Raw genomic sequence first — 72,089 nt, 5'->3', positions numbered from 1 at the left:
CTAAAACTGAAGGACTTATGAATAAATGGTTGTGGAATGAATCATTTGAGTTTCCATTATTTCTTATGGGGAAATTCGCTTTGACATACAAGTTGTCAGGTAAGTACTTACCGAGGCCGAGATGCCGAGAGCAGTTCGCCCTTGCCACTACGCGCACCCCGTCCTCTGGCGATGAAACAGGGAATGGGAGGCACTAAGGAGCACGGGCCACCAGCAGGTATGGGTCCCTTGTGGGAAACTGCAGAGCCGGGTCTGGGGATGAAGGAGTCCATGAACCGGTGGAAGTTCCGTTGCTGGGTGGAGCAGACAAACTGTAAGCAAGCAGAGGGTCAAACACAGGCAATAAGCAAGACAAGTCCATAGAACAGGCCGGGGGTCAAACACTGGTATCAAGCAGAGGAAGTCCGTTAATCAGGCCGGGGGTCAAACACTGGTATCAAGCAGAGGAAGTCCGTTAATCAGGCCGGGGGTTTAAACACTGGTATCAAGCAGAGGAAGTCCGTTAATCAGACCGGGAGTCAAACACTGGTATCAAGCAGAGGAAATCCGTTAATCAGGCCGGGGGTCAAACACTGGTATCAAGCAGAGGAAGTCCGTTAATCAGGCAGGGGGTCAAACACTGGTATCAAGCAGAGGAAGTCCGTTAATCAGGCCAGGGGTTAATCCAGGAGAGAGGCAGCGTGGTAAGAGCAGTCCAGGTCACAACAGGAGATCAGGTGAGCATAAACAGGAAACAGGAAACAGGAAGCAGGAAGCAACCGGAGCTGAAGACAAACCAGCAACCAGTCTGGGTGCTGGAGCTGATTTAAATAGCCCCGCCAGAGTGTCACGGTGGGCGTGCATGAGTCGCCACGCGCACCCGTGTGCTATCGCGCACGCGTGCACGCTGCTCCATCGGGCCGCGCGCACGCATGCGCCGAAGCGCCAATCCAGCGCGCACGCGCCCAGGGACAGGATGAATGTGACTGGAGAGGACCCTTCTCTGACAGTGCCCCCCCCAAGGGGCGGACTCCGGACGCCCAGACTAGATATCAATTCAGGATGTTCCCGATGAAATGCTTGGATTAAACGTGGGGCATGGAGATTCCTAGCAGGCTCCCAGGAATTGTCTTCAGGAGGGTACCCCTTCCACTGAATTAGATATTGGAGCTGTCTGCCCCTCTTCCTGCAACTCAAAACAGACTCCACTTCGAATTCGTTCTCCCCATCCACTTCAACAGGTGGAGGAGGAAGTTCCTTCCTCCCAGGGAAAGGGCTGGCCACCACAGGCTTAAGCAGAGATGCATGGAAAACTGGGTGTATTCTATAAGACGTTGGTAGTGCCAGCTCAAATGCCACGGGGTTGACCATCCTCTTGATTTTAAAAGGCCCGATGAACTTTGGCCCCAGTTTCCGTGAGGGCAGAGGTAATCTGAGATTTGTGGTTGCCAACCAAGCTTCCTCACCCACTTTGAAGATTGGATTTTCCTTCCTTCCTCGGCCATACTGTTTCTTATAATTGACCTGAGCTTTTCGTATTGTGTCTTGGATCCTTTGGAAGTTAGATTGAATAGAGCCTATCCGGTCTTGTACGGCAGGAACAGACATTTCAGGGAGGATGTTAGGGAGGAAGGAAGGATGGAATCCAAAGTTTGCCCAGAAGGGTGTTTGGTTTGTTGCGGAGTGAACAGAGTTGTTATAGGTGAACTCTGCATATGGTAGGAGAGTTGCCCAATCATCCTGTGAACCAGAACAAAAACATCGGAGGTACTGCTCCAAGGTTTGATTTGTCCTCTCCGTCTGGCCATTGCTCTGAGTATGGTACGCAGAGGAGAGGCACATTTTAATTTCCAGGGTCTTGCAGAGATCCTTCCAAAACTTGGAGGTAAATTGAACACCCCTGTCAGAGACGATGCTCTTGGGCACACCATGGAGTCTGATTATTTCCTTGAGAAAGATATTAGCCTTATCAGAAGTAGAGGGGGTGCCCACCATGGGTAGGAAATGCGCCATCTTGGAGAGGCGATCAACTACGACCAAGATGATGGTAAACCCCGCCGAAGCAGGTAAGTCCACAATAAAATCCATTGACACTTCCGCCCATGGTCGTTCCGGGATGGGCAAGGGTTTGAGCAGACCCCAAGATTTGGTGTTTAGACCCTTATTGCGTTGGCAAGGTAAACAAGAAGAGACATAGTCTTTACAATCCCGTCTCCACCCCGGCCACCAAAAAGAACGGGAGATCAGTTCAATAGTCTTCCTTGTTCCTAAATGGCCTGCGAATCTGTGATCATGGAATGTTTTGAGGGCTAGAGGCCTTACATCCTGTGGAACAAAAATTTTCTCTTTGGCCCAGAGCAGCTCATCATGTTTTTTAAAAGCATGTGTTTCAGGAGCGTAAAGGCGGCTAGACGAGGATTTGATAGAAGTCATTAGATCAGATTGAGTGACTCCAAGGAAGTTTTGCGGAGAGAGGATGGTACTAGGCACAGTGATCTGAGGAGTTTTAGAGAACATCCCAGAGAGGGCATCCGCTTTTCCTTTCTTAGAGCCCGGTCTGTAGGATATATGAAAGTTAAATCTAGAGAAGAAGAGGGCCCAGCGGGCTTGTCTGGGCTTCAGCCATTTTGCTGTCCTGAGATACTCTAGATTCTTATGATCGGTGAAGATCATAACAGGATGAGACGCCCCTTCCAACAGATACCTCCACTCTTCTAAGGCGAACTTGATGGCCAGCAGCTCCCTGTCAACTACATCATAATTGAGTTCTGGTGGACTCAGTCTCCGGGATGCAAAAGCTACAGGGTGAAGAATGGCCTTGAGCCCATGTCTCTGGGAGAGAATGGCACCTGTAGCAGTTTCTGAAGCATCCACTTCTAACACAAATGGTAAAGCCGGATCAGAATGTCATAAGATTGGTGCAGAAACAAACAAGGTTTTGAGCTTGGCAAAGGCTTCCTGTGCTTGCTGTGACCATTGGAAACGGTCGTGTTGACAGGTAAGTTGAGTGATAGGTGCCACAATGGATGAAAAGCCACTAATAAACCTTCTATAGAAGTTAGCAAACCCGATGAACCGCTGTACCCCTTTTTTATCTGATGGAGCCGGCCATTCTTGAATTGCCTTAACCTTTTGTGGGTCCATTGCGACCCCATTGGTGGAAATGATGAATCCCAGAAACTGCACCACAGTCTTCTCGAATTTGCATTTCTCGGCCTTGAGGTATAATTTATGATTCCTGAGTATGGTAAGGACTTTTTTAACGTGGACTCGGTGAAGCTCAGTGGTGGCAGAGAAGATGAGGATATCGTCTAGGTAGACGACTAAGAAATCGTCAAGGTATTCTCGGAAGATGTCATTAACTAGATGTTGGAAAGTGGCTGGTAGGGATGAGCTTCGAGTTCGAGTCGAACTCATGTTCGACTCGAACATTGGCTGTTCGCAAGTTCGCCGAACAGCTAACAATTTGGGGTGTTCGCGGCAAATTCGAATGCCGCGGAACATCCTTTAAAAGTCTATGGGAGAAATCAAAAGTGCTAATTTTAAAGGCTAATATGCAAGTTATTGTCATAAAAAGTGTTTGGGGACCTGGGTCCTGCCCCAGGGGACATGGATCAATGCAAAAAAAAGTTTTAAAAACGGCCGTTTTTTCAGGAGCAGTGATTTTAATAATGCTTAAAGTCAATCAATAAAAGTGTAATATCCCTTTAAATTTCGTACCTGGGGGGTGTCTATAGTATGCCTGTAAAGGGGTGCATGTTTCCTGTGTTTAGAACAGTCTGACAGCAAAATGACATTTTGAAGGAAAAAACTAATTTAAAACTACCCGCGGCTATTGCATTGCCGACAATACACATAGAAGTTCATTGATAAAAACGGCATGGGAATTCCCCAAAGGGGAACCCCGAACCAAAATTTAAAAAAAAAATGACGTGGGAGTCCCCCTAAATTCCATACCAGGCCCTTCAGGTCTGATATGGATATTAAGGAGAACCCCGGCCAAAATTTAAAAAAAAAATGACGTGGGGTTCCCCCTAAATTCCATACCAGACCCTTCAGGTCTGGTATGGATTTTAAGGGGAACCCCGCACCAAAAAAAAAAAAAAAAAAACGGCGTGGGGTCCCCCCAAAAATCCATACCAGACCCTTATCCGAGCACGCAACCTGGCAGGCCGCAGGAAAAGAGGGGGGGACGAGAGTGCGGCCCCCCCTCCCTCCTGAACCATACCAGGCCACATGCCCTCAACATTGGGAGGGTGCTTTGGGGTAGCCCCCCAAAACACCTTGTCCCCATGTTGATGAGGACAAGGGCCTCATCCCCACAACCCTGGCCGGTGGTTGTGGGGGTCTGCGGGCGGGGGGCTTATCGGAATCTGGAAGCCCCCTTTAACAAGGTGACCCCCAGATCCCGGCCCCCCCCCTGTGTGAAATGGTAAGGGGGTACATAAGTACCCCTACCATTTCACGAAAAAAGTGTCAAAAATGTTAAAAATGACAAGAGACAGTTTTTGACAATTCCTTTATTTAAATGCTTCTTCTTTCTTCTATCTTCCTTCATCTTCTGGTTCTTCTGGCTCTTCTGGTTCTTCCTCCGGCGTTCTCGTCCAGCATCTCCTCCGCGGCGTCTTCTATCTTCTTCTCCTCGGGCCGCTCCGCACCCATGGCATGGGGGGGAGGCTCCCGCTCTTCTCTTCTTCTTTTCTTCTCTTCTTCTCTTCTTCATTTTCTTCCATGCTGGCATGGAGGGAGGCTCCCGCTGTGTGACGGCGCTCCTCGTCTGACAGTTCTTAAATAACGGAGGGGGCGGGGCCACCCGGTGACCCCGCCCCCTCTGACGCACGGGACATGACGGGACTTCCCTGTGGCATTCCCCGTGACGTCACAGGGAAGTCCCGTCAAGTCACCGTGCGTCAGAGTGGGGCGGGGTCACCGGGTGGCCCCGCCCCCTCCCTGTTATTTAAGAACTGTCAGACGAGGAGCGCCGTCACACAGCGGGAGCCTCCCTCCATGCCAGCATGGATTGTGGAGCGGCCCGGAGAAGAAAATGAAGAAGAGAAGAAGAGAAGAAAAGAAGAAGAGAAGAGCGGGAGCCTCCCCCCCATGCCATGGGTGCGGAGCGGCCCGAGGAGAAGAAGATAGAAGACGCCGCGGAGGAGATGCTGGACGAGAACGCCGGAGGAAGAACCAGAAGAGCCAGAAGAACCAGAAGAACCAGAAGATGAAGGAAGATAGAAGAAAGAAGAAGCATTTAAATAAAGGAATTGTCAAAAACTGTCTCTTGTCATTTTTAACATTTTTGACACTTTTTTCGTGAAATGGTAGGGGTGTACCCCCTTACCATTTCACACAGGGGGGGGGGCCGGGATCTGGGGGTCACCTTGTTAAAGGGGGCTTCCAGATTCCGATAAGCCCCCCCCGCCCGCAGACCCCCACAACCACTGGCCAGGGTTGTGGGGATGAGGCCCTTGTCCTCATCAACATGGGGACAAGGTGTTTTGGGGGGCTACCCCAAAGCACCCTCCCAATGTTGAGGGCATGTGGCCTGGTACGGTTCAGGAGGGAGGGGGGGCCGCACTCTCGTCCCCCCCTCTTTTCCTGCGGCCTGCCAGGTTGCGTGCTGGGATAAGGGTCTGGTATGGATTTTTGGGTGGACCCCACGCCGTTTTTTTTTTTTTTTTTTGGCGCGGGGTTCCCCTTAAAATCCATACCAGACCTGAAAGGTCTGGTATGGAATTTAGGGGGAACCCCACGTCATTTTTTTTTTTTAATTTTGGCCGGGGTTCCCCTTAATATCCATACCAGACCTGAAGGGCCTGGTATGGAATTTAGGAGGACTCCCACGTCATTTTTTTTTTTTAATTTTGGTTCGGGGTTCCCCTTTGGGGAATTCCCATGCCGTTTTTATCAATGAACTTCTATGTGTATTGTCGGCAATGCAATAGCCGCGGGTAGTTTTAAATAAGTTTTTTCCTTCAAAATGTCATTTTGCTGTCAGACTGTTCTAAACACAGGAAACATGCGCCCCTTTACAGGCATACTATAGACACCCCCCAGGTACGAAATTTAAAGGGATATTACATTTTTATTGTTTGACTTTAAGCATTATTAAAATCACTGCTCCTGAAAAAACGGCCGTTTTTAAAACTTTTTTTTGCATTGATCCATGTCCCCTGGGGCAGGACCCAGGTGCCCAAACACTTTTTATGACAATAACTTGCATATAAGCCTTTAAAATTAGCACTTTTGTTTATTCATGTTCGTGTCCCATAGACTTTAACGGTGTTCGCGTGTTCGAACAAACTTTTTTCCTGTTCGCATGTTCTGGTGCGAACCGAACAGGGGGGTGTTCGGCTCATCCCTAGTGGCTGGGGCGTTGCATAACCCAAAAGGCATCACCAGGTACTCATAATGGCCAAACCTGGACCTAAAGGCGGTCTTCCACTCATCCCCGGGCTGAATTCTGATGAGATTGTAAGCACCCCGAAGATCCAGTTTAGAGAAGATCTGGGCCGACCGAAATAGTTGAAACAATTCAGGAATGAGTGGTAGTGGGTAACGGTTCTTTACCGTTATGTTATTTAGTTGCCTGTAATCCACACATGGCCTTAAGGACCCATCTTTCTTCTCTACGAAAAAGATACCAGCTCCGGCTGGCGAAGAGGAAGGACGGATGAAGCGTTTTTCTAAGTTTTCATCAATATAATCTTTCAGGACCTTCAGTTCGGTTTCTGACAGTGGAAAAAATGCAGCAAAACGGGACTTCTGAGCCAGGAAGGAGGTCAATGGGGCAATTGTAGGGCCGGTGAGGCGGTAGGCAGTCCGCCTTCTGTTTGTCAAATACATCCCGGAACTCAAGATATTCTGAAGGGATGTGTTGGAGATTGTCAGGCACGGGTGAAATGGCTGAGCAAATACCAGGAGCTGGGGTGAAGCAGTGCTGGGAGCAGTATTGAGAGGAGAAGGATACTTCCTTGGTCTTCCAGTTAATTTGAGGTTCATGCGCGTGGAGCTAGGGCAGGCCTAAGATTACAGGAAAGATAGGTGAATGGATAAGGTCAAATCGTAGAAACTCTTGATGGCCTGAGTCGGTGGAGGTAAGGATGGGCTTGGTGATGGGTCCAGAACGGGGAAGAGACCCATCAGCCAAATGTACCAGGAGACTTTGAGCCTTAGCCTGAAGAGGGACATGTAGATTTTGGGCCAGCGAGATGTCTAGGAAGCAACTACAAGCTCCGGAATCAATTATTGCTGGCAGACGGGTTTCCTCTTCCGTTAGCTGTAGAGAAATAAGGAGAGAAACATAAGTCTTGGGTATACCCATGGATCGGTAATTCACAGTGTCTTGCGGGTATGACTTACTAGGCCTCACTGGACAGCTGCGGAGGAAATGACCGGAACCTCCACAGTACAGACACAGATTGGATTGGTGTCTGTGTTGCCTTTCTTCAGGAGTCAGGGGGGCACGGACCAGTCCGAGTTGCATGGGCTCGGCTTCAGGAGCCGAGGAGGTAGCAGCAGTAGGAGGTGGAGTAAGGATAGGCATTGGCCTGAAGGGGGTCCAACTAGGTCGTGGCCTGCGCGTCGCTCACGTAAACGCCTATCCAGCTTGGTGGCTGATTGGATTAGTTCCTCTAGAGAGGCTGGGGTTTCTATCCTAGCCAGTTCATCCTTAAGGACCTCAGACAGACCTTGACGGTATTGGTACCTCAAAGCAGGCGCATTCCAACCCATGTCGGCTGCCCACTTGCGGAATTCCACTGTGTAATCCTCTATGGGCCTCTTTCCCTGGGAGAGGTTATGCAGGATTGCTTCAGCGGTAGCAGTGCGTTGTGGATCGTCATAAAATTGAGCCATGCTCTCAAAGAAGGTATCACTAGAATTCAAGACAGGGCTCCTTTGTTCCATCAGACTGTGAGCCCAAGTTTGTGGCTCCTCAGCTAGAAGGGAGATAACAAACCCCACTTTTACTGCATCAGAAGAAAAAGTCCTGGGCTGGAGGGCCAGATAGAGTGAGCCGGCATTCTTGAAGGCTCTGTATTTTTTACAATCCCCTGAGAAGCGCTCAGATGTAGGGACCCTGGGCTCAGGGAGCGCCATAACTACCGTTGAGCTTGCAGTGGGCTGAGGGGCGGAGGCCCCACTAGTAGGTGCGGGAGCTGCGGCTGCAGGTATAGGTGGACTGGATAGTTGCTGAAAGCGGCTGTCAATTTGGGTATAGCCCTCTTGTAGTTTCTGGACTGCGTCAGTGAGGGATGAGACATGCTGGCACAGGATCTCTAAAGGGGAACACGCTCTGTCGGCCTCAGACATCTGGCTGGTTTGTACTGTCAGGTAAGTACTTACCGAGGCCGAGATGCCGAGAGCAGTTCGCCCTTGCCACTACGCGCACCCTGTCCCCTGGAGATGAAACAGGGAATGGGTGGCACTAAGGAGCATGGGCCACCAGCAGGTATGGGTCCCTTGTGGGAAACTGCAGAGCCGGGTCTGGGGATGCAGGAGTCCAGGAACCGGTGGAAGTCCCATTGCTGGGTGGAGCAGACAAACTGTAAGCAAGAGGTTCAAACACAGGCAATAAGCAAGACAAGTCCGTGGAACAGGCCGGGGGTCAAACACTGGTATCAAGCAGAGGAAGTCCATTAATCAGGCCGGGGGTCAAACACTGGTATCAAGCAGAAGAAGTCCGTTAATCAGGCCGGGGGTCAAACACTGGTATCAAGCAGAGGAAGTCCGTTAATCAGGCCGGGGGTTTAAACACTGGTATCAAGCAGAGGAAGTCCGTTAATCAGGCCGGGGGTCAAACACTGGTATCAAGCAGAGGAAGTCCGTTAATCAGGCTGGGGGTCAAACACTGGTATCAAGCAGAGGAAGTCCGTTAATCAGGCCGGAGGTTAATCCAGGAGAGAGGCAGCGTGGTAAGAGCAGTCCGGGTCACAACAGGAGATCAGGTGAGCATAAACAGGAAACAGGAAACAGGAAGCAACCGGAGCTGAAGACAAACCAGCAACCAGTCTGGGTGCTGGAGCTGATTTAAATAGCCCCGCCAGAGTGTCACGGTGGGCGTGCATGAGTCGCCGCGCGCACCCGTGTGCTATCGAGCACGCGCGCTCGCCGCTCCATCAGGCCGCGCGCACGCATGCGCCGGAGCACCAATCCAGCGCGCATGCGCCCAGGGACAGGATGAATGTGACTGGAGAGGACCCTTCTCTGACACAAGTGCTTTGGATTACAAGCATGTTTCCGGAACGAATTATGCTCGCAATCCAAAGTTTTACTGTAATTCTAAACTGATGATCTGTAGGGTACAAAAAAAACCCTAACCAAAGAATAGAGGACATTAACCACTTCAGACTTGGAAGGATTTGCCCCCTTAATGACCAGGCCATTTTTTGCGATATGGCATTGCGTCGCGTTAACTGACAATTGCGCGGTCGTGCGACGTTGCAAACAAAAATTGATGTCCTTTTTTTCCCACAAATAGTGCTTTCTTTTGGTAGTATTTGATCACCTCTGCGTTTTTCATTTTTGCGCTATAGACAAAAAAAAGTGACAATTTTGAAAAAAAAGCAATATTTTTTACTTTTTGCTATAATAAATATCCCCCAAAAAATTGTAAAAAACAAATTTATTCATCAGTTTAGGCTGATATTACATATTACTACATATTTTTGGTAAAAAAATCGCAAAAAGTGTATATTGTTCTGAATCCCAAAACTATACCTCTCACATGTGTGAAATGATTGTTGTGTAAATGAATCCCATTTGAAGAAGTCTTTTCGACGAATCATGTCTGGAGCGTGGTTACACGGCATTCCATCGCACTGACACTGCTGTCTGGAGAGGACTAAGCCGATCGGACTGCTGGGCCTTAGAAGGTTGGGTGAGAGACACACCAGTTTACACTTCAGGTCCGCTGTGACCGTGGTGCACCCTTGGGTCATCGATCCTGTTGTTTGCTGTGGATTTGTTCAAAGGCTTATTTGTTTCAGTTTAAAAGTGAGTGCAACCATTGAAGTGTGCTTGAAGTGATTTTAATAAATTTGTTAAAACGGTATCACGCTATGTGGAGCACTTTATTCATTTGTCTTTTACATCTGGAGCCAGCTTGATTGCAGTCACGGTTCATTACATGCAACCCAGGTGTGGTTCAATTGCTGTTTTGCCAAACACGAGAGTAGGAGGCTATACATTCTGGTGAGTGTGCTCTTCAGAGGGAGTGGTGTCACTATCACAGTGGTGTGGTGGAAGAGCAGAAGATCTATCACATAGGAAGATTGAAAAACTGCTGTTGTCCTGGATTTTTTTCATGTGAACTTTTTCCATGGACTTTTCACATTTTATGATTTTTGTAATGTTTTTATTTTTATACTGACACTTTTCTCGGGGTGTTATATTTCTGTCTTTATTACTGTTATTTGTATAGAATCAGAGTGTCACCGGTATCATGCTGTTTTGACTCATATCTTTACAAATATATATTAGCGCCACTATCTCTACACATGTGAGAGGTATAGTTGTGGGATTCAGAACAATTTACACATTTATTTAAGTGGCAGCTTTTCACTGTACACTGTGTATGTACACATCTTGTATTCATTTACACAACAATCACTTAGTTTTGTCACTGGTTTTTGGCGCAGTGGAGTGAGAGAGAACCAAGGGCGGCTTATTGTTACCTCTCTTGCTACAAACCACAATAAGCATATATTGACTGGTTTGCGCAAAAGTTATACAGTCTACAAAATAGGGGATAGATTTATGGCATTTTTATTATTATTATTTTTTTTTTTACTAGTAATGGCGGGGATCAGCGATTTTTATCAGGACTGCCACATTGTGGCGAACAGATCGGACACTTTTGACACTTTTTTGGGACCATTGACATTTATACAGCGATCAGTGCTATAAAAATACACTGATTATTGTATAAATTACACTGGCAGGGAAGGGGTTAACACTAGGGGGCGATCAAGGGTTTAAATGTGTTCCCTGCTAAGTGTTTCTAACTGTGGGGGGGGGGGACTCACTGGAGGAGGAGACAGATCGCTGTTCCTAATTTTTAGGAACAGACGATCTGTCTCTCCTCCCCTGACAGAACGGGGATTTGTGTGTTTACACACACAGATCCCTGTTCTGGTTCTCATGCCCACGATCACGGTTGGTCGCCGGCCACACACATGGGGTTCCCCGGCATGCAGCGGGCCTGCTAATGCTCTTAAAGGAGCCAACGTACCTGTATGTCGGTTTGTGCAGGGCTGCCAACCTGTCGCAGTATATGTAGGTGAGCCGGTCAGGAAGTGGTTAAAGGTACCACATATATACAGTCAGGTCCATAAATATTGGGACATCTACACAATTCTAATCTTTTTGGCTCTATACACCACCACAATTGATTTGAAATGAAACAAACACGATGGGCTTTAACTGCAGACTTTCAGCTTTAATTTGAGGGTATTTACATCCAAATCAGGTGAACGGTGTAGGAGTTACAACAGTTTGTATATGTGCCTACCTTTTTTAAGGGACCAAAAGTAATGAGACAGATAAACAATCATCCATCAAACTTTCAATTTTTAATACTTGGTTGCAAATCCTTTGCAGTCAATTACAGCCTGAAGTCTGGAACACAAATACACCACCAGATGCTGGGTTTCATGTACAAGGGTTAGAGGTTCATCTATAATAAATATATCTGTGTTACATTGGTGCTACACATTGTATATACAGAAGCTCTACACGTTTCGTAGAGTATTCATATCCACTCTTCAGGAGTGACAATGTGTATTAACTGAAAATAAATCATATAATAAATTTTAAGGTCAAATGCTTATAAAAAATAGGAAAAAATTATAAAAATGTATATAACTTGGGAATAACCCCTAGCCATAAAAATACTCACAACTACCATGCAGTAAGAGCGCAATGGTGAGAGCTGGTGGCTCCCCATAGGGGCATCTTTTCCGGGAGCTGTGCCGGCGACCGGCGCAAGTGGGACCCCCCCACATGACAACACCGGGGGGGACAAAATTCCAAAGGGTGGTGGTCCCTGATATGGATTGTGTGGGTGATTTAGAGACATCTTGAGGGGTATCTAGAAAAAATGTGAGAGTATATGGGATGACGTGTGAAAAAAAAAATATATATATATATATATATATATATATATATATATATATATATATATATATATATATATAATTGGAATATATGTAAATGTGAAAATGTATGTCTGATGTGAAGGCAGCATTTAGGGCCTGTGTCAAAAGTGGTAACCGTGAAAAGCAAAACCAATAAAATCCATTGTAATGTGTAATATGCAAATCCAAAATGAAAATGAAGTCCAAATAATGTTAATGAGTGCATAGTCTTAATTGCCTTACCTAGTGCTGCGAGATAAAAAATATGGTGAAGTGCTGGGTGCCAACAGTGTGTGAAGGGATGACCAACCCCTGCAAAGAGCCAACCCCGAATGGGACACATGAGGGCATGCACACCAATCACCAGCAAACGCCACGCAGGCGTGCAAAGACGGGGGGGAGGCGCCTGTGGCCGAGAGATTAAATTTTGCGGTGTTTGGCACCAAAATCACCCCCATATGCTGCTGATGGAAACCACCAGGCGCGACGACGCTCAATAAAACGCCGCACACGTGGCGTGTAAGGCGTGATGTCGATGCACAGTGCGGCGGCATCCCAACCCTCCCATGGATACATGGGGAGGGGTGGTAACCCCACAGTGTGCATCGCAGCTCCCGGAAGTGAAGTGAGCTGACGCTCAAGCATCCAGACCACAAAGCACCCGCCTCCCCCCGCCATCAAACACCTAATAATAGGACCCTGATGACCGGGCGGGAAGTCCGGGTTACACAAGATTGGCACCATAGGGGAAGGTATCGGAGATACCGAGGAATGCCGGAAGGTATCTCTGGCCACCTGTATTGTGCTCCCTACCGTGGGATGGTCGGTGATGTCCCTCGGCAGATAGGTGGCGATCCACGGCCAGCTCTTGGCCATGCCGTCGGAGTCCTCCAACTCCATTGCCACCCACTGTTTTGCCCCTGAATGGCAATGCCAATCGACCACTCTAGTGAGATGTGCCGCCCTTTAGTTGGCTTTCATGTCAGGGAGGCCAACTCCACCCCTGTGCTTTGCCATGTGGAGGAGTTGCAGTCTGATACGCGGTTTTCGATGCGACCAGACAAATTCGCAAAACATCGAGTCAATTCGCTTAAAGAATGGAGGAGGGAGGCAGATGGGAAGGGCTTGTAGCAGGTAAAGCACCCTAGGCATGGCGGTCATCTTGATGGCATTACATCGTCCAAACCATGTTAAAGTAAGGGAATGATCCGTTTTGAGACATAGAAGTAATGGGGCAAAGTTCGCCTGATACAAATTGGCAGGGTCAGAGGTAATGTCGACTCCCAGATAAGGAATAGTGTTGGTTGCCCAGCGTAGTTGGTATTCTGAACCCAGGTGGCGCACTATGTCTTTGCCCACTGTGATGTTAGGTAGGGAGGATTTGGTTAGGTTAATTTGAAACAAAGAGAGAACCCCATACTCCTGTATGGAATGAAGTAAGTTAGGGCGCAAAGAGAGTGGGTCTGTTAGGAAAAAGATGAGGTTATCCGCAAAGGCGGCTACTTTGTGGGACCCAGAAGATTTGTGATATCCAATAATGCCTGAATTCGCCCTTATCCTACATAAGAGGTGTTCCAGTGAGAGTATGAAGATCAGCGGAGACAGGGGGCAGCCCTGTCGTGTACCGTTGCGAATGTTAAAGTAGCTTGGCCTTGTCTCGTTGACCTTGACCGCAGCCGTATGGTGGGAGTAAAGGGATAGGATCCAACCGAGCATTGACGAGCGAAGTCCTATATGCTTTAAGGTGGCCTGTATAGAAGACCAATCAACACGGTCGAAAGTCTTCTCCGCGTCTGTTGACAGCAGGAGAAGGGGTCGCCGTGATGTCTTGGCCGCATGGATTAGGTTTACCACCCTGATGGTGTTATCACGGGGTTCCCGCTGTTGTACGAAACCCGCTTGGTCTTTATGAATTAGGCTTGGTATATGTAAGAGTATCCTACTGGCCAGTATCTTGGCGAACAATTTTAGGTCGGCGTTCAAGAGAGCTATCGGCCGATAGCTCCCACACCGCAGTGGGTCCTTCCCCTCCTTCGGGATAAGGGATATGTAGGCTCTTATGGTATCTGTAGGAAAGGAATTGCCTTCTGTGATCGAGTTAAGGGTAGATATCAAAGGTTGAGAAATTGTCTCAAAAAAGGCCTTGTAGTATGTTGGTGTGAAGCTGTCAGGGCCTGGGGCTTTCCTTGGTTTCGAGTTTGCCAGTGCTACACCTAGCTCCGCTGTAGTAATAGGTTCCTCCAGTTTTTCCTGAACAGTGGTCGGGAATGAGGGCATACCAGATGTGGCTAGGTATGACCGTGGGGTGAATCCCCCAGCGGAGTTAGGGTCCTCAGAAGGTGGCCTGTCTAAGTTATAGAGGCATTCATAGAATAACCGGAACTCCGCTGCCATATCCGATGATGCAGTCATTTTTTGGCCGGATGACATCAAGATGTGAGAGGTTTTGGTACGGGGACCTCGCAGTGCTCTGGCTAGCAACGTGCTGTGTTTATTTGAGAATTCGTACATCGTACGGCGTGCCCATGCCAGTTATTGTTTCGTTTTGTGAAATAGAAGTGAGCAAAGTTCTTCACGTGTTTTGAGGAGTTCCTGGTGTGTGGAACATGCGAGACTAGCTTTATGGGAGCACTCAGGACACCGCTGGTTTCGAGGACAAATCAGCACTGGAAGAGGCCATGGAAGATGAAGAAGAGGAGGGGGTGGAGGAGAGAGGTCTGGCAGAATCACCACTAGTAGAATTTTGGAGGCATGGTGGCGGAACAACCTCCAACACTACTGAGTCAGCGGTAATATGCACCTTACCACTGACCACCCTGTCCAGCGAGGCCAAGACATTGCCTTCCACATGCCATTAGAGAGCTGGAATCGCCTGTCGTGAGAAAAAGTGGCGCTTGGGAACCTGCCACTGAGGAACCGCACATTCCAGAAACTCATGGAAGGGGGCAGAGTCTACCAACTGAAATTTAGCCAAGCTAGCATTCAACCGCTGGACATGTAGATGGCTGGGAGCAAACTTCTTTCGGCGGTGCAGCAGCTGGGGCAGGGAAATTTGCCTGGTACAATCTGACGTTGGTGTACCGATAGCAGATTGCCCTAAGTACTTGGCTGTGACACACCTAATACTACACCTTCATTCCTCTCAGTGCAGGTTTCAGAGAGGACTGAAGGTATAGTGGGGTTGGAGATCCCAGCTGATGAGGAGCAAGGAGGGGTCCGCTTTGTTCTTTGGTGTAGGTCTTTTAGGTACGCTTGCCAACTAACTGCATGTCTGGTCAAGCATGTGGTGCCCAAGCGGGTGAAGTTTTGGCCACGCAAGATACACTTGAGACATATGTTGCAAATAGAAGCGGTGGGCTCTGATGCACTCGTCTCAAAAAAGGCCCACACCAAAGATCTTTTGGAATAATGTGCAGAGACAGCAGTGCCCTGCACATGTGGAGCTCTGTGGAGTGATGCAGTCGGTGTGCTGCCCTTAAGCTGGCCCCTGGAGGGCATCCTGGGAGATGTGCCTCCTCCTCCCCTCTCTCCTATCAGGCACCCACGTGGAGTCAGTGACCTCATCATCCCCTCCCTCCTCATCACTGGAGCAAAGCTGTCAGTATGCTGCAGCTGGGGGAACATGACTGCCAGATTACTGTCCTGTTTGGGCACCCCCTCTCTCTGGGCTGACATTACTGCCTTCCTCTAGCTGGGTACCATCATCGGAGCCTTCAAAACGCTGGGCATCCTCCTGGAGCATGTACCCAACACTGTGGTCAAACAGTTCGGGGGACTCCTCAGGAGGATATGGTGGGGCTAGGGAAGGAGTGACTGATGCCACTGAGCTGAGGGAAGAGGCCGTGTTGGCAGCTGCTTTGCCAGACAAAGTACCCTGAGCCTGGGTGAGAGAGGATGAGGAGGATGAGGACGGCTTGATCATCCACGCTACCAAGTCTTCGGCATGTTGCGGCTTTCGGCCAGCTGCCGAAAAAAAGGACAAGCGTGTCCCATGACCACGTGCTAATGAGGATGCACCATGTCCACGACTAGCACTGTTGCCTCTAGACACAGAGCCTGCTTGCCCTCTTTTATTGGCTTGTGACTGTCTGCCTCTCCTTGTTGGCCTTCTAGACATACTAAAGGCCTGCAGTGAGATGTAGCTGCACAAAGCTGGGATGTATATATATACTGATACTGCAGCTAGCAGAATCAACTGCCTGCCTGTATTATTATTAGTATGAGAACACCAGCAATTGTCTTCAGGTAGCTTTAGGTGCACACTGTGCAGAGGAAACAGTACACTAACAGTAAATTCTGCAGCTGCCTGCCTGTGGTATTAATAAGAACAGAACAACAGCAATTGTCTTCAGGTAGCTTTAGGTGCACACTGTGCAGAGGACACAGTACACTAACTGTAAATACTGCAGCTGCCTGCCTGTGGTATTAATAGGATCAGAACAACAGCAATTGTCTTCAGGTAGCTTTAGGTGCACACTGTGCAGAGGACACAGTACACTAACTGTAAATACTGCAGCTGCCTGCCTGTGGTATTAATCAGATCAGAACAACAGCAATTGTCTTCAGGTAGCTTTAGGTGCACACTGTGCAGAGGACACAGTACACTAACTGTAAATACTGCAGCTGCCTGCCTATGGTCCTAATAGGATCAGAAGAACACCACCAATTTTCTTCAGGTAGCTTTAGGTGCACACTGTGCAGGGGACGCACAGTACACTAACTGTAAATACTGTAGCTGCCTGCCTGTGGTACTAATAGGATCAGAAGAACACCAGAAATTTTCTTCAGGTAACTTTAGGTGCAAACTGTGCAGAGGACACAGTACACTAACTGTAAATACTGCAGCTGCCTGCCTGTGGTACTAATAGGATCAGAAGAACACCACCAATTTTCTTCAGGTAGCTTTAGGTGCACACTGTGCAGAGAACACAGTACACTAACTGTAAATACTGTAGCTGCCTGCCCGTGGTACTAATAGGATCAGAAGAACACCAGCAATTTTCTTCAGGTAGCTTTAGGTGCACAATGTGCAGAGGACACAGTACACTAATTGTAAATACTGTAGCTGCCTGCCTGTGGTACTAATAGGATCAGAGGAACACCAGCAATTTTCTTTAGGTAGCTTTGGGTGCACACTGTGCAGAGGACACAGTACACTAACTGTAAACACTGCAGCTGCCTGCCTGTGGTAGTAATAGAATCAGAAGAACGCCACCAATTTTCTTCAGGTATCTTTAGGTGCACACTGTGCAGAGGACACAGTACACTAACTGTAAATACTTCAGCTGCCTGCCTGTGGTATTAAAAGGATCAGAACACCAGCAATTGTCTTCAGGTAGCTTTAGGTGCACATTGTGCAGAGGACACAGTACACTAACTATAAATACTGTAGCTGCCTGCCTGTAGTACTAATAGGATCAGAAGAACACCACCAATTTTATTCAGTAGCTTTAGGTGCACACTGTGCAGAGGACACAGTACACTAACTGTAAATACTGCAGCTGCCTGCCTGTGGTACTAATAGGATCAGAAGAACACCACCAATTTTCTTCAGGTAGCTTTAGGTGCACACTGTGCAAAGGACACAGTACACTAACTGTAAATACTGTAGCTGCCTGCCTGTGGTACTAATAGGATCAGAAGAACACCAGCAATTTTCTTCAGGTAGCTTTAGGTGCACACTGTGCAAAGGACACAGTACACTAACTGTAAATACTGTAAAAACACCTGCCTGCCTGTCAGTAGGAAGAGAATAACAGGAATGGATCTAGATTTACTGAATACAGTGTGTATATATATATATATATATATATATATATATATATATATATATATATAGGATGCATATAGATACACAATACACTGTAAGTGCAGCTAACTGACTCGCCTGCCTACTCTATCTAACTTAAATCAAATGACACTGTCTCTCTGTCTATCTCTCTCTGCCGCAACACACTACACAAGGCCGCCACGCAGGTGGCCTTATATAGTGTGGGGCGTGTACTAAACCCCCTGAGCCATAATTGGCCAAAGCCACCCTGGCTTTGGCCAATTACGGCTCTCTGCACAGACATCACTGTGATTGACCAAGCATGCGGGTCATAGTGCATGCTTGGCCAATCATCAGCCAGCAATGCACTGCGATTTCGCAGTGAATTATGGGCCGTGACACGTCACTCGAATTTGACGCGAACGGCCAATAACGTTCGCAATTCGACGAACGGTCGAACAGGCGATGTTCGAGTCGAACATGGATTCGACTCGAACTCGAAGCTCATTCCTAATTATGACTCATCATCCCTACCAAACCTGGGCGAAGCATTGCTTGCTGTAACTTTGACGCGTTTCATGGGTCCATGCCTGATTCATCAGGAAGATAACTACAGTCAAGCTCTCTCCTTTACATGTAAAAGATGAATAAACATAGTAATGTCCACCACCACCAATTGCAATCCTCTGGAAGGAACCAATCATTTGTCCACTAAGAGACCTAAAGGGACCTGGCTTGGACCTGTCATGACTGAAACTGTATCCTATTTGTGAATACTTCACTGTCATCTTCCCATTTTAAAATCCTTCTGGGTATCCAAATTCAGACATGAATGGGGGTGGAGTAAGCGAGGTGTCCACCACAGTAGCCGCTGCGATGTCCTGTAGGGCTTTTAAAGTGTTGCCTATGATAAATTTACAGTACTGATGTTTTTTATCGTTTTGCAGGTACACACAATTTTAAAGCTGGACATATTGGCAATCTATTTACTCTGTGCTTCCTCGTCTTTTATATTTTACCCAAAAAATTGGGCAATAAAGTGCATACATTTAACTTAAATGTATTTTTTACTAAAGTTTTGAGCTTGATAAACCGTTGCACAAATATCATCAACTGGAATTACCACTATTTTATACTCTGGGGTACTTTCAGAAAATTTATAATGAAAACTTAAAAGAGAAGTAAAGGATTATTTTTTTTTTGTGAATCATACTTACCTAGGTGGCTGCACCATCGGTCCGATGCTGCATCTGTCCCCCGGCGCCTCTACATGGAAAACTGAGCAATTGAACATCGCCAATCGCTCAGTTTTCAGAGATCCCCGAGCAGAGAGCTATAGACTGTCAGTCACAGCTCTCTGCTCTGTCTCCTCCTCGCTCAGTGGAGCGCTGGGCTGTGGAGGCGCGGGGACGGCCGGCTCAGGCTCTCAGAGGGGCTGAGACGGATGTCAGTCCAGGCACCTGGCGGATCCAGACTTTATTGTCGAGATGATGCGGTGCCTGGACTGAAATCCATGACGTTAGCAGAGAGCGGACTTCAGCCCACTCTCTGCTGAAAACAGGTCACAGGAGTGCCAAATGAACTGCACTCCTGTGATCCATAGGAGAAGCCCAGCCAAACGAGCTTTGGCTGGACTTCTCCTTTAAAACAATAAGGTGAAAACCGCGCTTCTGTAACACATAAAACCTAAAAGTTGCTTACCATGAGATATTAATCACGGTAAATACAAGGTTTAAAACAAAGTGCTTTTGATGTTGTTGATGTTGATGTGCTTTTGATGTTGTTTTAAACCTTAGAAAATGTAAAATAGTTAGGGGTTTTAACTAATCTTCAGGCCTAAAATTAAATTTTTTTAACCACTTCAGCCCCAGAAGGTTTCACCCCCTTCATGACCAGGCCATTTTTTGTGATACGGCACTGAGTTGCTTTTACTGACAACTGCGCGTTCATGTGACGCTGTACCCAAACAAAATTTATGTCTTTTTTTCCCACAAATAGAGTTTTCTTTTGGTGGTATTTGATCACCTCTGTAGTTTTTACTTTTTGAGAGCTTATCCAGGAACGTGTGCGATGGGAATATTGCCCAGTAGACACGATCGGACATTGATCGGACATTCCGACAACATAATCCATAGATTTTTTCCGACAAATGTTGGCTCAAACTTGTCTTGCATACACACAGTCACACAAAGTTGTCAGAAATTCCGAACGTCAAGAACGCGGTGATGTACAACACGTACAACGAGCCGAGAAAAATTAAGTTCAATAGCGAGTGCGGGTCTTCTGCTTTATTCTGAGCATGCGTGGCACTTTGTGCATCAGAATTGTGTACACACACTCGGAATTTACGACAATGGATTTTGTTGTTGGAAAATTTGAGAACCAGATTTTGTGCGACGGAAATTCCGATGGAAACTGTCCGATTGAGCCTACACACGGTCGGAATTTGTGACAACAAGCTCTGATCGCACATTTTACGTCGGAAAGTCTGACCTTGTGTACGGGGCATATGAAGTAAGACCTGGAAGAAGACACAACATACGGGTACACTGTTCCGTGCAGCACGGCCGCACGGAACAGTAAATGTGCGGTGGGCAGTCCGGAAGCCGTTAAACATGTGTGCACATAAAGAAAACCATAGCTGTCAGCCAAAGGGTTAAGTATGATTTAAAGCAGAACTATACTCACCTCGGCTCCAGTGATGCAGCGTCCCTTAGCTCCCCGCTTGGCCGCTGACATCTTCTGGTGGCCGGCTTCCGGGTCCTGATCACCGGCCTCATTTTCTGGGCTGGGATGATCTCAGATTCGGCATTACCAAATTTGTACAGTGAGCTGCGCGTGTACAAGGGCGGACAGGCAGGTAAGTAACTTTAATGCAGAAGAGACAAAGCATGTCTCTAAGACCCCTTTCACACTGGGGCGCTTTCCAGTCGCCACAGCGCTAAAAATAGTGCCTGCAAAGCACCCTGAAAGAGCCGCTCCTGTCTCTCCAATGTGAAAGCCCCTAGGGCTTTCACACTGGAGCAGTGCACTGGCAGGATGCTAAAAAAAGTCCTGCTAGCAGCATCTTTGGAGCGGTGAAGGAGCGGTGTGTATACTGCTCCTCCACTGCTCCTGCCCATTGAAATCAATGGGCAGCAGGGCTATACCACTGGCAAAGTGCTGCTGCAGCAGCGCTTTGCAGGTGATTTTAACCCTTTCTCGGCTGGTTTTAACCCTTTCTCGGCCGCTAGCAGGGGGTAAAAGCGCCCCGATATCGGCCAAATAACGCAGCGAAATTGGCGGTAAAAATGGCGGTGCTTTACCACCAATGCACCCACTGCTCCAGTGTGAAAGGGGCCTTATACAAAGGAATGTGGAGGAGAAAAAGCCAGTAGGGAGATTGAAGATTACACAAAATCTGTCATTTTTAGATCTTTTGCCGAGTGGTGTACCAATATCAGATATTGACGGCACCTCAGTGAGGATGGAGGATGTCCCTGTCGTTCCTTCTGCCCCCCCTGTTGAAAGAAAGCTAAACCCTTATGGTTCCGGCAGCAGAAGAGGTGATGAAACACAAAAAGAAATTTGGAAGCAGGGGATGGGAAGTACACACTCCTCTGAAGTGACAGGAGGGTGGATCCTGTGTGCCACTGGTTCAAGTTAACTTGCTGAAACCAGGGGATCGCCGCCCATATGTATCAGTGGCAATATATTGGCAAGGACAACACAGACCACAAATAGTTACTGTACTGCTAGACACTGGAGCTGAGGTGACTTTGTTTCACAGCATAAAAAGTCAAAAACATCAGAGCACAGGGGTAGTGGCAGTTGAAGGGCAGGGAGGACAATACACATGGGCTCACAAGGTGTACTGCAGATTGCAAATTGGAAAAGGCCCCATATTTAAGGCACAGGTTTTAATATCCGAGCTACCCGATAGCATACTGGGAATGGATATCTTGAGGGGTCAGACAATCCAAAAGGTGTCAGGTGTGTTTTCATTTGGTAACTCGTTCTCTCTTTGTGTCTGCAGTAAAGCCTATTATCCGTGGACATGCAAAATGGACTCCAGTGTGCATCCCTCCGCCCAAACACCTTGTCAATCTCAAGCAGTACCACATACCTGGAGGACACCAAGAAGTGACTGACACAATACAAGCCTTGCTGGATGTAGGAGTATTCAAGCCTGCAGTGAGCCCCCTTAACTCGCCTATCCCAGATATGGTGTCACTTGTAGAGACTATTTCTCAAACTGCTGGAGAATAGCATGCAGTAATGGATTTAGCAAACACTTTTTCTCCATTCCTATGGAGGAGCCACAAGATCAGTTTGCCTTTACCTGGGAAGGAAAACAATATACAGCCACTGTTGTCCCTCAGAGCAGTCCAACAATTTGCCATGCCACCCCAGACGATGTCCTTGGGGACAAAACGCGTCGGGAAGGTCTCCACTGCTTCCTTTTGATTTTATATAAGCGCTGTTTTTATACTCCATCATGTGAGTGTTTTTACTTCAATAATTTTATTTTTGTTTTATGGAATTACGCTATGTGGTCCCCTTCTGCTTCCTCCCTTGGTATCTTTTATGTATCTGTGGAATTCTGAGCATCAGTCCGCACAAGAGGCTATGGGCCTTATGCTTCCATCCTGCTGAGAACTGTGAATCCCCGTCCTAGGATACTGATCCAGAGTCCATTCACCTCACTACAAGCCTGTTCGGCACACAGAGCGTATGCTCTGACGTGTTTAAACGATTCGGTAAGCCTCCTTTTCACGCGGTGGTGGTGTTTTTCTACAATCACATATCCCAGCTTTTGGAACAATTCCTTACACCAGAGGTTTCCACTGATGAACTATATATCATCAATTATTTATATATTGGGACTATTCATCATATAGAATATTTTTTCCTTGCACGATTTTCACAATGGGCTTCAACTGATCTATTTATATATATATATATATATATATATATATATATATATATATATATATGTATATATATATAAATGTTTAATTTATTCATTTCATGTGTTTAATTTTTGGTGTCATTGTTACCTAAGGTCTATATTGTCTTTGACATATCATATTTAGCGCTACACTTTGTTGTTTTGTATTATTTTTGTATTATCAAATTTGGTGTGTTAGCTGCTAACTTTGCGAGCAGCGCTGAATTATTTATCTCAACAATTTGCCATGGGCTGGTAGCCAGGGATCTGGCTATGTTACCAAAACTGGACTGTAAATGATATCATTACATTGATGATATCATGCTCTCTGGTAATACAGAAGGACAAGTAGGACAAGACTTGACTACAGTGCAGGTTCATATGCAGAAGAGAGGATGGGCCATTAAACCTACAAAGATTCAAGGACCGGCTACAAGTGTCAAACTTCTAGGAATGATTTGGAATGGGCCCATCAAGACTATTCCACAACCTGTATTATACTCTATTGCCGCATTGAAGCCTCCCAAAAATGTGAAAGAGGCTCAGATCAGCCTTTCATCCTAAATGTGTCTGCATCTGAACATGGAATGTCATGGGGTCTGTGGCAGAAAGGCCTAAATCCAAGGGATTGGAAGATACCATTGGGATTCTGGTCCAAACAGTTCACTGCTGCACAGAGAAAATACAGCCTTTTGGAGAAGCAGTTGCTGGCTGCCTACACTGCCTTACAACATGTGGAAGCAACAACAAAGAAGCAGTCTCATCTCAGGATTCCAGTCAGATATAGCAACAACTGGATGGACACGTGGACATTGAATCGCAGGTTTCTGAGTTGCCTTCAAAGCAAATGGGAGAATCATCTTTCAAGGAGGCCCCTTCTTTCATTGAGATGTCTGATGAAGACAAACAAAATGCTTGGTTTACAGATGGATCGGCCAGAATCACCCCTCAAGGTAGAGTATGGACTGCAGCAGCTTTCCAGACAGGTACTGAAACGGTGATCCACCAAAGTGGTCAGGGTGGATCAAGTCAATATGCTGAGCTCCAGGCTGTGTATATGGTAGTGCAAGATATCCCGGGAGATTTGATCATCTATACTGATAGTTGGGCAGTATTTAAAGGACTAACTACTTTGCTCAGAGCATGGAAACAAGACAATTGGCAAGTGACTGGAAAAGAACTCTGGGGTGGGCCTCAAATCTGGGAGTTTCCATGGCAAGAAGATCACAATCAAATTATTCAAATCGGACATGTCAATGCCCATAGTGGGGATCCTAACAATGACGTGAATGATGACCTAACACAAGTGTCTATTGCTAACCAGGAGAATGACACTATTCTGGAAATCTTAGGAAAATGGGCACACAGTCAACCCAGACACAAAGGTGCACAAAGCATGTGGCAATGGGCCCAGTACAAAGGCATACCTCTAACTCAGACCCAGGCAAAAGGCATTGCTGCCCAGTGCTCCCTCTGCCAAGAAGCAAATAAAGGGCCATGAATTACACCTATGTCAGGAAACATTTACAGAAACATTTACAGAGGTCCACAGCCAGGGCAAGTCTGGCACATAGACTTTATAGATCCCCTGCCAGGAGGAAGAGGTGGTATGAAATATTGTGCCATGGCTGTGAACACATATAGTGGACTTTTGCAAGTTTACGCTACTAAGCATGCAGATCAGAAGACAACCTTGAAACGTATGCAATTGCTGACACAGTATTACAGGGTGCCTCAAGAAATCCAATCAGACAATGGCACACATTTTACAGGACAAGCTGGTAAACACTGGGTGGAAGATCATGGTGTAAACCGGGTGTTTCACATCCCCTATCATCCACAAGCAGTCGGTTTGATTGAGAGAATGAATGGTTTTCTTAAAGAGCAAATGCAAAAACCAACACCTACATGCACACTCAGGGGATGGGATAAGGCGATACATGAAGCAGTGTACATTTTGAATAACAGATTGGTAGGACAGAGCACTCCTATACAGTGGATTTTGGAAGGTGGTGCTGGGGAATGAGTAGTGACTGTAACTACTAAAACTCCAACAATCCCTGAAACTCAATTCATACCAGTTACAATCCTCCAGGATGTGGAAGTAGGAGGGGGTGAGGGGGAAGTGAATCCAAGCCCTGACTCTCACATATCAGTACCCACTGGCATTTTACAGTTACTCAGTTGACTGAATGGTGTGAGTGGGATACAGAAGTGAAAAAAGATGCAATGGGAGCATTATGTGTTACCGTAGTACCTTTAGAAATTGGATGTCATCCTGGAAATGCTCAGACTATCTGAAAGAATCCACCATACCTTATACAACAGCATGCACATTTTCAATACAAAATGGATTTGCCGTAAGCACTTATTATCACATATTGCATTTCCATTATAGAATCCTATGCAGTTATACCGGTTTGTATATTACATAATTTCTTTCAACACTACGACGTCTTACTTTCATACTATTATATCTAATATTTTATTGAAAACAATAAAACCAATACCATATACAGTATAACCAATGTACAACACTGTATCTCTAAATGATATCGTACTCACTGTACTGAAATCTTTTGTTTTGTTTATCTTCCAAATAAAAACTTTTGTAAACGAGAAAAAAAAAAAAAAAAGAAATGGGATGTCTGGGAAAAAGGACAACAGATAGGACAGATAAGTATAATACCAAAACGTCTGAGGATACATGGAAAAATGTATTCTGTCCAATTAGGGACCAAGGTGTGGGTAGCACCAAGTGTAGCAGAGAGGGGAAGAGTTAAAGGAAGGAAGGGAGAAATTGTGGCCTGGGACCCCAGGTCCACAGCATTAGTTTTAATTGAACTGGAAGACCAACCTATTTATGTTCCTATCTACAGATTATTGCCGCTGCCATGAGGACATTACTATGGTTTCAGATGATGACCAGCCTCATCTCTGAAAGAGGCAGCTCATGTTTTTAATGTTAAAAACTATTGGATGTGTAGACAAACACCCCGTGCTCCACCTGAGGGCATACTGTTATATGGACTACCAGTTAACATTCGCTGGTTGCCTTTGGACGACCCTTGGAGAATAGCAATAGTGAATAGGGCTATGGACAGCTTGACTAATCCATCATGTAAGAACATACCAACTAATTTTGGCCCAGAGGAATATTCTATAAAGTTATCCCGTAAAGCCACTGGTGTATTGTGTGTACAAAGACTTAGTACCAATGACTCATATGCCATAGAGATGTGAAATAGTACATAGTTATGTAGTAAGACAGAGGAGAGCTGTGGGACTTTAAATGGAGTCAATGACGTATAAGTCAAATATACCTCCATCCCTAATTTAGAGAAAAAAAACAAGAAAAGGTTTGGGACTTTAAATGAAACATGTAATTAGGGAATGAGTAACAGACTGTAAATAAGTACCAATAACTCATATGCCATAGAGGTGGGAAATAGTACATAGTTTTGTAGTAACAGATCACTGGAATAATATCTCTATGGTGCAGGTGGTGGGGAGAGGAGAAGTATTTGATTTCGAAGTAGATGGATACCGCATAGTATCATAGCGTATCTGCATTTAAAAATGATACACACGTGTGTGGCCAAAGATTCTTAGCTGTGTAAATTTGTCTAAAAATCAAACGTGAGCAGATATGTTTTGGCAGTACTGGATTCACCAAACCACTTGTACTTCGTTGCCCTATCAATTCTATTTTATATGTGGTCTGAATGCTTATAAATGGCTACCACCAAACTGGTCAGGAAGCTGCTATATTGGACATATAGTACCAAAAGTCTGTATAATTTTTAATAATCCACCTGGGAGGGTAAGGAATTGGAGAAGGAGCATACAGTAGGTTCCTCAGAAATACAAGATATACCTGAGGGGGTGGGATGTCACTGAAGGAGATAGATTGGCTATGATTATTCTTCCTTAGTATGGAGTGGCTTGGGTAGTGCAAATGCTGAGGAAAATTTCTAAAATCATTGACTATGCGTTCAACAAAACATTTAGAGCCCTTGCACACTGGGGCGGTTTGCAGGCGCTATTGCGCTAATAATAGCGCCTGCAAACCGCCCCGAAAGTGCCGCTGCTTGTATTCCAGTGTGAAAGCCCCGAGGGCTTGCACACTGGAGCGATGCGCTGGCAGGACGGTAAAAAAAGTCCTGCCAGCAGCATCTTCGGAGCGGTGAAGGAGCGGTGTGTATACCGCTCCTTTACCGCTCCTGCCCATTGAAATCAATGGGACGGCGCGGCTATACCGCCGGCAAAGCGCCTCTGCAGAGGTGCTTTGCGGTGGTATTTAACCCTTTCTCGGCCGCTAGCGGGGGGTAAAACCGCCCCGCTAGCGGCCGCATACCGACGGTAAAACGCCGCTAATAATAGCGGCGTTTTACCGCCGACGCCGCCCCCGCCCCAGTGTGCAAGGGCTCTTAATAGTATTGATGCTCTTACAGAAGAGGTTAGGCAAATGAGATTGGTGGTACTACAAAACAGAGCTGCTCTAGATTTTATTCTTGTTGTCAAAGGAGGGGTATGTGCCTTAATTGGGGATGAGTGTTGCTCCTATATTTCAGATAGCAGTGGAAACATTGAGCCAGAGTTAACAGAGGCCGGAAAAGCTGTTAGTAAACTTCATCCTATCTCTATGATGGAATATTTGCTTGGCTTGGTCAATTGGGGCAACAAGTGGTTATGCATGGTTTATTTTATTAGCATTAGGAATTTGTATTATAGTTTAAAGAGAAGTATGGGTTTTATCTTTTTTACCTATTTATACTTACCTCAGTCCAATGCTGCATCTGTCCCCGGGGCACCTTTGCACTGAAAACCGAGCGATTGAACACCGGCGATCACTCGGTTTTCAGAGCTCTGTGAGCAGAGAGCTGTAGACTGCCAGTCACAGCTCTCTGCTCATCTCCCTCCGCGTTCATTGGAGCGCTGAACTATGGAGAGGGCGGAGCGGGCCGTCTCAGGCTCTCAGCGGCTCGCTGAGAGGCTGAGATGGGTATCAGTCCTGATATCTGTGACGTCAGCAGAGAGTGGACTTCAGCCGCTCTCTGCTGAAAACGGGTCACAGGAGTGACAAACGAATTGAACTCCTGTGATCCATAGGAGAAGTCCAGACAAATGAGCTTTGGCTGGACTTCTCCTTTAAAATTATTTTTGTCTGTTTAATAAATGTACAACATCTACTATTGTGGCTTTACCTATACGTAAGTCTGAAGACTATGTCTATGACCTAGGTTCCTTGTAAATCAAGGGGTGGAATGTAGTATGATAGTTTAAAGATTATCATTTCTGTGTCTGTATATCTGCATAATAGCTATGGCTCTGCATACATTGATCCTTCTTTTTTTATATATTCTCTTTTATATTATAGACATTCTTATAAAAAAAACAGAGCCAGAACATTTATCTGAACTTCCACTTCAAAACAGTTCATACATATAAATTCCCATCCCCCCACCCTCCCCAAGAAAAAGAAAGAAAAAAAAAAGAAAGATACCCTCTTCCCTAACAATCATCTCTCTTCCCGATCTCTTTCCTACCATCGGACCGTACATTGATCTTTCTGACCTCACCACAGATGGCCACCATTCTAGCCATTCTTTTGTTAGAACTGGCTAAAACCAGTTTATTGGAGCCCCCTTTCAAATTTTTTACCTTTTTAAAATGTGAAAAGAGCTCAGAACCTCGTCTAGGACAAGCTAGTGAATGTGCCTAGGCCGTACTACATTAACTTTTGAGACAGAGAAAGGGACTAAGGACAGAAACTCCCCAGTCCCTTTCTCTGCAGCCTCAGCTGCACTGGACAGTGAATGAATGGGAAGTGCTCTGTGCTGAGCAGTTTCCTGTTCATTCACAAACTGAAGCATAGTAAACACAGCTTACTATGATTTAGTTATGAATGAACACAGTGAGTGATCGGTACAGATCACTCACTGTGTTCATTCTGAAAAGGAAGGGGCTGGTAAATGACACAATTCTCCACTTCAATCTCCATCCTGAAACATCCCTCGTGCATCCGCAGCAGCAGCAAGTGAAGGGAAGCCAGCAGTGCTGTGGGTATGGGGGAGGGGGGGCCAGGGGAATCTGCACCACACGGGGTGCTTAGGGTATGCACAGGCACAACCGGCACATCCCATGCACATGCATGTTTGTGACTTTTAGCACTTGCTTCTTCATAACAGTCTTTTAAAATTAACAAGCAAAACTAAATGTCAGGCTCAAAATACTGTCAAACGTTATCCCTGGAGGATGAACAGTGGCCGTGGCAGATGCCACTGTCATGTCCCAGGCATCCACAAAGCCCACATTAAAGTCCTTGAAAACTTCTCTTAGCACAAGATACTGGGTATAACCATGGAAGTCTCCCTGTACTTCAACCGGGGCAAACAGTTCCCTGGTGTTTTCTGATTTAATGATAACCTTGGTGTCTGCACTGCGAAGGAAAAGGCGTTCTAGTGCTCGGCGGATGTTGAGTGCCCGTTTGATGAAGAGTTTCAGAGGAAACTGCCTGAAGTGTTGTCCCATGGTTATAACAAAAATTGTGTTCTTCCCTCCAGCACGCTGATCGATCTGACGACTTGTGTACATGTCCTCCTTGAAGTAATAGAAAGAGTCATGCTCCAGGGGGAAGCCATGTCTTTTATAGGAGACGTATAGGTCCTTGTCCATATTTAGGGCTTCCAGGGACTTTGACCAAGCAGCCCATCCCCTTTGATGGTAACGAAAGTATTGCACAACTGTTGGAGACAAGAACAAGTGTTTATTAAGAGCACTACAGTTTCAGAGTTGTTTTCTCTGTTTAATTGGGTGCTGGACTAAAATAGACTTCATTCCCTGCCTGCAGTAGAACTTTATACATCACTACCTAGAGGTGTAACCTGGCATCACGCCTTGACCATTCAGGTAAAAGTACACCTCGCAAATTATAAAATGGGACCAATTCAACAACGGATACAAACAGTGGCAAGCTTGTAATGCATGCAGGAATGTTTGGTAATGCTCACAACTCTTTTGTGGACCTGGTAAACCTCCTGGATTACAGGCAAACACTGAACATAGGGGAGAGAGAGGGAGGGGAGAGAGAGGGAGGGAGGGGGAGAGAGGGAGTGAGGGAGAGAGAGAGGGAGGGGGGGAAATAGGGAGGAGGAAAGGGAGGGAGAGGGAGTGAGAGAGAGAGGGAGGGATGGAGGGTGAGGGAGGGAGAGAGGAAGTGAGGGAGAGGCAGGGAGAGAGTGAGAGCTACTAAATACTCAGCAAAGGGTCTGAATACTTAGGACCATGTGATATTTCAGTTTTTCTTTTTTAATAAATCTGCAAAAATTTCAACAATTCTGTGTTTTTCTGTCAATATGGGGTGCTGTGTGTACATTCATGAGGGAAAAAAATGAACTTAAATGATTTTAGCAAATGGCTGCAATATAACAAAGAGTTAAAAATTTAAGGGGGTCTGAATACTTTCCGTCCCCACTGTATATAATGTGACTTAACAAATTGCAACAACCGCCATTTTATTCTCTAGGATCACTGCTAAAAATATATATATATATATATATATATATATATATATATATATATATATATATATATACAATGTTTGGGGGGTTCTAAGTAATTTTCTAGCAAAAAATAAATGATTTTATCAAATGGCTGCAATATAACAAAGAGTGAAAAATTTAAGGGGGTCTGAATACTTTCCGTCCCCACTGTATATAAAATATTTTGCTCTCATAAATCTTACTTTTGATGCCTTCAGTAAAGTGCATGATGAACTGTCGCAATGTAGAATCTCCTATGAGGAAAAGGTTCTTCCCTTCCAGACATTTTAGAAAGTCTTCTCCAGTTCTGTAAATGGTCATGTTACAGTAGAGGGGATTCCAAACATTTTTGAAAAAATATCCACTTGGGAAAGGAGATCCCATTCCCATCTGACATTTAGGCTTGGGGGTAAAAGCTGAGCCTGAAAAGAGGTCACATTATGAGATCAATAAGGTTGAACAAATTACTTTCTGAAGTCTCTACAAACTTTGTATTTGAGCAGCAATCTCTAAACATATTTGTACAGTATCTGGCTAACACAACATGGCCTAATAAACTGTGGGACCTAGTGGCCAAGAAGGACACCATTTGAAATGTATATCTTTACCTACTACTAGATAATAGTTTTCTTATTCATTTTTTTTTTATTGAAAATTAGAGGTTATTCAAAACACTGCATACACCTCCTTCAAGATATCATTATTACAGAATGCCACAACAAAACATCTAAGTAATCAATACAATGTCTTAATTGTAGAAACAGATGTAGGAGGAACCTCAGCAGTTCAGAGTATGGTTGAGTATGGTTGAGAGGAGAAACCAAGTGGGGAAGGGTACGGAAGGGGTGAGCACCTCAAAGCCTTGTTGAGTTGTTATAGGCCATGCACCTGGATACTAATTTTCTTTTCCAATATTTTTATTACGGTTTCAATAAAAGATACAGAAGCCAACAATTACATACATGGCAAATGAAAAATTTCTCCAGAATCATTCAGTAATACTAGGTGGTAACAACATTAAATTACCCAGCATTACATACCAGTTATCTCTGAATACAATGTAGGAAAAAAAAGACAATTACGAGACATTGAGGTCAGTATAATGCTAACAAAAAGAAAAAAGGTCTGCTCCACCCTAACAGAAAGAAACCTCCGATGGATGGGAGCCATAATCGGTTTATACTGTAGTTTTCAACTGGAATAGGCCATCCTATACTTCACTATATCAGTGGGCAGGGGCAAGGTGAAACTTTCAACTAGGTAAGCCACAATGACTAGGCTACATTCTCTCTGTGTAAACCCATTACCATCTCTTAGTACACACAGTATGAGATGTGTCAACCTGAAACCGTGTAACGGAGTCAAGAGAAAAGCAAAAGAAGCAGGTAAAGGAAATAGAGAGAAAAGGAAGGAAATAGAAAAAGGAAAAGAAAGTGCACCCTATCCAGTCAATGGAAGGAGTAAACTGAGCCATCTCAAGAAGAATTTGAAAGGTATTTTATCCAGGGATTCCAGATCTTTAAAAAAAGGCCAATTTATCAATCAAAAGTTCTGAAAAGGCATTCATGTATCATATTCCGTGATAATTTGGCCTTTAAGAATTCAAATGGGATCATAGGAGGTTTCCAGTGCCTGGAGATGGAAACCCTGGCCGCCACAAAAATAAAGGCTATCAACCTCCTTGTATGTCCCCGTGTTCTCTCCATTGGGTGTCCCAATAGCGCCTGTTGGGGGGATTTGATAAGGTTCACCTGGGTGAGAGAGTAAATTAAGGAGTACATGTGGGTCCAGAATCTCCTCACTCTTCGGACAAGTCCACCATGTACTGTGTGGAATACTGTGCCTTCCTGGCCGCATCCCCAAAAGCATAAAGGGGAAGCTTCTGGGACACTTGCTGCTATTCTTGGATACTAATCTTCGGTAGACATGTGCATTCGTTTTCGTCCGAATGCATTTTCGTCCGAATTTCAGGTATTTTCGCTATCGTTTTAACAAACGATAACGAAAGCGCAGAATCCGAAAAACAAAAGATCCGCCATAAACAAATGCTTTATTTTTGTTTTCGTTGCTACAACAGTTCGATATAGATAGGAGATTCAACATGATGATGACAATAACAATCTGTGTCCATCAAACCTGTGGTCGAATGTGCCTAACCTTAACTCTATTAGTCCAAGATTATTCTACATAGAGAGAATAGATTCGATATAGAGAGAAAAGATTTGACGTAGGGGAGAAAAGATTCGACGTAGGGGAGAAAAGATTCGACGTAGGGGAGAAAAGATAAATAAAAAGAATGATGATGATGAATGTTATTGGCTGATTGTAACCAAAGAGGAGGAGCAGTAAAATAGCTAGAACTAAGTACACACGTACTTTGGCTTATGGTGTCTGTTGAAAGTTCTAAGAAGATTCGACAGAGCAGGTAAACTATACGGCGTCGTACAGTTTAGCTGCTCCGTCGAATCTTCTTTGAACATTCGACAGGCACCATAAGCCTTCAATGACAGATTCAACCTCAATTTGGATTTTCAGACGAATGCACTTTTTAACAAAAAACGCAATAGATAAAAACGAATTTCGGGAGTAACTAAATAAATTTATTTTTCAGACGAAAATGAAATTCCGAAATGAAATATTTCAGTGTGCACATGTCTAATCTTCAGTGATGCAATCATGCAATTTGCCATATTAGCTTTCATTGTAGTACAGTGAAGTCTAATATGGCAAATTACATGATTGCATCAGTGCAATACAGTGACTGTACTCTATAAGCACTATTTAAATCTGTACATTTGGAGTCACTAAACCAGAATAAAGCTTTGGTTTGTAGGGAGAAAAAAACATTTTCTCCTTAGTCAACAAATTGATTTGATAATCTTAATCGATCCTTCATAACAGCTCCATCACAGCAAAAATATCCTGGACAGCATAATAAATAAAGAAAGCAAAAGGAAATTAAGTAGCTTACTGTTACATCCGGTTACTACTATAGGTGAAAATGTTTCAGGGATTTCAACAGCAATATTTGACCTTAGAAAACAAACAAAAAAATTACAGTAAGAATATTTCAGAATGGTGGATGTTAGTAGGGAGATAAACAACATCATCCACAGAAAAACAGAAGCTTTTCCACATATTTAGGTGAGTTGTTGCTTGTAAAAGAAAGAGAAATGGGGAGAGAGAAAGCAGAAAGAGTGAAAATAAGTTGCAAAGGAAGCAGGGAAGATGTAGGGAAATAGGGAGAGAGGAAAAGGGAACAAAATATATTTTATATTTACTTACTATTCATTTTAAATATAAATATTTATCAAATGGCATCAAAAGGAGTCCAGAGCTCTACCTGCTGCATGTCCCTAGGTGACACTAAACATAGATGGTAAAAGGGAATATTTATGGTGGCAACATGGACCTAAGTAGACCCCTGAATTCTTCTGGCTTCAGTTAATGCAGAAAGTCCCACTTGACTCTAGCTCCCCCCTCCCTTCCTAACAGTTTGATGACGTTGCTTTGGAAAACTGCTGACTTCCAGGTCAGTCTTGCTGCATCTCTAATGCCCTTCCCACCCTCTCAATTGACTGTGCGCTTTCTGGAGCTTTAATTATACGTGCCATTTCTCCTGCCACAGTCAGCACAGGCCTCTGGGGTCTCTCCCTTTCCTCCCATTACTTTTTCTCTTTCCCCCATCTTTTTATTCCTCTTGCCTCTTCTCCTCCTGTCTTGTTTTACCTTTCCTCCCTTTTTCATCTTATTCCTTTTCCTTTCTTCATTAATTAAGGTAGGCTCCCTCTGCTAGATTGTCTGTTTCCTTATCTTTCCTTATTTTCATTTACCAATAGGTGACCACAAGCCAATGATTATCTCCCAATCGATTATACATTACCAACTAGATTGTGTCTTACTGTATTTTTATGAATGTATAATAAATGCATGCTACGAATAGGGGATCTTATTAGTTTGGCTCAGCAGAAGGTACTATATCACAATATAAGTGAAAATAAATGTCAATTTAATAAAGGCTGTGCTGAAAAAAGCTCAATATGTGCAAAAAATGTAAAAGAACATTTTTTAAAAAGTGTAAAAAATTATTATGGAACCTCCAAATTTAAATAAAATGAGAATGCAGCCCAGAATCAATAAAACAAAATAAAATGAGTGATTACTTTAAAATGTGTGCAAAAAAAATATCCCAAGATATATATTTCTCTAATGCAATAACTAATGCTGAAAGGACCTTTAATCAGAAATAAAGTATAAAATACAAAGTTCAAATAATGTCCAAGGTTCAATAAGTGCAATCACCACAAGGTGCAAATGTGCAAGTAAATCAAAACAATCAAAAAAGTTTCCCTTTCTCACCTCCCAAAAAAACAGATATTGTGAAGGGACTCAATACATGTGCAGATAAAGATCACTGGAATCTCCTCTCCCTGCACTTACAGAACTTCGGACATTATTTGAACTTTGTATTCCATTCAGAATTTGTTATTGCAGTAGATATATGTATATATATCTTGGGTATTTTTTGCACACATTTTAAAGTAATCACTCATTTTATTTCATTTTATTGATTCTGGAAGAATATGCAGAGCAGGGAAGAGAAAAAAATACAAAAGAGAGTAGTGGGAGAGGGGATTTTTAACCTAACCAATGTACCATTGACACAGGATGAATTATTGGTGCTCGACAAATGTTTAAAATATGCACCATTAAAAAATCCAGGGATGTTCCAGACCTACATTGGAGTTCAAAAATATGTGAGAAAATTAAATATTAAGAAATACCTGTTGGGTAATCCAATAAATATTAGACTACAGCAGGATGAAGAAGGTGTGGTACATAGCAATTTAAAAAATACATCTATTTTTAACCCGAAACCTAATGATAATAAACATATTGAAGTTTTTACTTAGTGACGGAAGAAATTAAGAATTTGAAAGGAATGAAAAGAGAAGAACCTAGATCCATAAAGATCGGTATAAAAAAAAACTAGTAAAAAGAAAAAACCTTGTTATCAGACCTTCAGATAAAGGGGGTGGTATTGTTGTCCAATCAGTGGAACAATATCACAAAGGCATGCTGAAATTGCTGGATGATGCAGATACTTATTGTGTTCTACCAAGTAATCCCATATTTAAATGGAGAAAAGAATTAGAACAGGTTGCCCATCTAGGACCAAAGAAAAGCATTCTTAATAAAAAAGAAGCAAAATACTTGAAACCCGAAGCATGCAGGATTCCAATAATTTATGCATTGCCAAAAATTCATAAAGATAAAATAGACCCCCCCATTGAGACTCATTGTATATGGTATTGATTCTTTAATGGCCAGATTGGGCCAATATATAGATCAATATCTTCAACCAGCAGTACAGAAGACCAGAGCGTATCTTAAAGTCACCAAACAAATACTTCAGCTACTAGAAGAAAAAACAGATACTGGACCTTTGCTGATGGCGACAGCAGACGTTTCATTTCTTTACACCATTATTCTCCACTATCAAGCATGTGAAGCCACAAAATGGGGGCTTAGGAAATTTACAAATCTTTCCTGTATGCAAAGGAAATTCCTTGTCAAAAGTCTTGACTCCTGCCTTAAACATAGTTGTTTCTGGTACTGTCACCAATACTATCAACAAAAAACTGGGGTGGCCATGGAAGCCAAGATTTCCCCCAGCATAGCAGGACTATTCATGGCCCAATGGGAATAAGAAAACATTTTCTCTGATCCACCAAACTAACTCATTTTTTACAGAAGATACATCGACGACGTGTTCGTGTTAAGGAAAGGGGATCGTGATCAGCTGCACAATTTCTTTAATATGCTTAATAACAACGATAGAAATATTAAACTATCATGGCAAAGTAATGAAAATACCATCCCTTTCCTAGATTTGGAAATATCCTGAATCAATGACAAATATGTCACTAAAACCCATTTCAAGAATGTCGATCGTAACAACTACTTACCAATTAAAAGTTGTCATCATAAAAACTGTCTGTTTAACATTCCAAAAGGACAGATTATGTGACTCAGGTGCAATTGCACTGAAGTAGGAGATTTCCTCACACAGGCCAGTATGATCAGTGACAGATTTGTACAAAAAGGATATGACAAGGAATTAATTAAAGAGCAGATTATAGGAGTAACACATATGCATAGGGGAGATTTAATTAAAGATAAAAAAACTGAGTGTCAACAAGATCTTGTACCTATAGTAGGATTACTATATCCAGCATAAGAAAATAGAAAAAATAATACAACGCCATTGCCACATCTTGAAGTCCGACAGACTCCTCAAAGACTTACTTCCAAAGAGACCTAGGTTTATATACAGAAGAGCCCCCACTCTTCATGACCAATTGGTCAAGAGTGTGATTGATCCTCCAAAAAAAAGTTTTACATTTTTTACCGGTAAAGGCTTCTACCCTTGTAAAAGGTGTTATGCATGCACTTGAACAAAACGTCCCAATGAAAAGAAATTACAGGTTCAATGGACAGAAAGCTAAAATAGGGTCAACTTACAGAAATAGGTTCTGCAGCTGGCTTGATGCCAAGGGCCACACACCTCCAATTACTCTAGTCACTCTAAGGATATCTGATAAATACATTTAGAACAATAATTATATTATAAGGGTATAAAAACCGGATGCGGACGTAATGACTGTGCCGTGCATGTGCGAAACTCGTCATTACAACTAGCTCGTCCATTCCTGCCGGGTCCCTAGACTCAGTCGAAATCATGGAAAGAGAGCTCCCTCTGGTGGATAAAAGGGGAAATCTCACCTGTCACAAGACATGTAGAGATTACAGAGTAAGCGGTGAAGCACACAGAAACCGAACAGTGGATCGGGTGCCCGGCCAAGTTAGCAGGAACACCTTGGGCATCCGTACGGTCACCCAAATTGCGCTAGGAAAATCAAACGAGCAAAAACACTCCATAGTGACAGAGCGATCAAGTTGATGTAAATCATAGGAGAAGGATGGATATTAGGGAACAGAGCATAGCCATAAACATGGAGACGCAGATGCATTTACAAAACATATCTTTAACCTCCCTGGCAGCATGATTATGTCGGATTTTAGGTGCTGAAAGCGGTACAATTATTTTGCATAGAAATTTGGCGTTTTATATTGTAGACCTGTAATTCTTAGGAATAATTCACTTAAACCTGTCCAAACCAGAGTCTAGTAGACATCCCTGGTATGATAAAGTTTGAAACACGAAATCATAAATTATAATATAATAACTAACTATAAATAATTATACCAAATAAAAATATAATAATAATAAAAATTATTCAATAATGTAATCAAATCAAAAACACTGAAATTTGCTCAGTTGCAGAATTGTCGCTGTCATTACTTTTCAGTGTTTGATGACGGATCTCCCCACAAATCACTATCGCTCAATTCTGCAAGTGATTCTAATTTATTATCGCTGTTTTCTAGCTGGTCTAAAACCCCTTTTGATGTAAAGGGACGGTTTTGGTTGCTATGGACAATCTCCAGTTTCCAGGAAGAAAGAACAGTTTTTATAATATAAAACTGCATGCAGGCCACTGGAGAAACCACTAGGGACAAAAGGGATGTGAAATTATTTCATACAGTAATGTAATCTGTAAGATTACAGTATACTGTATGTATTGTGTGTGTTTCACTTTTTGAATTTGGCGCCGTTCTCCGTCCCCATGCGTCGCAACGCTCGCAAGGAATGGAGCTCGGCTCCGTGATGAATCGAGCGGAGGACGAGCCGCTCACACTGCAGGGAGATATCGCAGAATCCAGGGGACAAGGTAAGTAAGCTCTTCCTGGATCCTGTGATGCGATCCCGCTTTTGGTTCTGAAATCCCACCCCGAGCCAGACTCGGGAATACCGCCAGGGAGGTTAATAAAGAGGACAGAAATAATACAAAATAATTCAAGAGGGGAAAAAAGGAACAACAATTAGCATAATAAGCAAAAACAAGATAACTTATGTAACCATTCATATAGAGATACAACCGGTAATAATACCTAATTGCTAATTCATCATATCACATTAAGGGCAACAAAAATTTTTGTATGTAAGATATTTATTCGCCTAGATGTGATGTTAATTATGTTTGATTACTATAAGCCAAAGGAGGGAGGATAATTCCAGGGATTTCCTGGAATTATCCTCCCTCCTTTGGCTTATAGTAATCAAACATAATTAACATCACATCTAGGCGAATAAATATCTTATATACAAAAATTGTTGTTGCCCTTTATGTGATATCATCAATTAGCAAGCTGCAGAACCTATTTCTGTAAGTTGACCCTATTTTAGCTTTCTGTCCTTTGATGTCAGGAAGGATACTCCATCATTCCTTCAGATATTAAGGGGCATCAAATGTTTTTTCACCCTTTTTAGTTGGTCCTTGTTTGTCATCTATGGTCACCTGCAACGCATGGTTCTTCTGATGCAGCTACACATCTAGCCATCCCGGCAATTTTCGGTCCTCTTTTTAGGAGATATAGGTAAGCAGTGGTACCCAGACAGAGGAGACGCATATGTATAACAGTAATATTAGATGTAAATGTTTGTATGATTTTTTGAATCAATCTAATATGCTCAATTGTTTGTGTTCTTTGGTAGAAGGCAGTGTACATTGCAAACGGACAGCATCCCCTGAGAAAGCCTGGCATATGGGCAAAACATGTTGGGAAGTTCATCATATACTGCTGTGTTGTTAAAATTGTAACCAATTATACTAGCCATCTGTTGTATCCCCCCTTCTTTTAATTAACCAATTCTTATTTTGCTCCTCAAAATAAAATAATTTTTTTTAATACTATAATTGATATTTTTGACAATTTATTTTGCACCTATAAAGTCCCAATCCTTCTGCTCCTTTACATGCACATTTAGCTGTGCACACTGGATTTTATCATATTGTTTCACTTATTTGTTTGCTATATGTCACTACGGTTATACAGGTTTATCTGTATCAAACATTTGGTTGTAGTTAGCTTTGTTAATTATCACATGGCAATTTATTTATATATTTTCTAGCCGCCCTTTGGCACATATTTGCACATTACACACAGAGCAACGCCATCACGTACATATTCAAATTTTTTTCTGCCTAGGATCAGTCTATCAATTGCTTGCTGCAGTGTATTTTAGCCCTTTAATTATTTATTTTTCTGACAGCACGGGAGTTACTTACCTATACATGTGAAATGTGTGGCGTGCATTTGTATTCATCCCCCCTGAGTCAATAATTTGTAGAACCACCTTTCGCTGCAATTACAGCTGCAAGTCTTTTTGAGGATGTCTCTACCAGCTTTGCACATCTAGAGAGTGACATTTTTGTCCATTCTTCTTTGCAAAATAGCTCAAGCTCTGTCATATTCAATGGAGAGTGTCTGTGAACAGCAATTTCCAAGTCTTTCCACAGATTCTCAATTGGATTTAGGTCTGGACTTTGGAGAATTGTGCCCCATCATTAGTGTCATAGGGTACCGTTGTTGGTGTCAGTGGGAGGAATTGTGCCTTATCATTGGGCATCATTATTGATGTCATTGGGAGATATGGTGGATGAAGTAGGGCCAGATATAAGCAAGCAAAGGGCCGCATCTGGCCCCCGGGCCACAGTTTGGAGACCACTGCTCTAAGGGGATCAGATATTCCATGGATCAACAATCTCATATTACATATAGATGTTGTTTTCCTTATATGGTATTATATTAACTTTACCAGGACCAAATGGATCCAATTTCAAACCACAAGTCTTAAGAGCTTTAACAGGAAGCATTTATGGTAAAACTACTGAAGCCAACATTGCTAATTTTCACCAACTTATTCTTTATTTTTTTAAATTAAAATTGAAACCCAATTAAGATCTTTACTTAAGCCCCTTTCACATGGTCATTCTGATCAGATCCACCTGTCAGTTTTTCAGGCGGATCGGATGGAAGCTAATGTTAGTCTATGGGCAGGCAGCTATAAAGGGATGTGCGTTTACTTCTTTTTTTTTTTTTTAAATTCCTTTATTTTATTTCAATAATGCATGTTACAGTGTGATGTACATGTTATCAAGATCTATAACATTTTAGTGAGTAGTAAAAAAAAAAAAAAAAAAACAGAGGTATGGAGAGGACTTTAACAGAAACTACCGTCGACTAAAGATGTGACACATATACATTCCTCTAGTTTACACGGTCTGTGTAATGAAGGCGGAGCCTGGGTGCATGGGAAAGTCTGATGTAATGATTATCATAATATCCATTTGCAAGCAGTTCCCTGAGATATGCCTTGTTTAAACTGATGACTCGTGTATTAATCCTTAAACAACAGGTATAAGGGTAAACCAAAATAACAAAGAGAGAAGCTCTCCACTGACCGGGGGTGGAGATATTCCTTGCCGATCAGTAGAGTCCGGCAAGGGGCAACTAACGTAGAGTAATGTATACCATGATATTCAATATATCTGATCTGATCTTCCCTTAACCGGAAAAGTATAGGGGATTGTGAGAGAACCTAGGAAGAGAGGGGGAGGGGGGGGGGAGGGAGGGGGAAAAAAGCGGGAGACAGTAAGGAGGGAGAGGCAAGAGAGAATGGGAGGTGAAGTGGAGGGGGAGAGGAAGAGAGAGGTAAAGAGAAGAGGGTGGCGGTGTCACCCTCCAGCCAAGCAGGGTCCTCGTATCAAGGAGTGTCCGCATTAAGTCATCTCTCGGAGGTAGGCCTCGGAGTAGATGAAGTGTTGCCAGGGGCGCCAGGTCTCCCGAAAGGCTTCCTCCCTGTCATGCAGGGTGGCCGTAAGATCTTCCATGTCCCGCAGATCATTAACCCTAGCATACCACTGAATCTTCGTTGGTGGGATTTCCAATCTCCAAAATAGAGGGATGCAGGCCTTAGCCGCATTAAGTAGATGTATGGTGAGTGAAGCTTTATATTTCTTAATTGAACTTCTAGATAGGTGCAGTAAACAGGCCCCGGGGTCTCCCCCCAGTGCGACACCCGTCAAGCGTTCGACCGTGTCTGTCACCTCTTTCCAGAACGGTTTAATCTTGGGACAGTCCCAGAAAATGTGTAACATTGTTCCTTCTCCTGCTCCACAACGCCAACATAGATCCGGCACCTGCGGGAGGAACCTGTGAAGAGTGGATGGTACTCTGTACCATCTGGTCACAATCTTGTAGCATGTCTCCTGGACCCTTGTGGCTAGAGAAGATTTTTGGGCAAAGTGTAAGATCTTTTCCCTTTGTGTTTCATCAAGTGCGTTTACTTCTGATTACTACCAAGACTGGGGAAAAAAAGGAACAGGTTTGCACGTTTTTCATTTTTTTTCGGACCTGAACATAATGGATCTGCAAATACAGATGATGAAAATGGATGCATGGTAGTTTACATCCACCTGCCCACAGACTTAAGATGGGTCTACTAAGCTCCATATTTTTTATCCATCACAAGAAGAAGCAAAACGCCTAATGGACACAAATGTTATGTTCCAATGTTGATGAGGACAAGTGTCCCATTCCCACATCCCTGGCCCTGTGGATGTGGAGGATAGCTGGGGGGCACTTATTAGACTCTGGATACCCCTTTAAGATAAGGGAGCCCACAGATCTCTGCCTAACCTCTACATAATCGAGTAAAGGGTACATAGCACCCCTTTTTACTCATTCACAAAAAAAATGTACAGAGCAAATAATCTGTCAAGCACCTTAGACAAAGTATTTTATAAAAGCAAAAATCAAAAAGATGTCTCACAATGTGAATCCAATCTTAATCACATCCAGCGTTCAACGATGTAGATTCATTGGCAATCATGATGAACAATGACCCGACTACACAAACAGATCACGCACCAGCACGATCCTGTCCTTTAAGGCCCGTGCCACAAATGACAGCCCCCTGATCATCTGCAGTCATAATCTTACCACAAATGACAGCTCCCTGATCATCTGCACTCATAATCTTACCACAAATGACAGCTCCCTGATCATCTGCAGCAGTGGCGGAGCACGGGTGCCGCCCACCCAGCAGTCACAAAAAAATTTTAAAAAATTAAATTTTTTTTATTTTTAAACGGTCCCTTTAAAAAAAAATAATAAAAAAAATAAAAAAACGTTCTTTAAGTGCACTGTGTTCGGGCACCAGACACAGTGCACTATGGGAAGCGCCACATCAATGCACTAGGTTGCAGACGAGGCGCTTCATTTGCAGGCTTTTGACCTGCTTAGCGGTGCAATCCAAAGCGCCGAACAGCGTCCACCTGTAGTATTACTACTGGCGGGAGCTTTGTTGTTCAAGTTAAGAGGTTACGTCAGCAGCTCTGTGGAACGCACAGCCTGGGCGGAGCTGCCTGTAAGGTAAGCATTTGATGGGCACAGTGAGGCTGCATTTGATGGGGTACAGTGAGGCTGCATTTGGTGGGGCACAGTGAGGCTGCATATGATGGGGCACAGTGAGGCTGCATTTGATGGGGCACAGTGAGGATGCATTTGATGGGGCACAGTGAGGCTGCATATGATGGGCACAGTGGCTGCATTTGATGGGGCACAGTGGCTGCATTTGATGGGGCATAGTGGCTGCATAGGATGGGCACAGTGGCTGCATGAGATGGGCACAGTGGCAGCATTTGATGGCACAGTGGCAGCATTTGATGGCACAGTGGGAGCATTTGATATGGCACAGTGGCTGCGTTTGATGGACACAGTGTCTGCATTTGATGGCACAGTGGCGGCAATTGATGGGCACAGTGGCCGCGTTTGATGGCACAGTGGCTGCGTTTGATGGCAGAGTGACTGCGTTTGATGGTACAGTGGCGGCAATTGATGGGCACAGTGGCTGCATTTGATGGGCACAGTGGCTGTGATTAATGGTACAGTGAGGCTGCAATTGATGGGGTTTTTTTTCAGGCTTATTCAGTTTGTTTGCGCCCCCCCAAAAATTTTGAACACCAGCTGCCACTGATCTGCAGTCATAATCTTACCACAAATGACAGCTCCCTGATCATCTGCAGTCATAGTCTTACCACAAATGACAGCTACAAACAGAAATAGGCTGGGGAACAGAACTGTCATTTAGCGGCAGTTGCTTTTTTATTATGTCACTTTTGCTGGAGTACATTCTACAAGTGTGCTACTTTATGTGCTGGTCTAAGGCATCCCTCAAGCATTGTATTTAAAGGAATTCGGGGTTTATCATGTTTAAATGTTGCACTTTAAGCCTAATTCAAAGCCCAGCTCTCTGCTGAACTGTATATTTTAAAAAAAGGTATTTTGCATTGGTACATGTTCCCAATGGCAATGACCAGCTACTCATGCCTTTGTTTACCAAAAGCTTGTAAATTGGCCTTATAAATGGTAAAAGAAATATAAGATTCAGCTCCCACAGACTTCAGTTGGGTTCAAGCATTATGTTTGGGGTTTGCAGATTTTTTCAGGCATTCAGTGAACATCCAGTGAACTGAATCTTGCTTAAGCCTGATACACACAATGAGATTATCAGAAGAATGATCGTCAGGCTTTTTTTTAGCATGCTAGCCTCGGAAAATGAAGAAATTACTAAAGTTACGAAAATTCTCATACGCCAGAATAAAAATTCGGAAGTGATGTAACATATATTGTATTGGATTTGTTTTATTTATTTTTTTACTCAAGCTGTACTGATTAACCTCTTGCCTACTGGGCACTTCCTGCCCTGCCCTGAATGAGAATTGCTCGGTCATGTAACACTGTACCTATATAACATTTGTATCATTGTTTTCACACAAATAGAGCTTTATTTTGGTGGTATTTAATCACCACTGGGTTCTTTATTTTTTGCTAAATAAACAAAAAAGACTGAAAATTAAAAAAAAAAAAAAAATTCATAGTTTGTTACAAAATTTTGCAAAAAGGTAATTTTTCTCCTTCACTGATGTGTGCTGATGAGGCTGCACTGATGGGCACTGATGAGGCTGCACTGATGGGCACTAATAGGCTGCACTGATGGGCACTGATAGGCGGCACTGATGGGCGATGCTGACACTCACTGATAGGCGGCACTAATGAGCACTGGTAGGTGGCACTGATGGGCATTGATAAGTGACACTGATGAGGAGGCACTGATGGGCACTGATTGGCAGCACTGGTGGGCACTGATAGGCAGCACTGATGGGCACTGTTGGGACTGAACTGATAATCAGGACACTGATAATTAGTGCCCTGATTATCAGTGTAGATGTCCCATTCACACAAGCCGGTTATCGGCTCTTCTCTCTTCGCGCTGTCAGTGTGAGGAAAGGAATGCTGATAACCGGATCACGGGAGGATGTCATATGACGAAAGCTGTACTGATTACCACTTGCCTACTAGGCACTTCCTACCCTGCCCTGAATGACAATTGCTTGGCCATGCAACACTGTACCCATATAAAATTGTATCATTTTTTTTCACACGAATAGAGCTTTATTTTGGTGGTATTTAATTACCACTGGGTTCTTTATTTTTTGCTAAGTAAATGAAAAAAGACTGAACATTTTGAAAAAAAAAACATAGTTTGTTTTAAAATTTTACAAACAGGTAATTTTTCTCCTTCACTGATGTGCACTGATGAGGCTGCAATAATGGGCACTGATAGGCAGCACTGATGGGCACTGATGAGGTGGCACTGATGGGCACTGAAAGGGTTGTACTGATGGGCATTGATGAGGCGACACTGATGAGGCTGCACTGATAGGTGGCACTGATGGGCACTAATAGGTGACGCTGATACTGATAGCCACTGATAGGCAGCACTGATGAGCACTGGTAGGCGGCACTGATGGGCAATGATAGGCAGCACTGATAGGTGACACTGATGAGAAGGCACTGGTGGGCACTGATAGGCAGCACTGGTGGGCACTGTTGGGACTGTGCTGATAATCGGGACACTGATAATTAGTGCCCTGATTATCAGTGTAGATGTCCCATTCACACAAGCCGGTTATTGGCTCTCCTCTCCTCACGCTGTCAGTGCGAGGAAAGGAATGTCGATAACCGGATCAAGAGAGGACATCATATGACGCCCTCCCAGAACTGGCTGGCCATGCCACTGTAGCCATCAAACGAAGATCGTATGATCTAATATCGTACGATCAACATTTTCATGCTTGTCCCATCGAATAATTTTGCATCTCGAAAGCTGTGTACTAACGATCAGATTATAGTATGATCGATTTGAAAACGTTATTTTTCGTACGATTTTCTGATCGTGTGTACCAGGCTTCAGTTCGCTCATCACTACTTCCAAGTTGAAGGATTAGTTGCTGCTGAAAAATGCTGGTAAGCTACTGAGTAAATGTAAAGTTAATTTATTGCACTGCTGCTCTTCCCTAGCAGTTTCTAACCATATCCCTGGTCCCTAAAGCCTGGTACACATAATGAGATTATTGGACGAATGATCATTCATTTTATTTTTGCATGCTAGTCTCCATATCAAAAATGAGGAGGTTACTAAAGTTATGAAAATTCTGGTACGAAAAAAAAAAATTTTGAAGTGATTTACCGTATTGTATTGTATTAGTATTGTGTTGTCGGACGAAAACTGTGCTGATTAAATGGAAATCGTACAATTTGGTGTAGTACAAGAAAAATGTTGGTGTTTGTCCCATAGGATAATTTTGCACAGCCTGTCCTGATCGGCTCTCGAAAGCTGCGTGCTAATGATCAGATTATCGTACAATCGCTTCAAAAGTGGTATTTTTCATAGGATTTTCTGATCCTGTGTACTAGGCTTAAGAGTGTACTGACCATGCTGACTGCTCTCCTGCTACTAATGTTGGCTGATCTCTCTATGGAAATGGCCATGGGTTTGGAATGGGATGTCCAAATAGCTGACAGCAGATTTCAAAAGAAATATAAATTATTATTGGTTGCTTCATGGTTAGATTAGGGCTATTTAGACCCCTTTCACACTGGAGTGTTTTGCAGGCGCTATAGCTTTAAAAATAGCGCCTGCAAACCGCCCTAAAACAGATGCTCCATGCACACCAGTGTGAACTCACCGCTCCTCCATCGCTGATCCCCATTGAAATCAATGGGGCAGCACTGCGATACCGCCGGCAAAACTCCGCTCTGGCAGCATTTTGTGGGCGGATTTAATCCCTTTTTGGCCACTAGCGGGGGGTTAAAACCCCCCGCTAGCGGCCGAATAGCGCTGCTAAAACGACGGTAAAGCCGCGCTAAAAATAGCGCTGCTTTACCGCTGATGCCCGGGCGCCGGCAGTGTGAAAGGGGTCTTACTGTAATATAGCTTCTGCCCCTATTAAATAAGCATGTAAGTGGCAGTACTTCTTTATATATTAGATAAGCCAAAATGGCCATCAAGTGTATTAAAGATGATCATACACGGGGGGCGTGTCCAAGATGGCACAGTGAGCGGACGTCTCTGAGTGAGCTCCGCCGACATCCGAGGCTTCTTCTTCTCCTCCTGGCGCCTATAGTGCACCTACAGCAGCAGCGATCATCCCCATGCGGCACTGTCCATCGAAAGGACAGGGTAAGAAATATATTATCCCCCCTGTGCCGGAGGAATCTGTCCCGGTCTGCGGGGACCACGTGGGGACCAGAGGACGCCCATCCACAAACATGGCGTCCCAAACAGAGAGCCAGGAGCAGCCCTCGTTGCCCCAGACGGACCTCACTGAGGTCCTGGCAGCCATCACTAATTGCCATGCCTCTGTTACCTCCCTAAACACTAAAGGGGATGCTATACAGCTAGATGTGGGATTAATCAGGCAGGACATGTACAAAAATGTGTTCCAGAATCAATGCTGCAGAGCAGCGCATAAGCCATGTGGAGGACACGGTGAAGGGCCATAATACTGATTTACACATGCTGCACACTAAAATCAGGGCCCTTGAATATAAAGCAGAAGACGCCGAGAATCGCAACCGAAGGAACAACCTCCGCATTGTGGACATGACGTAGGGGCTGGAGGCTTCTCACCCGACTGAGTTTGTGGAAAAGCTCCTCAAAACCCTTCTGCCACTAGCCCAATTTCTGCCCTTCTATGCAGTGGAATGTGCTCATCGCATTCCCCCTAAACCGGGCCCACCGGGATCCCCACCACATACTTTCATACTCAAATTCCTGAACTTCAGGGACCGGGATGAGGTACTCAGGGCAGCCAGGGTACAGGGAAAACTGACATACCAAAACAACAAGATCCTGATTTTTCCAGACTACTCAGTTGAAACGCAAAAAATGAGACGTTCATTTGACCAGGTTAAAGCTGCTATGCGGGTAAAGGGTATCGAGTACAGTGTCCTTTTTCCTGCACGACTACGTGTTCAGGATGGTGAAACAACCAGATTCTTTACTTCTCCCAAAGATGCATCTGCCTGGCTGGATTCCCCCCCCCCCCCCCAGGTAACTGTTACCTCTGCTGCACCTGTTGTGCCTGACTTGATTGTTTGCAACGTTTGAAGAAGTGTGCCCCTGGTCTTACCAGGTATACTTGTGCCGCTATGACCAATCAGGTTGTCCGTACTTTATATAATAACCCTTCTTTGCTGTTAATGCTTAATGTTTGTCCTATTCATTGCATACCTCCCAACTTTTTGAGATGGGAATGGGGGACACCTATCAGCAAAAGTGTGCAGGCATAGGACACACGCCTGGCCACGCCCCTTAAAGGAAAATTGTACAAAAAAACAAGATTACTTAAACCCACAAGTCCTTTTTTCACCACTACTATTCCTTTATATTGGTTTTTGGAATTTACAAATGCAGCAATTTAGATGAATCAGATGAAAGGTTTAGTGCTAGAAAACACTTTTTGATAGATAAAAAGTGCATTTTATATACATCTATATAGATCAGACCAAAATGAGGGACAAACGAGGAGGAATGAGGGACAGAGGGACATTGCTCCAAATCAGGGACAATCCCTCGAAATCAGGGACAGTTGGGAGTTATGTCATTGACTTCTCTGCCTGCACAAAGTCTTATGCAGCGTACACACGACCAGACTTTCTGGGAAACTAGGTCCAACGGTCTTCCTGACGGACTTCCGGCGGACTTCCGACTGACTTTTTTCCCGATGGACTTTCGACGGACTTTCCGAATGAACGAACTTGCCCACACACGGACAAGTCCGTTCATTTTGAATGTGACTCAGGTACAACGGGACTAGAAAAGGAAGTCAATCTCGCCACTTTTATCAGCGAGATTGACACCTTGCGAGCCCCGTCGCGGGGCATACCAGGCCCTTAGGTCTGGTATGGAATTTAAGGGGAACCCCCTACGCCGAAAAAACGGCGTGGGGTCCCCCCCAAAATCCATAGCAGACCCCTATCCGAGCACGCAGCCCGGCCAGTCAGGAAAGAGGATGGGGACGAGCGAGCGCCCCCCCCCTCCTGAACCGTACCAGGCCGCATGCCCTCAACATGGGGGGGGGTGCTTTGGGGGAGGGGGCGCCCTGTCCCCATGTTGATGAGCGCCTTGTCCCCATGTTGATGAGGACAAGGGCCTCTTCCCAACAACCCTGGCCATTGGTTGTCGGGGTCTGCGGGCGGGGGGCTTATCGGAATCTGCCCCTAGGGACTGTGACGGCATAAGGGGGCAGGGTCACCGCCTATATAAGCCATAGCGGAGCGCTCAGACAGCATTACAGCATTACCGATGTCGTGTCAACATCAGAAGAAGAGAAGAGGGAAGAAGGCGATGCAGAAGTCCGGACCACCGCTAGTAAAAGAGCGGCAGAAGATAGCGGAGGAGCCGGCAGAAGAACCGGACACCGAGAGAAGAGGTCGAACACCGGGAGAAGAGGCCGGAGAGAGCGGAGAAGAACCGAACGCCGGGAGATGAGGCCTTAGAGACCCCCGAAGTCGGGAGAAGACCCCCAGAGCTGTCTAATAAATTACTTTAAAAACCTGTGTAGTGTGTTTTTTTATTGACATTTTTTCCCTAGGTGAATGGGTAGGGGTATGATGTACCCCATACTCATTCACATAGGGTGGGGGGCCAGGATCTGGGGGCCCCCTTATTAAAGAAGGCTCCTGGATTCCGATAAGCCCCCCGCCCGCAGACCCCGACAACCAATGTCCAGGGTTGTCGTTAAGAGGCCCTTGTCTTCATCAACAAGGTGCACCCACCCCCCCATGTTGAGGGCATGCGGCCTGGTACGGTTCAAGAGCGGGGGGGGCGCTCGCTCGTCCCCACCCCCTTTTCTGACCGGCTGGGCTGCGTGCTCGGATAGGGGTCTGGTATGGATTTTGGGGGGACCCCACGGCGTTTTTTCGGCGTAGGGGGCTCCCCTTAAAATCCATACCAGACCCAAGGGACATCATCGCCTCGCGCTCGCCGCAATAGAAAAATTTGTTTTTCCTATTGCAGCGAGCGCAAGAGGCAGCTCCCTGCCCTTGCGTCGTATCTGGTCCGTCGGACCAGCATACAGACGAACGGGCTTTCCGTTAGGAACTGAGTCCGGCGGAGTTACGACAGAATGATTTGAAGCAGGTTTCAAATCTAAAGTCCGTCGAAACGGAAACGGTCCGTCGGAAGTCCGATGCAGACCACACACGGTCAGATTGTCCGCCGGATTCGGTCCGTCGGACCAGTGTGGTCGGAAAGTCCTCCCGTGTGTACACGGCATAACTCCTCATGTTACAGAATGACCAAACTGAAAAGACTTTCTTTGAATCAATTGCTAATCTGCTGGCGGACTCTAGTGTCAGGTAAAAGGTACTGTGGCCTTGTAATCTTGCACAGACTGTGAAATATAGCTGCGGAATATTTATCCTTTGCACTTAATCCAGAATGGTGACAATCAGGGGATATTTTTTACACTGTATGAATGATTTCCTGCTATTTTCCCTTTTTTCACATGCATGGAGGGTGAATGGTTTATTCTTGAATGTTGTGCACCAGCTAAAAGAGGACGAAGCCTAACACTTATATTGATATTCTCATACATATGCGGTGGAGCCTCTCCCGGTATGCACGGGCGCTGCCCTCTCAGTGTGTGAATACACCCACTGGTACATGCCCCCTAGCATTGGGTGTGTAATGTTTAGGGTTTTAAGCATTCCTAGGTTGGGGATTGGGATGCGGGGTGGGGGAGGGTTGGGGAATATGTTGGGAATGTTAAAGGTGTTTTTTTGTTACTACAGGTGCCTTGTGCTGTTTATAGTGCCCCATGAGCCTCTTACCCCTACACGGATCTTCCCCACATGCCTCAAATGTCACAGATCACTGTAATCTCATGGAACGTTAGGGGCCTAAACTCTGCGGTTAAGCGCTCCCTGATGTTCCGTTTCTTGCGGAAACACAATCCTCACATTTGTATTTTGCAGGAGACCCATCTTCAGGGCCACAAAACTATTTGCTTTAAAAAACCATGGGTGGGGTTAAATTATCACACTACTTATTCTACTTATGCTCGCGGAGTCAGCATCTTGGTCCGGAAATCTCTGCCTTTTAAACCCATAGCTATCAAGACTGATAAGGAGGGCAGGTATGTTATTGTACACACATTTATGATAGAGTTGTTGTCTTGGTTGGGCTTTATCTTCCCCCGCTGGCCTCGGTCCAAATCCTCCATGAAATTATGCAAGAGGTGGTCCAGATGGATACCAGCGTGGTCCTTTTGCTAGGTGATTTTAATATGGTCCCATACTCTGATGTGAATAGGATGTGTGCGTCGACTTGTGTCTCTCCTCTCCTCTGGCACTGGGCGGACACATTCGCCCATGGATGTCTGGAGACACACGCACCCGACGCAAAGGGAATATACCTGCCACTCCTCAAATTTTAAAACACTGTCTAGAATTGACTTGGCTTTTGGGTCTGAACCAGCTTTACAATGTGTCCAAGAGGTATCTATGCTTACCAGGGGGATCTCCGATCATGCTCCTTTATGCCTATCTTTAACATTAACTGCCCCCCCCGAGTCCTACCTGTGGCAACTATCTAGCTACTGGGCATCTAAAGAGAGGCTCCAGGAGCCTCTCACGGCATCCATATGCAAATTCTGGGCTGACAATGTAGACTCAGCCCCCCCTCCCATTACTCTGGGACTCTTTTAAGGCCTGGGCAAGAGGAGAATTTATCTCCAAGATATCATGCATTAAACGAGAAAGTTAAACGAGAAAGTGCCCAGAACCTGGAGGAGCTAGAAGACAGGGCTATCAAACTAGAAGCTGACTACATATCTAACCCGAGGCTTACTATCAGGCCTGGCAACAGGCATTACGCAATATGTCTGAAGCCAGACTTGCTGACACGAATAAGGCCCTCCTATACTCGGCCCAACGGGTGTTTGAGTTTGGGGGGAAGAATGGGAAGCTCCTGGTGTGACTGGCAAGGGGAAAAATCCCCTCTACCCCTATTGGGTCTATTAAGGACAGTCAGGATCAGCTTCTCACCTCCCCCTCTGACATCAATACCAGATTTAAAGATTTTTTTGAGGACCTTTACACCTCTAGGGTAGAATATCCGGACTCTGACTTGATGCCCTTTCTAGATTCAGTGACCTTTCCTGTCTTGTCTGTGAGGGACAGGGAGAGGCTGGAGGAGAATCTCACCTTGGAGGAAGTGCAATTAGCCATGGGTGGTCTGAAGAGTGGAAAGGCTCCCGGGGCAGATGGTTTGCCCTCCAAATTTTATTCTAATTTTGCGGAGCTCCTAGCTCCCAAATTAAAGGCGCTATTTGCCAACTTTGACTCTCTTGATACCATGCCAGACTCCATGAATGAAGCTGTTATAGTTCTTGTCCCCAAGCCTGGTAAAGACCCCCTAGACTGTTTGTCATATAGGCCTATTTCCCTTTTGAATGTTGATGCCAAGATCTTTGCGAAAATCCTTGCTAATAGACTCTCCCAGGTGATAGAGGATCTGGTTGATATTGACTAGACAGTATTCATCCCTGGTAAGGGGACTGACATTAACATCAGACGGCTGTTTCTAAACACTTCTATAACACATGATAATCAAGGTACCAGCGTAATTGCCTCATTGGACCCAGAAAAGGCATTCAACTCGGTCGAATGGACCTATCTATGGGAGGTCTTGCGTCGCTTTGGCTTCGGCCCCAAATTTATACATGGCATCCAACTCCTATACCAAACGCCGAGGGCATGGGTTCGCACAAACAGCTGGCTGTCAGAGCCATTTGCCCTTTTCCCTGGTACGAGGCAGGGATGCCCGCTCTCCCCCAGTCTTTTCGCCCTGGCCCTGGAGCCCCTGGGAATTTTAATCAGGTGCATTCCAGATGTGCTGGGCTTAGTTCAGTAGGGATGAGCCCGGGATGAACTTAAGTTCGACTCGAACATTGGGTGTTCGCCTGTTCGCCAAACAGCGAATATTATCCGGTGTTCGCGCCAAATTCGAAAGCCGCTGAACACCGTTAAAGTCTAGGGACACGAACATGAAAAACCAAAAATGCTCATTCTAAAGGCTTAGAAGCAATTTATTGCCATAAAAAGTGTTTAGGGACTCGGGTCCTGCTCCGGGGGACATGTATCAATGCAAAAAAAGTTTTAAAAACTGCCGTTTTTTTCAGGAGCAGTGATTTTAATAATGCTTAAAGTGAAACAATAAAAATTCTATATTCCTTTAAATATCGTGCCTGGAGGGTGTCTATAGTATGCCTGTAAAGTGGCGCATTTTTCCCGTGTTTAGAACAGTGCCACAGCAAAATGACATTTTTAAAGGAAAAAAAGTAATTTAAAACTGATCGCGGCTGTAATGAATTGTCGGGTCTTGGCAATAAAGATAAAACTCATTGAAAAAAACTGCATGAGTTCCCCCCCCCCAGTCCATTACCAGGCCCTTTGGGTCTGGTATACATATTAAGGGGAACCCTGAACCAAAAATGTTAAAAGAAATTGGGTGGGGCCCCCTAAAATCCATACCAGGCCTTTCAGGTCTGGTATGAATATTAAGGGGAACCCTGCTCCAAATAAAAAAAAAAATGGCGTGGGGTCCCCCCAAAATCTATATCAGACCCTTATCCGAGCATGCAACCTGGCAGGCCGCAGGAAAATAGGGGTGATGAGAGAGCGCCCCCCCCCCTCCTGAACCGTACCAGGCCTGATGCCCTCAACATGGGGCTTTGAAGTCACCCCCAAAGCACCTTGTCCCCATGTTGATGGGGACAAGGGCATCATCCCTACAACCCTTGCCTTGTGGTTGTGGGGGTCTGCGGGGGGGCTTATCGGAATCTGGAAGCCCCCTTTAACAAGGGGACCCACAGATCCCGGCCTCCCCCCTACATTGTACCCTTACCATTTCACAAAAAAAAGTGTAAAAAATGGTAAAAAAGACAGGAGACACTTTGGGACCAGTCTTTTATTTAAAAGATGGTCGGCTGCCAACCAGCCGCCGCAGTTGTACTGCGGCAGAATGGCACGGCTGGGCGAAACGATGTTATGTAACGTCGCTTCGCTCTGTGGCCACTAGGGGGTGCGCACGCGCCCTCTGCTCGCCCCCGAGCCTACCCCCGAGGTCTCGATCACCACCGGGCTCCCGTGATCGCCACTGAGACATGGAGAACCCGGAACAGTGTGTGTAAACACACAGTTTCCGGTTCTCTGAGGGGAGAAATGACAGATCGTCTGTTCATACTCTGTATGAACAGCGATCTGTTATCTTCCCTGCAGAGTCCCCATCCCCCTTCAGTTAGAACACACACTAGGGAACACATTAACCCCTTCACTGCCCCCTAGTGTTAATCCCTTCACTGCCAGTGACATTTTTACAGTAATCAATGCATTTTTAATCGCACTGATCGCTGTATTAATGCCAATGGTCCCAAAAATGTGTCAAAATTTCCAACGTGTCCGCCATAATGTCGCAGTCGCGATAAAATCGCAGATCACTCCCATAACTATTAAAAAAAAAATAATAATAATAATGCTATAAATCTATCCCCTATTTTGTAGATGTTATAACTTTTGTGCAAACCAATCAATATACACTTTTTGCAATTTTTTTACCAAAAATATGTAGAATACATATCGGCCTAAACTGAGGAAAAAAATAGTTTTTTTATATATTTTGGGGGGATATTTATTATAGCAAAAAGTAAAAAATATTGCGTTTTTTTCAAAATTTACGCTCTTTTTTTGTTTATAGCGCAAAAAATAAAATCCGCAGAGGTAATCAAATAACACCAAAAGAAAGCTCTATTTGTGGGGAAAAAAAGGGCATCAGTTTTGTTTGGTACAACGTCGCACAACTGCACAATTGTCAATTGTCGAATTGCAAAAAGTGCTCTGGTCAGGAAGGGGGTAAAATCTTCCGAGGCTGTGGGCAGAAAAGGACTTTATAACTTTGTCCAATGAAGACAACGTGACAGTTTCTTATTAAAGAATAACCCTACTTGCTGATACTTACCTTCTCCATGCTCCCCTGCCTCACCTTTGATCCACAGTGGGTAATTCTCGGTATAGAGCAATATTTGACCTCTTCTGCAGTGCTGAGCGGCCAATCACTTTTTTTTTTTTAGTTTTTCGGGTCATTCGTTATGATCACTATTTGTAAATTTGTAATTTCAAAAAATTCTTAAATTCCAGAATTCGTAAATTTGTAATTTCAAAAATTTGAAAGTTCGTAAATTCGAAAGTTCGTAAATGAGACAGAAAATCCAAAAATTCAAAAAAACTAAATCGTAAAATTCTAAATAATAACTAACTAACTAATAATAACTAACTATTAAATTATAGGTATTTGAATTTCCTTTCAAATTTGGCTGTTAGTGAACGTAACGAATACGAATTTATCCGACGTTACGAATTATCCGAAATAACAAATGCCACATCTAAACAAATGGAACAGAACAAATTAAAAATAAATAATAATAATAAACGTTATTATTAGTATTGTTATTTATTATTATTAATTTGTTCAATTACATTCGTTTAGATACGGCATTTGTTATTTTGGATAATTTGTAACTTCGGATAAATTCGTATTCATTACGTTCGCTAACAGCCAAATTTGAAAGGAAATTCCAATACCTATAACTTAATAGTTAGTTACTATTTTAGATTTTTGGATTTTCGAATTTCCGAATTTCCCAAGTTTCAGATTTCCGAATTTACAAATATTTACGAATTTACGTATTTTTTTTAATATTTGAATTTATGAATTTTCGAATATTCAGAAAAATTCGTTAAATGGGTTTTCGTTAATTCGGATGTTTCCGAATTAACAAATTTGTTGAAATTCGTTAAAAAACTAATTCAGAAATCACTAACCCTGTTTAAGCTCCCCCACTAGCCTCTATGGAGCTTACTTAGGGTTTGGACTACCGGCTACAACAGAGGAACAGAGCCACAGTATGTGCGGAAAGGTTGGGGGTTGTTCTTTCAAAAGGCTCTGTTACTTTGCCTTCAATGGGTAGTTTTAAATTAAGGAAGAAGTGTGGGAATATCAAATAATAAACATACATACTTACCTATCTGCAGCAAGTTGATGCTGCAAGCTATCACCTGTTGGCTCTAAGCCCGAGAACTGAGCAATCAGAACTTTGGCCATACTTCTTTTTTGACTAAAAAGGAAAAGTTTTGTCTGGACATCAATTTAGTGATATTCTTATCACTTGTGAAAATTGAGGAACATTTGACAACCTTCAATCATGAACCGGATGCAGGGGAAATTACCTATTCTTACAACAGATTATGACTGCACTGCTGCGAGAACATTATACCTCTGAAAAATTTCTTTTTCTCCAGGAGTAAGATATAAAGTGGATTGATAGAAATTTCTCATTTCATTCAGGCTTTCACAGGTGAAGTTGGGCACTTTGTAGCAGTAGAAGGCCTCTTCATAGGCTGGATCTGCGTACTCACAAATCTCCTTGCCCTCTTTCTCTTCAAGCTTAAAGCCACATGGAGTTGTAGCTTCCTTGCCAAATTTTTCAAACTTTCCAAAGTATCCAATAACGCCCAGACTGCTGTGCCTGGATCTCCAAAGAGCGGCAACCCCTTCGCTAGGGTGGAACAACAAAATGGAGACTTTGGATTTTCCCTCCCAATACAATGGAAAATGGATATGATAAGAACCATTGTTGAAATCTTCTACCCTGCCAGACACAGCTGCTCCAAGCTCTTTAGAGAATAACCTTGGTCTTATGAAGTCTCCACCGTAGGTCTTCCTGTTACCTAAATAATCGTACATATCAAGCTGTATCACCAAGTCTTCTCCCACACAGTATTGTTGCTTGGGGTTCACTATGGAGGCTGTACTATTTTTCCCACTGGTGGTTCTGTTGAAATATGTGAATGGGGCTTCAGGGATAAGTCTTTCTATTTTCTCAAACAGGTTATCTATGTTAACTTGGAGTTCTGTTCTTGTTGTGAGAGGTGAGGTTTTATCCTTTTCTTCTGGCATACGGCAACTTTGGAGAAACTCTTTTAGAGAATCCTGAAATGCATTAGTCAAATGATACTAATTACTTTAGCAAAAAAATGTTCATTGAAATATTAAAAAAAGAGCTTACTGTAGGTACAGAAACATGATTTGTTAATGCAAAGTTTGTGTGTATAATTATGAAACTTCAGATTAAACTTTGTTTCTCCTTTTAGATACAGAAGGGTTGAGCTATTTTTACTACTGTTTGTTTGGATTTTAAAGACCTGCAATAGATGTCAGCTGATATGTAAAAAACCTGTGTAGAGGTAAAGTATTCATGGTGGCCAAGCATGGGCGGAAGGAAGCACATCCAACATAATTACATAACTGTATCACCAAAAAGAAGGATAGTAAACTTTTAAAGTACCCAGACATCACATAAAACTTAAAATACATATTTTTTTAATATCATAAAAATTGATTAACAAAGAAATAAATGCCTCAATCATATACTTCATCCCTACTAGAAATTCTGATAGGAATTTGTTAAATCTTCTTTCACAAAAGACTAGATATCTTAGTGGCTAGCTAGGTGGTAGACTGGAAATCTGTCATTTCCAACGCATTTCTTGATTAAACTCTGCTTATAAAGGAGGAAAATGGAGGACAATTCTAAAATAAGTGATTTAAAAGTGCAGAAGGCATAATCACTAAAAATGTCCCCAGGGTGAGTGCATGAGGCATAGGAAAGGGGCTCCCCCCAAAAGATCACTGGGCCAAAGGCTTGTATCATAATGGTATGGTCTAAGGTAAATGTTAATCCATTTGCCCATCTCTCTCCAGATCCTTGAAGCCCAGTTTATTCCTTCCAACCAATGTTGTTAATATTTAGGGGCCAATGGGGGAGATTTCCTAAAACTGGTGCACACAGAATCTAGCGCCACTGTGCATAGTAACCAATCAGCTTCTGACTTTAGCTTGTTCAATTATGCTTTGACAATAAAACCTAGAAGCTGATTTGGTTACTGTGACAGACCCAGCTGGGACAGAGGCTTTTGGAAGGGACTAGGGGCAAGCCTTAAATCAGGAAGGCTGGCAACTCGGATGCTCTTGAATAAAAGTACTTTATTAGTTAAATGGGTACACGGGTACAGGCTATAGGCTGACGTGTTTCGGCTAAGAAGCCTTCATCAAAGCATACATGTTTGATTTAAAAACTGATATTTATAACAAGGCAAGCCCTCCAAATGGGGCGGGTGCATCCTGATCAGAAACAATCAATTAAAAACACACGGAAAGAAAAAAACTCCCAAGAGGAGGTGACACTCATTGTATTTTGCTCAAACATGAAGTGTGGTGGATCCATACTCTCAATACTTTAAAACCATATGACTTGAATGATAGGATAGACATAAATCTTTTGTGAACATAACTACATTGTTTTGATATATTCATTGGAGTACTGGCAGAACATGTTTTATTTGTTCGTGATATGTCCTTCATATGCCTGTTGCATCTCTTTCTTTCTTTTTTCTCCATGTGTTTTTTTTCTCCATGTGTTTTTAATTGATTTGATTGTTTTGATCAGGAAGCACCCCTCCCATTTGGAGGGCTTGCCTTGTTATAAATATCAGTTTTTAAATCAAACATGTATGCTTTGATGAAGGCTTCTTAGCCAAAACGCGTCAACGTATAGCCTGTTCCCGTGTACCCATGTAACCAATAAAGTACTTTTATTTAAGAGCATCTGAGTTTCCAACCTTCCTGATTTAAATATCTGTTGGGCCTGAATGCCCTGGATAAAGCACCAGATCACAGTTCGTGGACTTTTATATTGGCAATGGAGCTAGGGTAACAATTTGTTTCTCTTTTACTAGGGGCAAGCCTCCTATCCACTGATTATGGCCCACGGAGGAGACTGGGGATTTTGCCTGCTTCTCCCAGGCAGAGCATCGTAAAGCGCTCAATACAGCCTCTGATCGCATGGAGAGAGAAGATCATTCTCTAATGATGGACAACAACATGATGAATGCTGAGAGCAAGGCTTGGATTAATTCTCTGAATAAAGATAATAAAGCTTCCGTTCTGAAGGGGATGGAAAAACGAAATATTAATCTTGTACAGGTGAATGGTCAGAGGAAATATGGTGGCCCTCCTACAGACTGGGTTAGAGAAACTTCTTGACTTGGGACAGAAATAGTTATCAACAATATCCCTTAACAAGCTATGAAGATAGATTCATTCCACTTTTTCAAACTACTGGAACATTGCATGAGTTTTGTCTCATTGACTGTTGTAGACTAGTGCCGGACAGGGCTGGTGCAAGGGTTTTTGAAACCTCAGGCGAAACCTCATTTTGCCGTCCCCCTTGGCTCCGCCCCTGAATCCACTCCCCTTTACCCGAGCATCAGTGTGACAGGAGACGGCACTAGAGGGAAGCATGCGGCTGCAGTAGAGAGCACTGATCATAGAGGGGCACAGGGGATGTTTGCTTCCGTTCCATCAGTCCTACAGTTCTACACCTCTATAATGAAAATACAGAGCGGCTGCCTGAGTAACATGCAGCAGAGGCATCCCCTGCATACTCCTAGATGTGCATGCTTTATCCCAGCAACGTCTACTAGAGGTTATAATTATTACAGAGGTATTTATAATAAAGCACCAAAAACGTACATACTGTGGAGACAGAGGGTAGGGAAACCAGTGCCTTAGGCAGCAGTGCACCCTAGGCGGCCTCCTAGTTTGCCTAGTGATAGCACCGGCCCTGGTGTCAGACAGTCTGAGGTGAGGTGGGATCCCTGATTAATCAACGCATTATCTGGGTGAGCAGTGATCTGAGTCACCTAGGCTTGTCTAGGTGACTAGTTAGCTTACTGTTTAATTAGATTACTGTTTATGTTTATGTTGGCTGTTCCTTAGCTATGCTAATTATCTTACTGTTGGCATAACCTGATTGAGCTCTTATATGATTTTGTGTGGTATATATAGCCAATATACAGTATCTCACAAAAGTGAGTACACCCCTCACATTTTTGTAAATATTCTATTATATCTTTATCTATATCAATATCTTTATTATATCTTTTCATAGTATTTCATATTTATCTTGTGACAACACTGAAGACATGACACTTTGCTTCAATGTAAAGTAGTGAGTGTACAGCTTGTATAACGGTGTAAATTGGCTGTCCCGGTCTGAGCACTGATAGGCTGACCCCCCACCGCTTCAACCTCTGCAGCAATGCTGGCAGCACTCATACGTCTATTTACCAAAGACAACCTCTGGATATGACGCTATGCACACACAACCTGTCCTGTTAAACCGCTGTATGGTCTTGGCCACTGTGCTACAGCTCAGTTTCAGGGTCCTGGCAATCTTCTTATAGCCGAGGCCATCTTTATGTAGAGCAATTCTTTTTTTAGATCCTCAGAGAGTTTTTTGCCATCCCCTATGAGCAGACCAGGTGGAAACATCGCAGCTGATTGCTGCTGTTGCCAGAGTGTACGGAATGATCACTTCATATTGGTGTTCCTAATGAGAGAGAGCTGCTGACTTTCTGGAGCGGATCGGTTGAAAAATTATTACAGTGTATTGCTGGTACCAGGCGAGTTTGACCTTTATAATCTGGGGTCCATCAGATTCGGTAAGAGGCCATCTGGCTCCATTCAAGTATATGTTTACCTTCCAGATTTGAAGCATCTGATCAGTCTTGCAGAGTGTGAGGGACTAAGGCGGCATCAAAAATTTTTTTGCACTTCGCTATTTTGTTTCAGTTTGGACAATTCTTTGACTCTGATTAATATAAATATCTGTGTGGATACTTTTTGAACTTTCACTTGGGATATTTATCCTTTATCATCATATTTTATTTATCAGAGATTAATTTACTCACTTTAATTCATTTATTAATGTGCTGCACTTTTTTCACATATTGTGTTGCAATCGTTTGCGCAATCTTCTTTGTGTTTATATATTTATGTCTAAATTAAGTATTTAATTTTGTCAGGAGATAGCAGCATTCACCAGTTTTTTATAATTGTTTATCACGTTTTTCACCTATTATATCTAGGTATCACATACAGGGGCGGTTGGGTAAGCGTAGATCAATTAACATATATATAGATATAGCCAGGAGCTGGCTAATTTTGCCTGAATTATCACAAGACATTTTGTAACACATGTACAGTGAGACGGTTCTCTCCTAGTGCTCAGCCTGAACTCCATGTCATCACATCCTGAAAACACAGTGCCTGAGACCTATAAGTGGAGCAAATCATCTTTGGACATGTAGTCCAAAGAGCCAGGTTTTGCACTCAAGTCGGACTAAGTACCAGCAGGCTGGAGAAGAGAACAGAATGCTGGGAGAGTTAATAAAAAGCCTGGGTGGGGACGGAATCATTCTCTTGGGACCATGGCCTGTCTCTAAAAGCAGGGACTCAGTGGTAGACTGTGCTGCGGCCAAGTCACAGCCTGTGCTACAGGGAGAAAGAGTCATTGGGAGCGGGTGTATCTACTGCCAGCCACTTCTGATCATTCGGCGACAGCCTGGAGGCCGCCCCATCACATCCACGGCAGATTAAGCTGGACGGTAGCACAGTGCGACATGGGGTCGAACGCTGTCCCTTGAGCCAGACTCTGCAGAGGCCTGCTGCGGGGCCCTCACTGGGGTTGATGAGCGGGCACTTGCCCATTCTTTATACTGCAAAGGACACTGCATGCAGGTACTGTTGCCTTATTGATTCCACCAAGCTTGCAAGGGGACCATTGTTTAATCACTTTAATCTACACTGAGAGAGAATCTAGTGTACATCTTGTTTTCTAGGACACCTTGTGCACATTTTAAAGAGCTAGCTGAAGACTGAAGCCTTCTTCCAAGCCTTGCTCCTCAAAGGACTACAGAATATCCCCCCCCCCACAAGGGATAAGAACATTGGGTGCCTATCCAGGCCCATACAGTAGCCAAGGACTCTTATGCCGCGTACACACGGTCAGACTTTTCGACGGAAAATGTGCGATCTGAGCTTGTTATCGGAAATTCCGACCGTGTGTAGGCTCCATCGGACTTTTTCCATCGGACACACAAAGTTTGAGAGCTGGATCTAAAATTTTCAAACAACAAAATCTGTTCGCGTAAATTCCGATCGTGTGTAGACAATTCCGAAGCACAAAGTGCCACGCATGCTCACAATCAAGCAGAAGAGCAGCACTAGCTATTGAACTTCATTTTTCTCGGCTCATCATATGTACGTCACCGTGTTCTTGACGTTCGGAATTTCCCACCAACTTTGTGTGACCGTGTGTATGCAATACAAGTTTGAGCCAACATCCATCGGAAAAAATCAGATGGCTTTTGTTACCGGAATGTGTGATCGTGTGTACAGGGCATATGTTAGAGAATAGGTGTAATAACTTTAACGTGTTTGCTTAATGTAAATTTAGAGTTTGCACACTGCTGGGACTGTGGTGTCAGGGGATTAAAGGGAGAGGTTTGACGGAAGCCTAGTCACTCCTCTACCATTTTTGGCCTGTAGCCATAGACGCTATAGTAAATTCTGCTAAATATACGTTCTTGAAGTGTTATAACTGTCTATGTCTAAGTCTGCTTTTCCACCAAGCTTACTGACTGTGCCTTATCTATTGCATGTTACAAACTCTATTATGCTGAACTCGCTACCATTAATTTGTCAGTAAACAAATCTACCTGGTTTACTTTGCATGTGTGTGGGCCTTTAAATTCTTTGTTTATAACAGAAATGTCAGAACCCAGACTGTCAGAGGTGTCAGAGGACTTGCAAGGCAACCAGCGGGGTACAGAATCCTTGAGCGGCCCTCACAGGGGGTAGTGCTACATACTGAATATATATTCTGTGTGAGTTTTACAATAAAGAGAGTTTCAGTTTGCACCTAAGCTAGTGTTGTCTAGTCCGTGGGTGCAATATTCAGCTATAACACAAGGTTCCTGGTTCCAGACTGGAAGAAGCTGTATACTGATGAAAGCACCCAAGATGGGAGCCAAGCAGTCTGTCACAGTTACTATGCACAGCGGCACCAGATTCCATGTGCCCAAGTTTTAAGAAAATCTCCCTTAATGTCTATCTACACCTTCTCCATGGACTTTTATATTGACAACTCGGGTGAGTAGATGGTATTGGTGGTGCCCTAGTAATTACTGCTTCTGGCTTGTTAGAGTCAAAAGTAGTTAAAATTCCAAAAGGGGACAAATGTGGAGAAGACAGGGGAAAATAAAGGGTAGTCAAAGCCCCTCCAACTCCTGGAATTAGCCTGTGATCACAAGGTTTGTGAAGACAATTGTGGATAATTAAAGTGAAACTTCAGATCGTTTTTTTTTCTTGTTTTAGATACAGCAGGGAAGGGTTAGAACATCTGTCACATTTTTACTACTGCTTGTTTAGGTTTTAAAGACGTCATATGTAAAAGCCTATGTAGAAGCAAATGAGAAGGATTGAACATTAAAGGAAACTTATACTAATGAAATATGGAGATTGCCAGGGCCAGCCTCTCTTGCTGAAAACTCTCACTGCCTGGCTGTCATGCTGATCCATGGTTTCAGGATTTTATGAGTCACTGGCTTGGAATAAGTATTTAGATTAGGAGATATGACAGCATTATGACTTTGGTTGCTGCACGCTTGTTCCAGGTCAGTGACTCAAAGTATTGAATCCAGAGACAGCCAGGTAAACCAGCATGTTCAGAAACAAGACAATGATGGCAGCCACCATACTTCTCTCAAAATAACTTTACATTCATGTGTATGTCTGTATGTAAAACATTCTGACATTTGCAAATCGTGACCATTTTTTTTTTAGTTGCACCCCCTTTGCCTCCTGAACCATACTATTACCTAATGAGACCTACTATTACAATGAGTGAGGATCAGGGGAGAACATAATCTGGGCCTATTTGCCTTTCAATTACCTCTTATTTGGGGTTATGGGGTGCTTTACTTTCACATACCAACATTTTCTTGGGGAGAAGTGCCAATTTAAACAGATACTTAAGCAGGGTGTACATGTATCCTGCTGAATCGGACAAATTTCAATGTGTTTGTATAACTCTGTGTTCTGTTAAATGGTCCTGCTGGAAAACCAGCATTCGATCAGTGCATGAAGCCAATGGCTGCAGGGCTGATCTGTGTATGCTAACAGAGGGGGAGGAGTCCTGCTGTCAGAATACAATAGCTCGGTGGAGGAGATTCCTGCATCCAACTCACTTGTGTGGATGAGGGAATCTGTCAGGTTCTTTTTGTTTAACCCGCTGATTGAAACTGTTTATTCCCAGCCTTTGTTATCTACATATTAGATACATATTAGACTAATAATAAATTTATTCAAGAGTAATGAGATTTGTATTGCTGTACTTGGCCCATTGGGGTTGATTTGTCCTCATCTTCTAACAGTTTTAGGGACAGAAAGCGAGGTGAAACCCCACCACTGACTGTTGTCGCTAAAAAAAAAAAAAAAAACGGTGAGAAGAAATCTCCAAATTGGCACACATGAAAGATGCTTGCTTGGAAAAGTGTCTGTTGTATATATTATAGATAACCACAGGGTTCCTGCATTATAATCATCCATATACAAGAAAGTTCACCTGAAATTGGGTCCTGTGCCATCCATAGCTCACAAGAAATGCTGTGATTAGTAGAACTGCAAGATTCCGTCTGTTTATGGCCATTGGTGCCTTCAAAAGTCTATCAGGAGAAGAGAAAGAAGGTTAAAAAAGGGAAAAGGCAGAAGAAAGGAGGGGGAGGAAGGAAAAAGAGAAAAGTGAGGAAGGGGAGAAGAAGAAAGAGGATAGTAGAGGAGAGTAGGGAGAGGGAAAAAAGGAGAAGAAATGAGAAGGAAGGGGAGGGCAGGAGAGGAAAGGGCAGGTAAGGGGATGAGATTTGAAAGGATGGGACAGGAGAGTGGGGGGGGGAGAAAATAGAAGAAGCGAGAAGGAGAGGAGAAGAAATGAGATGGAGAGAAGAAAAGAAAATAAATGAGAAGGAGAGGAGAGTACATGAGGAGAGGAGAAGAAATTAGAGGAAAGGGGAGGGGAAGGGAGAGGGGAGGAGAAGGCAAAGAGGAGGAGAAAGGAGAAAAAATGAGAAGGTAGGGTAGAACAGGAAAAAAGGGAAAGGCAGGGAATTTTTGAGATTTGAAAGAATGGCAGAGGAGAGTAGGGGAGGAGAAAAGAGGAGAAAAAAAATAAAGAAAGGGGAAAAGTTGAGAGGGGATGAGAAGAGAGGAGAGGAGGAGAAGAGGATAAGCAAGGGAGGGAAGGGGGCGAGATTTGAAAGGATGGGAGAGGAGAGTGGGGGAGGAGAAAAGAGAAGAAATGAGAAGGGGAGGAGAAAAAATGAGAAGAAGAGGAAAGGAAAAGAAATGAGAAAAAGAGTAGAGGAAAGGAAAAGGGAGGGGAGAGGAGAGGAGAAGGGGAGGAAAGGAAAAGGGAATGAACAAACCAACTTAGTCCTTAGCAACAGAATTCCTCTAAAATGCAGATTAGTAGGGGGTCAACTGCAGGTCAAAAGCACATGAATGATCTCAGAAAATCTCAAACTGGTGGCATCAACACAAGCCCAAAGTCAGTGGTAACAGGCTCCTATACGCATTACTACTATAACACTCTACACAACACAAACTGCCAAAGGAGCATCTGCACTTGAGATTGCTTCTTGTTGCTTTAAAGTGATACTAAAGTCTCGTATTTTTTTTTTCCATAAAAATAACAAACATGTCACACTTACCTGCTCTGTTGCAGTGGATTTGCACAGAGCAGCCCAGAGCCTCCACTTCTCGGGTCCCTTTTTTGCTCTCCTGGCCCCTCCCTCCTGTTCAGTGCCCCCACACCAAGCAGGTTGCTTTGAGGGCACCCGAGCCGCGTCACAGCTCCCTGTGTCCATTCAGACAGGGAGCCCTGACCTGCCCCCCCCCCCCTGATTGGCTAGCTGACTTTGTTTGACAGCAGCCAATGGTGCAGCTGCTGTGTCTTAGCCAATCAGGAAGGAGAATCTCGGATGGCCGAGGGAATCGTGGACATTGCTGGGCAGAGAGGGACCTCAGGTAAGTGTTAGGGGGGACTGCTGCACACAGAAGGCTCTTTATCTTAATGCATAGAATGCATTAGGATTAAAAAAAAACATTCTGCCTTTACAAACCCTTTAACTTTTATTGAGTCTTGGAACTCCACTTAGCCCCTTCTACACCTCTCCCACTTTAGTTCTGTTGCTAAATATACCCATAAATGTCCAGAGATGGTCACTTAAAGGCCAGTCCTATCCAAAATTCATAGCCCAGTTTTGGTGGGTTGCAATGGTTTGAATCACCCACCAACTTAGTAGACATCTGTAGGACTTATTACCTGTAGACCAGAGAAGAAAAGTAAAAGGGTAAAAAAAGGCAGCATTCCCTTTCCTTTAAAAAGTTGAAGTTTAGGTATGGAGTGGAAGAGGACTCAAGTGGCAACCTATGAAGCTCTGGTAAACTCCATGCCCAAAAGGGTTAAGGCAGTGCTGGAAATTAATGGTGGCCACACAAAATATTGACCCTTTGGGCCCAATTTGGACATATTCACTTAGGGGTGTACTCACTTTTGTTGCCAGCAGTTTAGACAATAATGGTTGTGTGTTAAGTTATTTTGAGGGGACAGCAAATTTACACTGTTATACAAGCTGTACACTCACTACTTTACATTGTAGCAAAGTGTCAATTCTACAGTTTTGTCACATGAAAAGATATAATAAAATATTTACAAAACTGTGAGGGGTGTACTCACTTTTGTGAGATACTGTATATATATATATATATATATATATATATATATATATATATATATATATTTATATTTACATCCCTAGTTATTTCCATTCTAGCACTAAATTTAGGGAGGATTATCTGTTTAATGTGTATCGATGCCTTTTATCACAAATTTTGACAATGTAATGTTTCTACCTTTTCTACTGTTGTAAAATTCAATTAATTTCAGTAAAAGAAAGGAAGATTCTCTGACATTTTTACCACACACCAATGTCAGGGCATTTCTTTATTCATGTCTGTTAGCCCATATTTTTTTGCAGGACAAAATGTGCACCACTGTTAACCAGTTGACAACCTTTGGCATGTTACACACGTCCATAAAAACTCCTTCTCTGTACACAAGGCGTCTCCTGTACACCCAGGAGACTGCCTGCAGTTTCTTATCTCCCCTGCTCCCTCCCTTCACAGCCCCATGAGACCTGGTGTCTGTAGAAAGATGAGCTCCCAATCCTAGGATTGGGAGCCAGTCAGAAGCCTCATTAAATGATCACTGTGACAGCTAATTACAGTGATCATTCAGTGTAACATTTATAAACATTAAAAGATAAGTTCACCTTTTTAAAAAAAATATATAAATGCACACCTTTTTTGCAGGTAAAAAAATGTGCGTTTCTTATTTTTTTTGTTGGGAGCCTGCAAAGCATTGCACTCGTGATCAGCAGATTGTTGATGCTATGCAGGGCTCTTGCAGACTCTGTGTCTAAACTGTTTGGCTGTACATCGTACATTGTACAGCCAAGCAGTTACACACTAACAGGAAGCATCAATGAACTGCCACAGTGCTCAACAGCGCTGTGATAGTTCATTGAAAACTACAAGCAAGGCCGTCTTTAACGCAGGGCAAAAGGGGCTGCTGCCCCAGGCCCAGTCATTGTTTTGGGGCCCAAAGCTGCTGCCCATTGAGCTCACACTGCCTGAAAATAGTTGATAAGTGGATTCGGGGAGGGCCCAGGGAAATGTTTGCCCAGGGTCCAATCAATATTAAAGACGGCCCTGACTACAAGCCAACAGCCACAAAGTCTGCCAGACCTTGTAGTTTTCTATTCACAGGACTCTGTGAATGAGTGATGTGGCCGAGTGGGCGGAGCCCCACACTGCCACGTTTTTTAAAGAGTGTAAAAGAGAGTCGGGGAAGAAGATCGCCGGCCGTCTGTCACATCAGGGAGCTGAGGAGGTTCGGGGGCTGGTGGATTTGTAACACGTTACATGTTACACCCTGAATATGGGTGTAACATGTAACATGTTACAAAAGGTGAACGTATCCTTTAACAAAAGTAACACACTAGCTCTCTTATCTCTTCCATTCCCTGACAGATGGCAATATATGAGGAAGAGAGCTGCAGATAACAAAGAGGAATGTTTATTGTGCACCAGGATATGGCCTTATTTTATTACTTAACCCATTCATTTCAGTAGATCACCCTGTATAAGCACTATTTAACAGTTTCATCTCCTGTTCCATGTTTCTATTTTAAATTATTTGTTGGAAAAAAAATATTATACAGCACATATATACATTGTTATCTTTAAGGGTTTACTGTTAAAAAATATGTGGTTTAGGATATATCTATTTTATTTTAAAATCAGTAAGAACTTTAAATTATTGATGCATTATGAGAAAAATTAAATATACGCAAAAACAAAAATTTTTTTTTTTGTAAATAACATTAACATGCTTTGTACCAAAAGTGTCATTTTAATGTTTAATGTTGCAGTAAGTAGAACAAGCAGCAGAAAAAAAAAGGTAAATGTTTTTGCCACAGTAATTCTCAGAGGACCTTAGGATCAAAAGAAAGCCCTGTTTGTCCCCCAAAAAATAATATGCACTCACCGGGCACTTTATTAGGTACACCCATTCAATTGCTTGGTAACACAAATTGCTCATCAGCCAATCACATGGCAACTTATTGCATTTAGGCATCTAGACGTGGTGAAGATGACTTGCTGAAGTTCAAACTGAGCATCAGAATGGGGAAGAAAGGGGATTTAAATGACTATGAATGTGGCATGGTTGTTGGTGCCAGGCGGGCTGGTCTGAGCATTTCAAAAACTGTTGATCTACTGGGATTTTCACACACAACTATTTCTCGGCTTTAGAGAGAATGGTCTGAAAAAATATACAGTGAGTGGCATTTGTGTGAATAAAAATGTTAGAGGAGAATGGGCAGACTGGTTCAAGATGATAGAAAGGCAACAGTAACTCAAATAACCACTTATTACAACCAAGGTATGCAGAATACCATCTCTGAACACACAACACATTGAACCTGGAAGCAATTGGGCTACAGCAGCAGAAGACCACACCGGGTGCCACTCCAGTCAGGTAAGAACAGGAAACTGAGGCTACAATTCACACAGGCTCACCAAAATTGGACAGTAGAAGATTGGAAAAATGTTGTCTGGTCTGATGAGTCTCAATTTCAGCTGCAACATTCAGATGGTGGGGTCAGAATTTGGTGTAAACAACATGAAAGCATGAATTTATCCTGCCTTGTATCAATGGTTTAGGCTGGTGGTGTAATGGTGTGGAGGATATTTTCTTGGCACACTTTGGGCCCCTTAGTACCAATTGAGCATCGCTTAACCACCTACCTGAGTATTGTTGCTGACCATGTCCATCCCTTTATGACTACAGTGTACCCATCTTCTGATGGCTCCTTCCAGCAGGATAATGCACCATGTCACAAAGCTCAAATCATCTCACCACTGGTTTCTTTAACATGACAATGAGGTCACTGTACTCCAATGGCCTCCACAGTCACCAGATCTCATCCAATAGAACACCTTTGGGATGTGGTAGAACCGGAGCATCATGGATGTGCAGCCGACAAATCTGCAGCAATTGTGTGATGTTATCATGTCACTATGGACCAAAATCTCTGAGGAATGTTTCCAACACCTTCGCAAAAATTGAAATAACACTCCTACAGCCACATCCATATAAACTTGATTGGAAGAGAGAAAGGGTAAAGGGCCACAGGGCCCTAATTCGGACTTTACAGGCAAGATGGACAATGATATAGTACAAAAATATATTTTATTAACAATAAGTCATATCAAACAGGTCAAGTAAAAAATAATTAAAAACATACAATAGGCATATGATAGTAATGAGTATCTAGTGTAAACAAGAGAGTTGACACCAAATAAACGTAACTGAGCTCCTGTGCGTCAACGCGTTTCGCTGTTTTGCTTCGTCAGGACACACTTGGGGGTAGTTGGAAGGAACAGGTCTCACATGTCAGCATAGAAGTATCTCCACAGGGAGAGCTCCCAGATGATCACCCAGGAATCACTGTGTAAAGCAGGAGGCAGTTTCTTACTAATACCAGCGACCATGTACAGGGCTGATGGCGTAAAGATATATAGATATAAATATAAACTCATATGGTTCCCTGGGGGAGGAAGGAGATACACCGTAAGTATCCAGATAATTCAAGGGGGAGAGTAATAGAGAGGAGAAGAATAGAACAAACACCCTTCCACCTGTTTTCAGTCCACAGTAACACGGGCTTCAACAATAATCCGTATGTACAGATATATATTCCTTCCAAACTGGATATATCGAACTCTCCTATACCTGCCCACAGTCAGTATAACTATATAGGCTCCATAGGTATATTTAAACAGGCCATAGCAGCATGAGGTTCAGTGTCTCCCCCAGGAACAAACAAACCATCTACGCCATGAAGAATTAAGGCAGTTTTGAAGGCAAAAGGGGGTCCAACCCAGTACTAGCAAGGTGTATCTAATAAAGTGGCCGGTGAGTGCATGTGTCAATTCTGTATCATAAGTAATTACAAAGTTATAGACTCATGAATAGACGCATAACAGAAATGTGAAAATATGATCTGGTCTATAGAGGGTAAACAGGTGTGAGAGCCAAAGTGGTTAAGCTCTTTAGTTCAGTGTGGTGTGCCAAAAACATTGGCAATATTTTCCTGCATGCCACAACCGCTGCATACATTTCAGCTCAGCACTGTTTTTAGCCCACTCACTACTTCACCGAGAGGGAGGGATGGCACAGTTTGACATCTTTGCCCTAGTCACCGAATGACCTTTTTCCACTACTGGTAGCTGCAGCTACTGGACAGGGGGTTGCAGAACATACAGAAGGCATGTAAGTAGCCACTGTGGTCATCAGAACACAAAATACAAAGACAGAGCACATCTAAGAGAACACCATTAATTGAAATCAAGCCAGTATGTATGGCAAAACATGCTTACCTTAACATGGGTACCATGCTTACCCTATAGGTCAAAAGATACTATATAGTACAAATAGCTGAAAAGGCAATGAATAGATCCCATGCAACGTGGTTCACGGAGAAGACTGAAGAATGACTCAAATAGCTGTAGATGGAGTAGATGCAGAGCAAAATTCCATCATTCCTTCCCAGGGTTCTTACAATAGCTGCACAGTGAAGCGTATATCGTGCACAAAATTTTCCTTATGGAGGAATGCAGTATAGATACATATATTTCCTGGTGCTTACATGGCATGTTTGCCCTACCCATACCCAACCCACAGGACTATCATAAATCTATAAAAACAAATGAAACCATATCTTCACTCAATGTTTGTCCTAGAGCCAGCAGGATCGTTATAGCTTCAGCTCCTTGCTGTCACCAATAAAGAAGAACTAAAGTTCCGCTGTCACAAACTGTCCTACTTACCTGCTCTGTGCAAGCCCTGATCCTCCTCATCTCAGATCCCTCACCGGTGCTCTTGGCCCCTTCCTCCTGCAGAGTGCCCCCGCAGAGAAAGCAGCTTGCAATGGGGGGGGGGGGGCACTCAAGCAGGCTTGTTCACGAGCTGTGGCTCTGCATGTCTATTCAGACAGGCTCGGCCCTGCCCCCTCTCTCTCCTCTTTGGCTCACTGGCTGTGAGCTAATGGCACCCGCTGCTGTCTCAGCCAGGGCCGTAGATCAAGACTGGAAAAAGGAAAAACAGTATGTGTTGCCCCTAGTAAGCAATCACATCCTAATTGTATTTTATTAGGTCCTTTAGAAAATCGAATATGATTTCAGTTTTTTCCTTCTTCCAGTTTTTATTAATGCTGTTGGCTATTGTCCAGTATTAGTGTCCAAACTGAATAGGTGCAAAGTGAGTGTGCTGCCTACCTACAAGGAGATGGTGCCCTTTGCACCTCCTCGGTAAGGTTGGCTATTATGGTGCAAAGTGCACCATGTTGTGTCAGACCATGTTGTGTCAGACAGCGCAATCCCTGTCTTTAACTTTTGCAGATTAACCACTTAAGGACCGGGCCTCTTTTAGAGATGTGTTGTTTACAAGTTAAAAACATTTTTTTTTGCTAGAAAATTACTTTGAACCCCCAAACATTATACATTTTTTTTGCTAACACCCTAGAGAGTGACGGTCGTTGCAATACTTTCTGTCACACCGTATTTGCGAAGCGGTCTTATAAGCTCACTTTTTTTGGAAAAAATACACTTTTTTTAATTAAAAAATAAGTCAACAGTAAAGTTAGCCCATTTTTTTTTATATTGTGAAAGATAATGTTATGCTCAGTAAATTGATACCCAACATGTCATGCTTCAAAATTGCACCCATTCGTGGAATGGCGACAAACATTTACCATTAAAAATATCCATA

At 43.8% G+C, this 72,089-nt stretch overlaps 1 protein-coding gene across 1 annotated transcript; it reads right to left on the bottom strand.

Annotated features, from left to right (window-relative positions):
• Positions 1-28,896: 28,896 nt before the first annotated feature.
• LOC141148687 (NXPE family member 4-like) lies at positions 28,897-70,964 on the bottom strand. The gene is made up of 6 exons (XM_073636329.1): positions 70,700-70,964; positions 64,263-64,362; positions 56,010-56,725; positions 33,329-33,390; positions 30,561-30,779; positions 28,897-29,559 (listed from the first exon to the last, which is right to left on the bottom strand). The coding sequence occupies exons 1-6, from the start codon at positions 70,714-70,716 to the stop codon at positions 29,015-29,017; spliced, it is 1,659 nt and encodes a 552-aa protein (XP_073492430.1). The 5' UTR covers positions 70,717-70,964; the 3' UTR covers positions 28,897-29,014.
• Positions 70,965-72,089: the final 1,125 nt, after the last annotated feature.

This window comes from Aquarana catesbeiana, linkage group LG06, assembly GCF_042186555.1.
Source record: "Aquarana catesbeiana isolate 2022-GZ linkage group LG06, ASM4218655v1, whole genome shotgun sequence".
NCBI lineage: Eukaryota > Metazoa > Chordata > Amphibia > Anura > Ranidae > Aquarana > Aquarana catesbeiana.
The sequence above is the reverse complement of the archived record's forward strand: the minus strand, read 5'-3'. Positions and strand labels throughout refer to the sequence as shown.

Bases quoted from the DNA above. Each gene is read 5' to 3' on its own strand.
- LOC141148687 (XM_073636329.1), bottom strand. The intron at 56,726-64,262 runs GTGAACTTTCTT...AATGCATTTCAG, and splicing joins GGCACAGGACCCAATTTCAG to GATTCTCTAAAAGAGTTTCT. The intron at 33,391-56,009 runs GTATAATGTTCT...TTGTTTTCTAAG, and splicing joins GAAAAAGAAATTTTTCAGAG to GTCAAATATTGCTGTTGAAA.